Source organism: Euprymna scolopes, chromosome 8 (genome assembly GCF_053919585.1).
Source record: "Euprymna scolopes isolate OS-2025 chromosome 8, ASM5391958v1, whole genome shotgun sequence".
Taxonomy (NCBI): domain Eukaryota; kingdom Metazoa; phylum Mollusca; class Cephalopoda; order Sepiida; family Sepiolidae; genus Euprymna; species Euprymna scolopes.
In genome coordinates this window covers 105,871,353-105,938,852 of record NC_136489.1, presented here as the reverse complement: position 1 = coordinate 105,938,852, position 67,500 = coordinate 105,871,353, and the positions used below count along the sequence as shown (strand labels likewise).

At 34.7% G+C, this 67,500-nt stretch overlaps 2 protein-coding genes across 2 annotated transcripts in view; one reads left to right on the top strand and one right to left on the bottom strand.

Moving 5' to 3' along the window:
- The window catches only part of LOC145283704 (lysozyme-like), a 17,061-nt gene extending 13,937 nt beyond the window's left edge, over nt 1-3,124 (top strand). The window contains exon 5 of the mRNA XM_080132729.1: nt 2,817-3,124. Coding sequence (XP_079988855.1) covers nt 2,817-3,016 — 200 coding nt within the window. The 3' untranslated portion in view covers nt 3,017-3,124. The remainder of the gene's footprint in view (nt 1-2,816) is intronic.
- Nucleotides 3,125-13,430: 10,306 nt separating this feature from the next.
- LOC145283703 (sperm flagellar protein 1-like) lies at nt 13,431-50,143 on the bottom strand. The gene is made up of 6 exons (XM_080132728.1): nt 49,741-50,143; nt 23,498-23,609; nt 20,723-21,072; nt 17,650-17,704; nt 15,133-15,250; nt 13,431-14,995 (listed from the first exon to the last, which is right to left on the bottom strand). The coding sequence occupies exons 1-6, from the start codon at nt 49,865-49,867 to the stop codon at nt 14,903-14,905; spliced, it is 855 nt and encodes a 284-aa protein (XP_079988854.1). The 5' UTR covers nt 49,868-50,143; the 3' UTR covers nt 13,431-14,902.
- Between the last annotated feature and the right edge of the window lie 17,357 nt (nt 50,144-67,500).

Genomic DNA, 67,500 nt, shown 5'->3' with positions numbered 1-67,500 from the left:
GAAGCACGCAGTGAACATTCCGGCATCTGTTTGCATGGGCGAAACAAAACACTGTTCCTTAAGAACTATTTTTAAACTTGAAGTAATTCAATTGAGTTATTTCCCTTTATTTACATAGTGAATTTATTTGTAAAATAAGGATTCGATACATGTGTAAATTAAAAATTGCACACACACACACATGAAGTCGTTTAGTAATTTTATTAATATAGATATATTGCAGAATGCATATTGCATATGCTTCCAGGTGAATCATCACTTATTTTTTCCCTGAGTTTTCCAATATCATATCTGTTCCATTAGTAAAAACCGGCATTGTTTTAATTGGTAAAAGCAACTATTTATTTTTGGAAAGAAATGAACACCTCATAATGGTTGCATTTGATTTAACAATTTGTATTATTCAGACTACTGGCAATTATTTAACAACGTTCTGGTTGATGTAATCTTCTACTTGTTTAGGGGTTTCTTTTCAAACTTGAGGTGCTTTGTGTTGAACTCAAAAAAACTTTACAGAATTTTGAACTTAACCCTTTATATAATCCAAAAGGATAAATTGTTCTGGTTTTGTCAGTTATGACCAAGTGAAAGTGTTACTTATCGCCTGCAATAAGGATTGAACCTTCAATCTCATGAAAACTCTTACTTATAACTCATTGATAATCAACACCTTTAACCATTATGCCATGGGTATAGGATTTCACTTTTAGTTTGATAACACCATAACTATGATGAGAATCTCTGTTATTTTCATCTGAATTTCAAATATTTTCAAATTTCCAGTTATAGAATTTGCGTCTTTTTCACCCCAGTCTTTTTAAGAAGATCTTCATTACTTTTGTCAAAATTGGAAATAAGTTTTTACCAGCTATCAACAAATAACTCCACTACCTTGTAGATGTCTTCGAATTGGCAAAGGCTAACGGAGTAAACCCTGACAAAAACCTAGTTTGGAGTCTTGATAGGTGGATGGTGAAGTACTGCAACACATTTCCTGCAGCTCCTGAAGCTGCACGGGTTCCAACCGTATTGGCTTGCCTTTCCATCGGACTTTGTCTGCAATGCCAAGAGGCAGACCTTGGTAACTGGGCAAACCTAGGTCTCCTTACCTGCCCAGGCCTGTATCTAGAGAGATAACTTCAACTTAGAGTGTATAGACAAAGCTGACCATGCAGTACTTAAGACTAGATGCAGAACACCATTGTCTCATGAGACAGACGATCATCATCATCATCATCATCATCATCATCACCACCACCACCACCACCACCACCATAAATCAACGTAGATTAAATAATGGGTTAATTTTGTAGAGATTCCTCAACTCACCATAAAGATGTACATGAAAAAGATGGAGGTTAAGTTAGCTGAAATGTGAAAATAGCAACCGAGATGAGTATAATAATCTGAATAATACAAATCAATCTTAATCTAAAAAAAAACAAACTGTCAAACCCTTAAAACTGTTTAAAATATAAACCTATACATGCAAAAATATGATAAAGTAATACACGACGAAAGAATATGATGAATTAATATATTTAACAAAAAGTAAATTAATATATAAGAAAAGAACATACTTTAGTTGGTAGGCTGCATAAATGTAAAGATGGGCCAAAGTCTTATCTGGGCCCTAGTTCTTCATCTTGCACAAAATATCCCCAAAGTTATACTATGGAAATGTTGATAACACAAAAAAAAAATATTTATCTGGGCAGACTGAAATCTTGCATGGTGGTTATTGTTATCAAAGAGCATCTAATTTGAAAAATCAGAAGTTGGGAATTCTGTCAAAATGGTCGTGGTCAAGTCAAAAGCCAAGATCAAAGTCATATGTGATTTGTGAGTTGTGAAATTTCATTGGCTACTATATAACTATGTACTAAATAACTATATAACTATGTACTAAATAACGAGTCTCTATAATAAACAGAATCCAACTTCTATTTCTGATGTTTTTAAATGAAGATTGATAATATGTATTGTTTGGATTATTTGGACTACTATTATCATCTTGTGTATCTTTTTCACAACATTTTGGCCGAAGTAACGTCAGTACAAACTATAACTGAGAATACAACTGTGAATTACTTAAGACCTCTACCCAGCTGAGAGAAGAGAGCATGCTATTCCCATGGATTAAATAAAATGTTCTATTTGAAGTTCTATACAGATTCCTGAGTTCGACATAAAGACTCCCAACTTAAAGATGCATCTGAAGAAGGTTGAAGGTTGTGTCGGCTGAAACGTTGTGACAATAACACTCAAGATGAGAGCAGTAGTCCTATTAATCTAAATAATACAAAGAATCCAAGTTATTGTCGAAAGTGTCAAACATCTAACTTTCACCCTTCCATGAATTTGACCTTTGACCTAGATATCCCCAGATCAAATCAGTTCTACGCTATACTATGATCGATATTTTGAGCAAGTTTGGTGACTATTAGTCATATAAAGTAGCACAAACAAACATTGTGCACAAACAAACATTGTGATAACCCAAGAAATTTGACCGAAAACATAACCTCCTAGCCAGAAGTAATAATAAGATAAAATAAATATACATTTTTTTACTACTTACTTACCTACGTCATTACTTACCTATTATATTTTAACTCCACAAAATTTACTGAAGTGCAGCTCTTTGTTATCTTAAACTCGAATTTATAGATTTTTCTAAAAAATAAAAAAAGATATCATACAAATGAAAACTGATCCGTTCTATGAAGGGGTCAATAATTGTAAACCTTTAGGATACTTTGACTTGAATCTACATTTGCATCCAATTCATGTTTAACTTTTCTATCTTTTCATAGGTTGGAAAGAATGTGCAGCCGACAAGTTCTGTTCATCCCTTTGTGTTCAAAATTACATAACAGCACAAATGCACAACTGTGCCGAGAAAAACTGCCTGTCTTTTGCCCGTCTGCACCACGGAGGCCCACGAGGATGCTACAACCCTCACACCATGACGCACGCACTGTGGGTCCAAAAGTGTGCTACACAAAATATATGATTCAACCAAAAACTTAATTATTTCTATTAACTAATATTGGTGATTTTTTTTTCTTATACAGGCCTTAAAAATGCATGATTTTAACACAAATAAAATTCTGTTTCAGTTTCTCTTTGGTTGAGGATTGATGATTTGTATAATTTGTATTATTTGAACTACTGTTCTCATCTTAGTTGCTATTCTTTTAACTCAAAGTAAGGAACTTATACTAAATTTTGAACTGGATCCTTTATTTAATTCATAGGAGTAGATTGTTCTCGTTCATTCAATCATGGCACAAGAGTTAAAGGCATTGATTAGCAATCAGTTTTAAGTAATAGTCTTCCATAGGTTGACAAGTCAATCCTTGCTACAGGTTATGATAACTAAAAATAGCATAAAAAAATTGCACTTCTAACCAATTATGACTGATGAAGCAAGAACAATCTACCCCCTATACTGTGATCGATATTTTGAACACGTTTGGTGACTATTGGTCAAGTAAAGTAGACATTAGGCTATGCACAAACAAACAGTGATGACCCACCAAATTTGACTGAAAACATAATAAAATAAAGCATTCAGCTCGAAATTACATGTAGGTTGACCTAAATATTCCCAGGTCGAGAAGGTGTACTCCTAGAAGGTTGTAGGTTACAGCGATCGAAACATTGTGAAAATAACGACGAAAATGAGAATTGTAATTCAAAAAGTGTGTAGAACTTGTTCAGCATTTATATTTATAGATTTGAGCATCCAACCTGCCTGCCACGTTCATAATCAACGAAATTTGATCTAATATATTGAACAAATCCAATGCATTTAAGAATAGCTGATCAGAATTTAAATTATTTGTGTTAAACTGTGCTGTGGAGTAAATCGATGAAAATACCGAACATGATTGATTGAGATCAAAGATAGATTTTAGTTGATGCTATATCAAATCTATAAGTTATCTTGTCAGATTTTAGAATTTAGACCAAAATAGAATCGTATCTGACACATCGGTACTTAATTATATCTAACCATTTTGTCTTGTTTCCATTCTAGCATGTTTTTGCAATGGAAAGTGAAAAGTGAACTTTGCATTTATTTTTTGTTGCCTCGTATCTATAGCTTACCTTATTTTGTCTTTTAGTCTTCACATTTCAGGAGCGATGTTTCTGACAAAGGGAGAAGAAATGCTGTCTTCTGGGTTGGAATCTATACATATAGAACATTTATTTTTGGCTAGTTTTTGATCTTAAAAGAAATTATTATTCCAGTTAAGAAGATGTTAACAACAGTGAAAATTTAAAATAATGAAACAATTTAATAGGACTTATCTACTTTGTTTTATTTGAGTTACTAGCAGTTCAGCCCGGCTTTGCTCGGGTCCTATGTACTGTTCATAACTTTATGTGCATAAGTATATATATATATTAAAATGTTTGACTCATATCCAGGTAACCTACATCTAAAATTTCAAGTGTTTAGACCCAAAATTGACGGAAGTGTCTGGTAGAGTCTGCAAAGGTCAACACTTTCAATTTTGACCTCTTGGCAGTCAAATTTTCGCCCAAAAACAGATTAAAAAGCTTTCTGCATGTCTGAATACCCTTTATGTAAAATTTCAAATGTTTAGACACAAAATTGGCTGAATAGTTTGTTAGAGAACGCAAAAGTCAAATCTTTTAAACTTTGACCCCTTGGCAACCTATTTTCGGCCAAAAACCGATTAAAAGGCTTGCCCTATGTTTGAATACATTATATGTAAAATTTCAAATGTTTAAACCAAAAATTGGCTGAGTAATTTGGTAGAGACCGTGAAAGTATTTTTTTTTTACTTTGACCCCAATTTTGACCCCTTAATATTTATTGTTTTGGGCTGCAAATCAAATTATAAAGTTTGATCCATGTCCAAATAAACTACATCTACAATTTCAAGTGTTTAGACCCAAAATTGGCGGAGGAGTTTGGTAGTGTTTTGAAAGGTCAAATCGTTGAACTTTGACCCCTTGACAGTCAAATTTCTGGCCGAAAACCAATTAAAAAGATTTTCCCAAATCTCAATCCCCCTTATGTCAAATCTCGAGTCTGTAGACTGAAAATTGACAGAGTAGTTTGCTAGGGAAATGCACACACACACACACAATTTCACTTTTATAGATATACAGATATAGATTACTGAACAATATTTTCCATCTCTTCTTCTCTTTTTGTTAATTTAAAATGTGCAAAAACTGAATCCCAGGCAATGCTGGATTAGCATAACTAAGTATAAATAAATTAAGATTGAGAAGAAAGTTAAATAATCACACTCTTATTAAATTGATTTCTGTGGAAAACAGAAATCCTGTGTAGTCCTCATCAGGTGGTTTTGTGTGATTTCTGTTGTTGGGCAGCATGTAATTTGAAATTGTCATTGCTATCTGGATAAAGATAGCTTTAAAAATTAAGAAGAAAAAAGAGACTAGTGAATAAGTATAGACAAATAAATATTAGAAGCATAGACAGAACCAGATTTCACATTTTTATACAAACTATTATTATAGAGAGATAGTGACAGAGAAGGTAGATATTTACACGCTGCCCACCTCAGCATGATGCGACACAAGGTCAGAAAGTGAGGATGTCAAGCCAGTGTCCCTAAAGGAGGGTAACTCCGACCTGGCAAAAGTTGCCTGGGCACCCCCCCCCCCGTTGGCATTCCCCAGTAGAGGCACTTCAAGCAACAAGCGATAAACTTGCCCCATCCAAAAGCTGGGTGGCAAGGCCAGGGAGAGTGGACCTCTTAGGTGGCTTACCTCAGTCCAACAGATACTAGTCTAGTTTTTGGCCCCATACCTGTTGTAGATTCTTGACTGATACTTTCTACCCAGTCTCCAAGCAACTGAAGCAGCAAAGAGACTCATCCTCCGACATTAAAAATAAAGAGAGGGCATAACGAAAGAAGAGTAGTTAAATATTCTGACAAATACTAGATTAAGCCAGATTGACGGTAATCATTAAAAAGAAAGAGAGAAACAACCCTCTCTACAGTCTTGTCTATAATGCCAGTGAGAGGGTAAGAAAGCAGAAATTCCCTAGGTAATTTGTCAATGTTGATAAAACTTGATATAACTGCATATACTTTTTTATATATTATAGAAGAATAAGTCATTTGGATTAATTTTGATATAATTTTTTTTAATTTTTAATACCTTTATGCAGATAACAGTGGAGAAATATTTATTCTTATTACAAACGATCATTAATTACCAAGACTTTACCCAGAAATTATTCTTATTAGTAGAGAATCACAAAGTCAAGATCGGAGTTGAAAAGAGGTATAATCTCTTGATTTCCATTTAACGACAACAGTCAAATAATCAGTAGATTTGCGATTGCTTAACTATAGCAGAGACGTGTTGTTACATATGGAACAGGTAGATCATCAAGCATATAATTTATTTAGTTGAGAATAACAGGAAGTGTGACAGTCAACTTGCTATCCAGGAGTGAAAACGACCCATGCTGTGGCAATGTATTAAAAACAGATACGACGTTATGTGGCTCAAAGAGAGAGAGACAGACAGAGAGACAGACAGACAGAGAAACAGACAGACAGACAGAGACAGACTGACAAAGACAGAGACAGAGAGAACAAGGAGTCAGTCTGTTTGGAAGAATGCAAGGGCGTCTGATGCATAACGACATGGGCTGACAAGAGATAACTAATTAGTGACTTCAATGTCTTTTTCTCTTTCTTCTCCTCTTCACTGGCTATTAGTTTGGAACAAAGATCACCTTAAGAAATTGTTGTTTTTTTCCTTGCGATTTTTGTCATGTTTAGTCTCTTTCAAAGTATAAGAAAATTGAATTTTAGGACAGATATTTCATTGGTTTGGGACGCCCATGGCTAAGATGCCTCCAAGAGGAACCACAAGCAAATAAGGTATGAATAACCACTAGGATCTTTAATGTTCTTGTAATCATGGTCGAAAATTGGTTGCTGTATGACACAATGTAACAGTGTGAGTATAATCAACTAAAATACCTAAAATTTTGCTGCCATATCAAGTGATAGTAACTGAGGATTGTTCCCATTATACTCGAATACAACAAATGAACACATATCTAAGAAAATGGCAGAAACACTAGAGGAAGACCTCCAGTCTGTAGTGGAATGGGAACATAAATGGATGGTCACATTCAATGTTACCAAGACTAAGCTTGTTTCCTTCAATAATTACAAGAAACCTTCTCTACCACCAATAGCAATGGCTAAAGATTACCTGAAAGTACTTCTTTTAAACTCCTCGGCCTAACTTTCACAGATAACATGAGTTGGAACAGATACATTGAAAGCATTGCCAGGGCCGCTGCGAGGAAGGTAGGCTCTCTACCATGCTAGAAAGTTACTTATGCCTGAAAGTATCCTGTACCCCTATAAGGCTACCATTCGCCCATGTATGGAGTATTGTTGTCAACTTGATTGGTTGTGAACTGCCATATAAACTTCAACCTCTGTCCTATCGATGAAATGTTGCATCCCTCTGCCTGCTCTACAAGTATTTTAATGGTGAATGCTAAGATGAACTACAAGCACTTGTATCCTCTCGACGTAAATATCCACCGAAAAACCTGACAAGCAGCAAGATCCCACTTCTACACAGTAGAGATCCCTAGGTGTAAGAAGGCCTTCTACTCCAGTAGTTTCTTCCCCAGACATGCTAGACTTTGGAACTCCCTTCCGGAATTCTGCTTTCCCAACTGTACTGACATGCAGAAGTTCAAGTGTAATGTGAACAGACATCTTGCTGCTCAACTCCCTACATTGTATCCCTGCAACATGTCCCCGATAAAAGCCCCCAACATCAAATGGCACTTTGCCTTGTTTGGAGTGAAAATGGAATTTTAAAAAAATGTCAATGTTGATGATTATATAAATAAATTTATTGAGTCAAATTAAATATTTCTTTACATTAAAAAAAAATAACTGATAAACAATAAAATTAATAATGCTGTTAATACTATAATAAATAAAATAAATTTATTGCATTAATTATTTATTTTTTAAATTATTCAGGTTTAAAATGAAAATAATGATTAGCTCAGAAATAACTGGAAGCTAAAGCAAAAAATAGCTAAAAAAAAGGACAGTTGTCTAGTATAAGACGAAGGCATAACAATATCTATTGATACTGAAGACAAACGCCTTATCTACAAGGCCACCAATCTAACGATAATCTTCTGTCTTTATAATCTACTTAAATGGGCTCGACATAGGATTTTTTTCCTCTCTGTATAGATCTAAAAGAGTTTGTCTAAATAAACATAAAAAATTAAAATAGAAAAAAAAACATAGAAAACATTTATCAAACATTTTTTTTTATCTATTTTTAATAAAAAAAATGTTTGATAAATGTTTTCTACATCAAAATATGACGATTTGACATGAAAAATATAAAGAATTATCATAAGTAGTACATTGTTTGGTTGGCTAAAAGGAACATTAAAAAATGTGAGAATATTTTTTTACTAATGTTATTTTTAGGTACATTTCATTTTGAAAATGAGCTTTAAAAAAGATTCAATAACTTTTAACATTGACAAGGGCATCGAATCAAAGATAGTGTTTCCAAGTCTTTGATTAGTTGAACTCAAAGATCAAGCATTTAATGGTAATACCGCAATACATTTAAGAATATTTGACAATTTCTAAGAAATAATAAACAATCATATTATTTAATTAACAATCGTACGTGAGAATGTATTTTACAAAAAAATTAAAATGTTAACGGTTTCATAACAAGACGGTTTACATTATTTCATTTGAAGTTTTCTAAAAAAATATTTAAGTTTCTTCTTGTAATTGTGTCTGTTTATGTTTTTACTTGTTTGCTAATAAACTCCTCTCAGGGTTATGGAAAAAATCTAGAACCACACACACACACACACACACACACACACACACACACACACACACGCACACTAAAATGGAGTACTGTTGTCACATCTTTTTTTTTTACATAGGAATCACCACTTATCAAGGCCCGGAGGCCACTCGAGGATAAGGGTTAATGGGTATACATTAGTCAATGTGATTGTAGCATAGTAAACATAAGTAGTGGAAATTTTTTAAATTGGATTACTTAGGTGGGCGGTTTATCAAGAACTTGTTTATGATGGATTTGAAGATAATCAGATTGTAGTCAGCTGGAAAGCAAGGAAGCGAAAATTAAAAATACAAAAATAAACAACGGTTAAAAAATCTGCTTATATATTGCCTAAATAAAAAATTAACAGCAAATCTTATATTTAAAGCGATAAATAATCGTGCATAAAATCTGACTAGGATCCATAGCTCATTGGTAAAACACTAGACTATTGATAGTGTTGTGAGTTCGATCCTTGTTGATAGCTGATCCATGCTGATGACGTGTTATATCCAGAAACACTTTGTGTGTGTGTATGTGTGTGTGAGTTCCCTATGGATTTGGAAAAGGATGGGCCGATATTTTTTAAATTTCACACGAAGATACCTGAGGTGTCTGGGAGTGTTTTTACATAGGATTTTTCATAAAATCAACAGTTGATAATTTGAAAAGACAGGGGCGCATTCAACATGAATGTTTCTATTTAAAGCACAATTGAACCATGATACTTGACTTTTGCATTTTAAACATTAAGTGAAACAATTATTTACAGATAACGTTACACTGATGAGCTGTGAAACAGCGAAACAGTACTGTATGTTGATGACTATAATGCCCCCTATCTTGGGTTGAGCATATTGGGAAGTGATATACACTTTACCATTAGCATATGAAGCGATGCTCTTTGTGTAAACAAATTGAGCTTAGGTATTTGGCAATGTCAAAACATTGTTAATTCACTGCCCGCATAGCAGCAGCCGAATAGCGCAACGGTTAGACGCTCTGACTGCCATATGAGCGGTCGGGTCTCGATCCTGACTTAAGGTAGTTGCTTGTCTAGCCGCACTGATGAGCTGTGAAACAGCGAAACAGTACTGTATGTTGATGACTATAATGCTCCCAATCTTGGGTTGAGCATATTGGGAAGTGATATACAAATTACCATTAGCATATGAAGCGATGCTCTTTGTGTAAACACATTGAGCTTAGGTATTTGGGAAATGTCAAAACATTGTTAATTCATTGCCCACATAGCAGTAACCGAATAACGCACCGTTTAGAAGCTCCAACTGTCATATGGGCAGTCGGGTCTCGATCCTGGCTTAAGGTAGTTGCTTGTCTAGCCACACTGATGAGCTGTGAAACAGCGAAACAATATTATATGTGGATGACTATATATATATATATATATATATATATATATATATATATATATATATAACTTTAGTTTCTTCAGTTATAATCGAAACTGTAACCAAAACTTATGAAGAACCCTTGATAAAATTATTTTTTAAAAATAGATGACTTAAGTGCCATCAGCTATAATCAAAACCGAAACCAAAACTTATGAAGAATTTTTGGTAAAATTATTTATTACAAGATATGGAAGTCCATAACAATTAAATGACAGTCACTCAGATGTAAGCGTGACACACAAAATAAATAACATACACGCTATCCTATTAATATATAGATTATTATTATTATTATTATTATTATTATTATTATTATTATTATTATTCCTACATAATATAGTTATTCATTATACCATTATTTAAGGTCCTATAATTACAGAAGATTAAACATGGAACCTTAAACATTACTGCATCCTGGTGGGTTTAAAAAATACTTCAGTCTTCTCTCCTGAAAGGCCCCAATATGTCTTTAATAAGTAAGCTTTTTATGAATCATATGACTCAATAATTGCCACTTATTTTCACCAGATTTTATCCTCTTTAATAAAAAAAATCAGGAACTGTTTGTTTTTTGTGAGGAACATAAACTGTGTCTGATGAGTTGTTTGGTGTTTGTCAACCATTCAACAAAACATGTGTAATACAAAATAAAATATTATGATTATAATGTAATATAATATAAATATATATTTAGCTTTGGCATATTCACTGCTGATATATATGCTCTGAAAATGTAAAAGCGTTTTCATCGAACTTAATTAATTGTGCCAATTGGAAAACATTTTTATATCTAATATATTCTATAATTGAAAGTATATATATGTGTGTGTGAAAGTTTTCTCAATGTTAACGGTAATTAATAAAAGTGATTTAACAAAACCAAGATACTCATAAATTTGGGAAAAAAATATTCTTAAATTGAACTAACATAACTCAACCGTCACAAGGTAGAAATGAGAAAAGAAAAGAGAAGTAGGGGTTGATTACTCGCTCACGGACTTGTCCCCCCCCCCATTCTCTCTCTCTTTCTCTCTCTCTTAAAACTACCAAAATGTTTATTTATTCATAATGAATACATGCAAAAATTTTAGTCTTATGGTTACAAGAAACTTGTGAATGAAATATTTATTATTAAATAGGTTGGTTTCAAGTATTCCAAGTAGGGAACTTTGCAAAGTGGTAATGAGCCGGCACAGACAGGTAATATTTAAATAAATTTTTGTTTGAGTCTTTTGTCACAAAAATGCAAAAGGCTTTATTATGGCACCGTGTAAATACTTGTCAGAGTAAATAAAAAGGCACTTGTTTATTGACAAAAGAAGGTCTATTTGATATGTCAACATAATCACCATAAGATATCATAAATTAACATGAAGCATAGTCATAACGACATAAGACAAGTGTGTGTTTTTCCCTGGTTATTTATTTTGATTGGCTATGAATATACAAATTCTAATAAACTAACAGATATATTTTAGAAAATGCATCATCATCATCATCATCATCATCATCATCATCATCATCATCATCATCATCATCATCATCATCATCATCATCCTCCTCCTCCTCCTCCTCCTCCTCCTCCTCCTCCTCACTACCACCAATATCATTGACTCTTAATTCTTGCAATCATATTAGCATCTACTCCTCCCTGTGCTCCATTGTTATCATTAAGGCAACAACTTTTAAACAACTTCAATAGTTTTGCCATTAAAGTACACTTTCTCGATATCTAAAAATTATGTCTGTTGATTGCTTGTGTGCATTGGTGTTTCTTACATACCTAAAGCTGATAAACTCATAGATTTATAAAGGTACCGCGTGGGATTTTAAAAGTTGGCTCTAAATAGCTGACATATAAATAAGCTGACATATTAAACTTGGATTCTGACTAACCAATTTTCATTTAATTTATTTTATTTAATTATTTGTGGACTATTATTCTCATCTTTTAGTTGTTATTTCATGACTTTTCGGCTAATTATTCCTCTGGCCTTTGTCAGGTGGTTAACCGCAGTAGGATAGGAATGTTGACCCCGCCCCCACAATTACATCCAGAGCAATTACTGCCTTCCATAGATGTTGTTTCATGACATTTTTAGGTGAGGTTGTCTGAAGGTAGTGATTTCAATCCCACCCAAAGCTGGCCAGAGAATTAGTTGGCCAAACCGTGGTGAGACAACAACAACTATGGAAGGCAGTAATTGCTATGGATGTAGTGTGGGGAGTCAACATTCCTATCCCGTCGGATTAACCACCTGACAAAGGCCAGAAGAATAATTGGCCGAAACGTCGTGAAACAACAATTAAAAGATTAGGATAAGTCTGCAAATAATTAAATAAAAAAAAAATCATGCAAATTATTCATCTCAAAAAGAATTCCTAATTAGTTCAATAATTTTCATTTGTCATTGTTGTACCATGCTATCGTCATTATAATAACATGTTTCACTACAATTTATTTAAACATTATGTAGCCGCACCTGGTAATATAGAAGTATTTTTTGAAAAATTATGACCTAAAATTTTAAATAAGCAAGGGGTATAACTTCCATTTTTAATAGCATAATATAAAAAGAGTTGTCTCCCTTATAGCTAAAACAAATAAAAATTAAAAACCAAAAATATTGCTGGTGAACTATAAACTTGAATAGAGCCGAAGTATTCATAGCCAGAAATATGATAAAGATATAAATATCGTCATTAATGAGATTAACAGTTTGACAAAATAAACAATGTAAATAACACAAAAATGGTCTCTACTTACTTGCCTCCCACAAGGAGAGTTTTTAATGTAGGAAAAATTCGAGTGCCCTAAAGAGGCATTGGACAGCTATAACAATTACCTCAGTCTAAAAGGGTTTCTCTTTCACTTAGTAAGGCCAGAAAGTGAAGTGTAGTATCAGAACAGATACTTCATTTTTCTCCTAGCCAAAAAGCCAACAGATAAAATGGTTGCTATTCTATAAAAGAAGCAAAATATACCTTCTATGTTCATCTAGATCAAATTAACATAGCTTATGACGACTGAGTCTAATCAATGTAACTTATGACCACTCAATGCATCATAGCTTGTCGAAATGTCAAGTTAGTTTGAATTTCACTCAGAAGTCTTTGAGCTTTAGTAGACAGGTATATGGACATATCATTTTATTCATTAGATTGGCATTTAAATATAAGTTCTTTTTTTTTATACAAACTAATGCAAACTGAGTAATAATAATAAAAAGAGAATTCATTTCTGAATATCTTCCACCATTTTCATTCAGACTTCTCTATTATTTGAATATTGCAGTAATTTTTATTCCAGACTAAGACCAGTAAATAACAAGATTGCTTACAAGAGAGTTGTGCATTTCACAAAGCTAGTTCATTATTGCTGTAGTTAATTAAATACTTAATGGGTGCTCAATACTTATTTATCTTGAGTCATACTATGATAGCAGCAAATAGCTATCCTCTTTACTTACTGGGTGGACTATGCTTGTTGTACTGTGCTATTGTCATTATGATAATCATACGTATCTATTGACATTGGACGGTTGAAAACAAGAATGTGTATGCTGCACAGAAGCAGTCTTGTAGCAATGTGTTCTACACATGGGAAAATTTTGGAAATAAACTCTGTTCAAATAGAATTTCCATGAATCAAATTTATTTCCAAGAATTATCATCTATGGAACACATTGCCCTGAGACTACTTCCCTGTAAATGATAACATGGTCATCTTCAAATCCAATATCAGCAAATACTTATCAATTAGTTCTCTGAGTTAATCAAATTTTTCTATTACATTCATTGTTTTCAATCCTCTGATAATATTGTTCATCATCCAACTATCAATCTCATCAACCTTTATCCTCAAGTGGCTTTTAGCCTTGATAAGTGGTAACCCATTATTGTTAGAAAGAAAGAAAGATAAGTTTAGTAAATAACAAGTCGCTTTTCTTACTTGGTGTTCTGTAGTTTTTTATCTTGATCCCAACTACAATAACTTATACAGGCAATTTGATTGAGCTACCTCCACCATTATTGTTGTATCCAGTTCAGTATTATGAACTACTTCTATAGTTGTCGATTGTGGGATAAAGTAAGATACTCTAAGTATCTCTAATTTAGTCTAAGTAAATAACCAGGTATTTTACTTGCTGAGTGCACTATACTTGTTGACCTTGAAGTATTTGGAGGCTAGTTTTACAGAATTATGTAATAAGTTGACTAGAATGAGTTTAGTAAATAACTTGGCTCTTTACTGTTGGGTCGGGTTTGGAAAAGATACAGTCCATTCTCATTATAGTCAATGTAGTTCTTACTGGTTGATCTGTAATTGTGACCTTTAGCCAAACTAACATAACCTTATTAAATATCTATAAAATCCTTTTATAATATTCATGTTGATATCTTATGGATAAAAATATGGCCTTTTGTATTAAAGCTGTACTTGTGCATAGTCCAAACAGAGACATCCAGAAAATCCAATGAAGTCACTTAAGAATTCAATTCCATTCTTTTTTGGTTTTATGTAAAATAAGAATAAATCTTGAAATTCGTTGGGTTTTGAACGGCAGAAATGGTCAACCATGAACACAATATCATCGGTTAGATATATGCTTTTGTAGATCCCCAATTCTAAGGTCTTTCAAATGGTTCAAGTATTCCAAACGTTGAATCTTAGACTGAAGAATCTGTTAAAAACAAGAGGAAAAACGAGAAAAAAGTGAAAAATAGAAAACATATTCAAGAAAAAAAATGTCTTTCAGTAAAAGTGTAATAACAAAAAGAAATGAAAAGGAATAAAACGGTTGTAAACAAATTTACTCACAGCAATTGTTTCGTCTTTGGCAAGCATCTCTTGTTGCTTTTCCTCGAGTAATGAACGAGGAACATGAGATTCTCTTGGATCTATTCCAGCCATCTTCTTGTTCTTCTGGGAATTGTAACTTGATAAACAGAATATAGAGAATTTTATATTTGCTTAAAAGTGATAGCATAGAACAGAAATTAAATAAATACATAAGGAAAACAAAATATTATCAAAGTAATTGCTGAAGTTGTAAGACCAAACATTGTCACAATAAATAATAACACAATGCAATTTAATTACAAATATATATAATAAACCGAAGGAAACAATGTCAGTGTACAGAAAAAAATTAAGAATTGTTAGAATAGAAAAATATCCGGATTTCAGCAACAATAACTAAATTCATACAAGTAGTTTTTATGTTTTGCTGCCTCTGTTTAGATCAGATTGGCACTGACATGAGCATTCTCATGACAGTTTTCTAAGCTTTACTACTTCTATGCTGACATGACAAATTGAAAGTGGCTGTTTTGGTTGTGACAACATTACCAAAACATTGCTTTACAGACCTAACAAACGCTTTCTATCCGGTTTTTGATATTTTTGTCAGAGTTTCCTTCTCATAGATGGATTGCCTTCACCATGGTTAAGAAGCTCTATCTACTTCCTCTATGGTAACCCTCATGAATATCAGAGAGAGGTTAATATCTAGTATTCCCCAAAAATGCTGAGAGAAAGCATACAGAAGACACACAAGACAGAGATAAGGGATAATAAATGTATTAAATTAAAAAATAATAAAAAAAATATTTGCAAAACTAATTTTATTTGCAATTTGAGGAAGTCCAAATTACAGGGTTACCCACTTAAAAGTAATCCGATCTCTCTAATCTTTTTCTAACCAACTTTTTTTTTTTTTCAAATTAAGCGCCCCACTTAAAAGTTGTCCGATCTCTCTAATCTTTCTCTTATCGACCAACTGACACCACAAGGCAAAATGCAATTCTTTTTCCAACAAGATGGCGCTACATGCCACACGTCTCACAGATCACTGACACGAGTTCATGACATGTTCACGGAAGAGAGAACAATATGCAAAGGGTTATGGCCACCACATTCCCCGAACTTGTCATCATGTGATTTTTTTTCTTTAGGGAACTTTAAAACAAAAAGTTTATGTAAATAATCCTCAGAATCTAGACCAACAAAACGCGAACTCTGCATTCTTCACTCTTCGCTCACTTCTCTATCCACATCAACGACTCCGTTGCTATGTATTTTTCCACCAGCATGACAAAACACAATTATCCACACGCACGCGCGCACACACACACACACACACACACACACACACACACACACACACACACACACACACACACACACACACACACACACACACACACAGAAGTGCTTATCCATACGCACGCACGCACATACATGGCAAATAATGCAGATATTCAGCTGCATGCAAGGACATTTACCTTCTTTTTTATTTCTCCTAGCACACACAAAAATTAAGCCTGTTTTCTCATTGAGAAAACAAAGGACACTCTCTACTTTTTCTTGTCCAAACAACGAGCAGTCCTAATAACTTTCACATTTGCAAGAACTGTCTATCCAGACACACCTTCTGGACACTAAAAAATTATTTGTTTGTTACTTGTTATTTTTGTGTAAATAAACACCCTTTATTACACTTGTTTTATTTTATTTTGTTTTATTTTATTTGTGGTGGAAAAAGGATCTTAATGAGATCTGAGTACCACTTCAGATCTTTAAAAATTTTAATTCAATACATAATTTTTTTCTTCATGTAATATTATAATGTATAAATAAATAAATAAATCTAAAAATTAGGCAATATTTTACTTTATTTTTCATAAAATATCGTCCATAAAACAGTAAAAACATGTTGTTGGATTCACTTAAAAATGTAGCTTATTATTTGAAAATATGTAAATCCCAGCTGTTTAAATGTGTAAATACCACAGACTAAAGTCAATCATAAAATTTCTGAGAAGGATGAGTCAGAATGAGGAAGAAAAAGTCATAAATATAATAAAATATTTTGTTTTTATGAATTTTCTAATCAGAATGTTTTTCGTTTAAATCATTTCATTTTTGCATGAGTATTGGGAGCGTTATTAGAATTTAAAAAATTGAAATGATTTTTTTTTTTTAATTCAAATAAGTATTTTGTTTATTTTATATAACCATGTTGATGTATAAAAGTTCCTAATTACTTACCCTCCTTACAAGGGTAGAAGTAGACACGAGATTGATTTTTTATATGGGAAAATCTAATTCTCTAAAAAGGTGCACACTGAATTGCCTCAGTGTAGAAAGATTTCTCTTTCACTGGCCGAGGAGAGAAAAAAGTGAATTGCATTATCAGAACTCCTAAGTGGACAACAACTCATAATGTTAAATTCAAACAACTCTTAACACGAAATCAGGAAAAATATAGAAAATATAAGGGAAATAATTCTTGTCAAACGTAAATTTTCATAAACCGAAATAAGAAATACTTACTCTTGCGGGTTCGATGCTGCAGTAAGGTCTTTTCTTTGGTTACTATAATTGTCATCTAAAAATAAAGAAATTGATAATTAATATTTATGGTGATTGTAAATATCTTCCAAGCTTGGTCTGACACATAGGACATGAAATAATTTTATTAGATTTTAATCTGTACACAGATGCAGGAATCAAATATCACTCAGACATAGAGATCAAAGACCATAGAAACACAGCATGTATTCCTAATTACATGAGAGTTCTTGCAGAGTGTAATTCCATTTTTAAAGTCTTTCAAAAAATATAAAAATGTAAAGATCTTGAAATGAAAATGTAAAGAGTTTGATGTATGAAAACACCATTAATACCAGTCATATTGAAGGCATATGATTTACTTGGCAAAGGTTCAAATAAATTTATTCAAAATATCTTTGATAGTCACATCTTAAAAAAATATAAAGAATTGTTTTTGCAGGCACAGTTCTATAGGAACGAATCTTGAAATTTATTTACAAGACCCATCCTGATAGAAAAGAAATAAAACTTAACAGAACAAAACCATTTAAATGAATATATGCCTTAGTGTTGGGACGATTAATCAGAATCGAAAAAAATCAAAACTTTTAAAGTATTAGAATCTATATTGGAATCATAAAAATAGTGCTTGTTTTCCAATGCCAAAATGATCTTTTTAACTTTATTTTTTAAAACTTTATTTTCCATTGCTGGTACTAATTATAGAATGATAAATATTTAATGATTCTTAAACTACCAGTAAAACTAGATCAATCCCAACCATTGTATTTCTATATTTACGAAAATATATGCACATATTACATGGGTTTTTAAAGTAATCTGAAAATAAAAAATATAACAAAACAACCCTATAGCTACATATTTAAACATTTTAAAAGAATCGCAATTGGAATCAGTAATTGTATCGGAATTTGGAATTTCAAAAAGAATCCTTAATTGTATCAAAATCGGAAAAAATATTGGAATTAATACAATTACGGATTCTGTTCTAAATTCCTGATTCTAATACAATTATTGATTTCAGCGGTGATTGTTTTAAAAACAACTAGTATTACAAACATTTGTAAATTCTGTTACATTTAGAGCATAGGTGATTCTTTCATGAAGGAGGTAAAAGGAGGAAAATGACATGGTATGATAGCAGTTTCTCTGTGCACCCTCTTCGTGACGCTATATGATGCCCATATTGCAGGCTGATAATAACAAACTTCACCTGATAACAAAAAGTGAAAGAAGAAAGATATTGTCTCATAACTAGTAATTGGGCATCTGTTGGAAAAAAAAGTTGTAAAACGTTTGTGAGAGGATTAGTATGATGTCACCTGATACGATTCATACATGACCTCAAATCAACTGATTATAACAACTCTTTAAACAAAGAAATAGTTACAAAATAGTTTATTGCTGCTATTCACACTATATCAACGGGTCTGTTTATATAATATTTGCACAATATGTGTGGAAATTAACTCCTCATTATTAAGTGCTCATAACTTATTACTGAAAGCTGAAATATAATTTTTACAAAAAAATACAATACTGTGAGGCTGCTTTCTAAGTGACTACAATATGGTTGTTTTCAAATCCAATGTAAACAAATTTTTGTTGAGCCATCTTCTTAAATAATCAAATTCTACTTATCACTACCATCATTACCAATCATCACTGTATTGTCTCATCATGCACTTGGTACTCATTTAACCCTCATCTTTGAGTGTCTTTTGGCCTTAATAAATGGTGATACCTTATTAAAAGGAATGTATATGAGCAAAAAGTTTATATAATAGGATCTATTTAGAATTCAATATGGACGTCAGCATTGCTTGTATAATTCTCTCCCTATTCCCTGTTTCCCCAACTATACCAACATGTAGAAATTTAGATCTAATGTGAACAAACATCTTGCTGTTCAACTCCCCAATGTTACCTCTTAATAAATATGGCCCCTATAAAATAGTAGTCTCTTGTACTTCAGTGGCAATATGCATTGTCGTAGGTGAAGAAAAGAAAAAAGAAGAAGGTCATTATAGCTGGATAGAACAATATTATACAGCAATATTATTGTTCCATTGAAGATAATAGTTCTTATACGATTTGAACTTGATCCACAATGATGTTGCAGAGATGTAGGTGTAAATCCCATTGAATGTTACCAGTGCTAACTATGGGTTCACCAGAAGTGTAGTGGTCATGTTGTGAGGCTGATAGTTGACCCAGATTATGTTTGTTGCAGACGTTTGGATGTTGCTCACTTAATAGATGGTCAAACAATGGAACTTATGGATATGGATGGCACCCCACTTGATGTGGGAATTGCTGGTAGTGATTATGAACATGTTATCACGGCTTGCTGTTGTGTTGTTTAGAGATGTTTAGGGAAGCTGCTGCAAATCTTTACATCTAGATATTTATTTCAGAACTTGGGGCAAAATCTTTTCAATCTATGCTTGCTTCACCATCTCACATGGCAGTTAGGTATGGGCTATAAATGCTTCTGATTTACATTGGCTTCAGCATAGTGCCAATGTCATGATCATGTGAATGTGTGACAGCAAACTAGAGAAGAGAATTCCTTCAGCTATGCTCTATTAGAAGCTTGGTATTGGCAAGATTTGAGATGTCTAACACATTTAATGTCTCAGGTTGTTTTGTCATGTATACGGTGCCACCCTGTGCATCAACTTAATAACACGTATGGATATACCAGGGTGCGTGGGGATGCATGCAAGAACAAGAAAAATTTGGTTTGAATGCGTATGAACTGAAGTGACTGCTTGCAACATTATTAATATGAACCCTATGGATTGGACCACATGGATTGGACCACATGGATTGGACCACATGGAGAGCAGGCATAAGATGTTGCCTGCTGTTACCCACTTTGAAGCCAAGACACTTGCATCACCTTAAATACCAAAACTAGATGATGATAATGATGATAATGATGATATCCATTTTGCATTTCACACATTCCTTTCTCTGAAATAATATTTTCAAACAAAATGTAAATACTAAAATAGAAGATTTGAAAGCTGGTAATTCTTAAACTTACAAATTCCTTGATCTGCTTCTGGGCGATCACTTCTCAAAGGAATGTGTTGCGGTGGTTTTTCTTTCTGAAATTGCTGTGGCGGTGGAGGGGGTCGTGGCGATGGTTTTTGCCGCTGTTGTAAGCGTTGCACCGGTAAAGCCTTTGTTTGATGGACAGGATCAGACAAATTTGCACCTTGGATTTCTTTCTCTTTCTGCAAGCTGTTGTTGCTACATTCATCCTTTTGAAATGCTTCGTCCAAATGATTTCGTAGAAGAATCAAAACTCGTTCGATGGCAAAGGGTTTGCATTGCACAATTGAACGAATTATCTCATCGGAAAGTTCAAAGTTCATTTTGGCAAACACTCGCCTGCAATAAAACAGAGTCAGAAGGATTCTCATTAGTTTTGGGAGGAAAGAATTTCAATCGGAATAATTGATTCAAAGATATGAGAAAATATTTGATTTTTTTTACAAAAAACAAAAACATAAATGAGCTGTAAGACTGTGGACCTCTGCCTGACAATGTAAGGATGAGTTTAAGCTTTATCTGAGCCTTACTTCTCCATATTGTATGAAGTACTTCTACATATTGCATGAAGCATTCCCAAAGTTATGCTATCGAAAGTTTTATAACTCAAAAACTATGCATTTGATCAGGCTGAAATTTTGCATAGTGGTCACTATCATAAAAGACATCAAATCTACACAGCAAATTTAGAAAAATCGGAAGTTCAAATTCTATCAAAGGATGCATGTCCTCTATGCCCTAAAATCTTGAGCCAAACTAAAGTTTATCTCCATTTCATGGCAGAAAAATGTGACACAAGGTCAGGAAAGTGGGATTTAAATAGCCAATGCCCTACAGGAATTCTAGCCTGCAAAAAATGCCCGACAATCCCTATTGGCATTTCCTGGCAAGCATGCCTCAAGTGATTAACAATAAACTAATCCCTTTCTCAAAGGGTGAGAAGACAAAGCCTGGGAGGGTGAACATCCTAGAATTGCACAGGACCATATGGACTATAACTCAGCCACTAGAAAAATGCTTAGCCTCTGGTAGCTTGGGGGCAGCTGTTTGGGCTAATGTGTTTGCTTGGTTTATGTTGATGTTCATTCATTTACAAACGTTGTCTATCTATCTTTCCTTTTATCTACCTTTTTATCATCTAGTTTGTATTATACTCTACACTGGAACACTTAATGTGATCAAACAATCTGAAGACTTTACATTTGATGACAGAGAATATTGATGGTATGCCAGTTGTAACAGAGCGTGGACACGTGTATGGTGGCTATATGTAAATACGAGCCATGTGTGAAATAACGGTAAGGAAAAAGAATATGAGCACATACAAGAGTACGTTTGAAACAACATTTGAGAGGACAGAGGTTGGAAAGAAGAAGTACAATAATGTTTCATCTGGGAAAGTACCTGGAAATAAATATTGTTGTTACAACGGGAAAGTGAGTGGAGTTATTACTTGTCTTCTGTTCCTTGTGACATACTCTACTACAACATGCTGGGTCTTGAAATGTCTACAAGTTAACACATGTGTAAAGGTGTACAACGTTACACAGTAAGTTTTTGCAACTCTGTTATACCAATGTGGTTAGATAAATAGTTTCTGATCAGCAACAAAGCGCATAATCTGGATTTAGAAAGTTTCTACTTTCTGATGTAATTTTATCATCTAGTTGGCCCATTCATGTCCATATACGACTACAGGAAGGACATAAATTTTTGCTTTGTTTTGCTTTTGTATAACGTTTAGAAGTTAAGAGTGTTTTGTTTCAAATCTCAACTTTTTAACCTTAAGAAGAATTTTTCAAAGATTAAAGGTAACAGCAAACCATTTCTCCCTTAAAATAAGGTCACTTCATTAACTGTTCTCATCATCATCATTATCATCATCATCATCATCATATGAATCCAAAGATTCTATTGTTAGCATTGGTTTCCCTAATATTTTTCTAGTCAGAATTCTTTCTAGAAAGACACTGGGGATGTGAAGGTTGCCAGCATCCTCAATGAAAGTGATTTTTGTGGAATGAACTGGATTCAAACTTGGGACACCCAGGTTGTCAGTCCATGTCTACCGTCACCTCCCATTAAATGTTCTAATAAAACAGTGCTTGAAGTTTTAGCATTTAAAATGTTGACAATGCATTTTTATTATTTATGTATTTACTGCTTATACTTTGAGTCACCACTTAACAAGGCCAAAAGTTAATCGAGGATAAAGCCTAATAAGATGGATAGATTGTTACTTGAATGATGAGGAGTAGTATGAGAAGATTAAATATGATGGGTGGAATGAACAAAATTTGATTACTCAGGGGAACAGTTTTTGACAAGTATTTATTGTAGTGTTGGGATGATAAATTGAAATCGGGGACCAGAAAAATCAGAATTTTGGAGAGTATCAGAATCGGAAAAATGTGTGCCTATTTTCCATTCCCATATATATATACATATATATATATATATATATATATATATATATATATATATATATATATATATATATATATATACCTCCCCAACAACAGCCTATATATATATATATATATATATATATATATATATATATACAGAGAGAGAGAGAGAGTTAGAGAGAGATGTAGTTAGCCACCATCAATTATGCAAATGATTAGACTGAACACCAACCAATCTTACTCCAAATTCTACTACAAATTCAATGCAGATATAATGCAAAAGTTCAACTAGTGTAAATTTTACACACATATATGCACATACATTTACATACAAACAAAAAAAAAAAATTTATTACCTGTTAAGAAGATACCAGTTTTCCAGTTTGGGTTTGGTTGCATTAGCCGGAGTATAATTGTGAATTTCAACCAATTTTGGGTGACAATTTTTGACGATTTCAGCAATTAAAACTGTAAAAAGAATTATGTTTAAGCCTGATTTGTACATACGATGAATGTTATTGATATAAATAGACAGTAAACTGTCAACATACAACATATTCACAGTCGCTTCGTAGGATATGTTGAGAGCAGTTTGATCTAAAAAAAATCATAAGAAATGGCAAACAAATAACAGATAGGAATGCGTATTCTTGCTAGTATATAATATGATAATATATGCTTAGGTATCAGTTTATATATATATATATATATATATATATATATATATATATATATATATATATATATGTGTGTGTGTGTGTGTGTGTGTGTTTTGTGTGTCAAACAGCGAAACAGTAGTGTATGTGGATTAGTATATATATATATATATATATATATATATATATATATATATATATATATATATATATATATATACATCTCTTTCTGCAGTGAGGCGAATTGGTCAAAGGTTCGAAGTCGAATGCTTTGTAAAAGGGAAAGCTGGATCTGGTCGCCCTAGAGCATTCACTTTGAAGGACGACCAAAGGCTTAAATTAACTGCTTTGAAGGATTGAAAGAAAACTTATGCTGACCATAGCAAATAATTCAAAACAAGGTCTGGAAAATCTCTTTTTAGACGAATGAAAGAAATGGAATTTTTTTTCTAACATGTTTGCAAATACACCTGAAGAAGGTAGAAGGTTACATCAACAAAAACAATGTAAAAATAACATTCAAGATGAGAACAGTCAGAAGAATCCAAATAATATGAATAACCAATCCTAATCTAAAGATTCAGAAACTTTATATATATATATATATATATATATATATATATATATATATATATATACAGTTAAAGCTACAATTATTGGCACCCTTTCAATTTTTACGTTTTTTGAAGAAAAAACATTTTTTCACTAATTATTTTTATTAAAGTGTTGATGAACATTCATACCGACTCTCTACAGATCTCCTGAAACACTTTTAGTTTATTATAAAATATTCAAAATAAATATTATTAATGATAACAAAAAACAGACAAATTCAAATTTATTGGCACCCTTTATTAATAGCCACTTGCAAAACCTTTGTATTTAATAACAGCTTCCAGACGTTTTCTATACGACATTACTAAATTCCTACACACATCAACCATATTTAACCATTCTTCCTTGGCGATATCTTCTAATTCCCTCAGGTTCCTTGGTCTCCTTCTTTTCACGTTCGCCTTCACCACAGCCCACAAGTTTTCCATTAGATTCAAATCCGAACTTTGACTTGGCCACTTCATGATGTTTATTTCATTATCCAAAAGCCATTTCTTCACCGAGTTTGCCGTATTATTTGAATCATTGTCCTGTTGGAAGACCCAGTTTGTTCCAAGACTAAGGGCTTCAGCAGAAGGTTTCAGATTTTCAGTCAATATTTTTAATGTATTGATCTTACCTCATGATGCCATCCACAGTGACAAGTTTTCCAGTGCCATTGGCCGAAAAGCAACCCCAAAACATACAGTTTCCTCCACCATACTTCACCGTAGGGACTATATTCTTTGGGTTGAAGGCTTCTCCTTTCTTCCGCCACACAAATGACACATCTCTGCTGCCAAAAAGTTCAATTTTAGTCTCATCTGACCATACTATTGAGCCCCAGAAAGTTGAATCCTTGTCAATAAACTCCCATGCCATCTCTAAGTGGACTATTTGATATGTTTCTTGGAGAGGAGAGGAGTCTTCCTTGGTCGGTACCCCTGAATCCTGTGTGACTTCAGTGCCCTCCTCAATGTCAAAACAGAAATTTCTATACCTTGATTGCTCAATTGTTGGACTACTTTCTTACCAGTAGTTTTCGGGTTCTTTTACACTTCTTGAATGACTTGTTGTACAGTTCTGGGATAAAGTTTCTTTTTACGGCCTCAACCCATCAAGTTTTGAATCATATTGAAAACACCATACTTTTTGATAATATTTCTCACTGTTGAGACAGGAACTTCAAAACGCTTAGAAATGGATTTGTATCCACTACCTTTCATATGTGCATCCACTATTTTCTGTCTAACATCGAAACTGTATTCCTTAATTTTAGCCATTTTTGCAGTCTGGTGTTATTGATAAAGTGAAGGATTGACTAATGTATGTTATTTATAGAAGGCTTTGGAACGTGCGAGAAGATGATGCAATACACAAATCATAATAAGTATTATTTTACATAAAATATCGTGAATTCTATCATAAAAATCATTGGTGCCAATAAATTTGAATTCGTCTTTTTTTTGTTATCATTAATAATATTTATTTTGAATATATATTTATAATAAACTAAAATACACTTTTAGTGCAACTAAAAGTGTTTCAGGAGATCTGTAGATGGTCGATATAAATGTTCATCAACACTTTAATCAAAATAATTAGAGAAAAAATGTCTTTTCTCTAAAAAACGCAAAACTTGAAAGGGTGCCAATAATTTCGACTTTAACTGTATATATATAGTCATCCACATACAATACTGCTTCGCTGTTTCACAGCTCATCAATGCGGCTAGACAAGCAACTACCTCAAGCCAGCATCGAAACCCGATCGCCTAAACAATATTCGGAGCTTCTAACCATTGCGCTATATGGCTGCTGCTATGTGGGCAGTGAATTAACAATGTTTTGACATTGTCCAAATACCTAAGCTCAATTTGTTTACACAAAGAGCATCGCTTCATACGCTAATGGTAATTTGTATATCACACCCAAGATTGGGAGCATTATAGTCATCCACATATATGTATATAGTCATCCATATATATATATATATATATATATATATATATATATATATATATTATAGTCATGTATATATATATATGATCTAATAGTCCTCAATGTTAAAATAATTATTAGTAGAGCTGTTTTGAAAGTACGGTTATTGTTGTTGTTGCTTAACAACCAACCTCCTCATGTTAAGAACTGTTCATAAGGGCATAATACAAGCTTTATATGTGGAAAACTACTTGTATCCAGCAAATATAAATCGGATGTTCTTAATCAGCCTAGTGGAAAACATATAAAAGTCGTCATTTTAAAAGAAAGTGTGTAGGTGGATCTAAAGTAAAAATTTCACAACCAAAAAAATGATCTATAATCAAGCCTCCCCCCTTGTAAAAACAGTAAAGTACTGTTGCTGTCGCCCAATGCCCAAGCTCATTGTGGTAATAATGGATTTCTGAACGCACCTCCTCACCCTCCTCTGGTAAGCTGCAACATCCCCTATATTAAGAATGGCTCTCGGAATAGACACCCCATCTTCTGATTGGGAGAGATTCGTTCAAATTTTCATGTCATAGTATAGGATGCTGAAACCAAACATTAAAAAAAAGTTTGTCTTGTTTACTAAGATTCATTCATTTAGTCATCATAATTTTGGACGCTAAAAACAAACATTCCAAAAGTGAAGTTCGTCTTTTTTAGTAAGATTCGTTCAATTAGTCATGTATTAATTTTGGACGCTAAAAATCAGCATTAAAAATATGAAGTTTGTCTCTACTAAGATTCGTTCATTTATTAATGTCGAAATTTTGGACGTTAAAAACAACATTAAAAAAGTGAAGCTCGTCTCATTTACTAAGATTCATTCAGTTAGTCATGTGAACATTTTGGACGCTAAAAATCAACATTAAAAAAGTGAAATTCCTCTCATTCAAGATTAATTCATTTATGTGATAATTTTGGACGCTAAAAATCAACATTAACAACATAAAGTTCATCTTGTTTACTATTATTCCTCTATTTAGTCATGCAATAATTTTGGACACTAAGAACTGTTAAAAAACCTTCTCCCCCTCATAAAAAAAGAAACGAATAATACAATAAATGTAGATTATATATTTCGTCTTCTTAAGTATTATTGAAAGTTTTCTATTTGGTTGCAATGTAATTTAGATAAATATAAGATGGTAACACCTGATATGATGTAAAGAAGTCTGCGACGTAATTGTTTAAATGTAACAATCTATAAATCCACCTCCCCTAAAAAAGTAAACACACCAAAAAAAAGAAATGAAGGCTTTCGTTTGTATTTGATACAAAAAAATAAATAAATAAATAAAACGCCCACAAAAAACGACAAAAAAATAAATGTAATAGTTTTAATCAAAAATTGAAAGTTTTATAAATGAAAAAAAAAAAAGAAGAAAAACATGTGAGCAAACATTTATAAATAATGAACCCCACCATAACACCTCCCTTCCAGCTGAAAGAAAAAGTATATAAGGAAACAGAAAATATAAGAAACATGGAGTATATTAAATATATTGCTAATTATTTTTTAATGTTTTCTAGTTGGTCAAAATGTAATTGAGGTAAATATAGGACACTAAAACTGGATACGCTGCATAGAAAGATTCAACGTAATTGTTTTAGTTCTAACAATATGTAAATAATGGTAATCACCATCGTCATCGGCGGTCACTCGTGTCCGAGTAAGACTTTCCTCCGTTGTGGCTTCTGTGGGTCCTCAGGTGAGCATAGAGCCCAATCCTAGACCCAATTTTTCTTGTGCAATTTGGGCAGATAAAGGTAGTGGTGGTGGGGTGGGGTTGGGTGTGTCTGGTTGATAATCTGTCCTTTCTGTGCTTGCGTTTATCCTCAGCAGCTTGATTTAGGTCACTGCTATAAAGCGCAGCACCTTCGTGGACAGCGCTCCTCCATGCCAACCTGCTCCCAGCCACATCCTCCCATGTCTCAAGGTCCATGTGAAACCGCTTTAGATTTACTTTGATGTTGTCCTTATACCTCATCTTTTGGCCACCCTGGGCACGCTTTCCCTCAACAAGCTGAGAGTAGAAAATCTGTTTTAGGAGGCGGAGATCCGGCATTCGGACAACATGACCAGTCCATCTGAGCTGGCGTTGACCAACAGTAGTGATGATAGTAGGAATGTCAGCCTCACTCAGGACGCTGGTGTTGGTGTGTCGGTCCTTCCAACTGATTCTGAGGATTTTTCGGAGGCATCTTTGGTGGTACGTCTCCAGGGTTTTTACGTGCCTCCTGTATGTGGTCCAGGTCTCCGATCCATAGAGAAGAGTGGGCAGCAAGACAGCTTTGTATACCATGATTTTGGTCTTTGCCAGAAGGTCACAGTTCTCAAATACTCTCTTCCTTAGCCTTGAGAAAGCCCCACTGGCACAGCTGAGACAGTGTTGTATTTCATCATCTATGTTGGCTTTTGATGATAGGATGCTGCCTAGGTATGGGAAGTGGTCCATATTTTCCAGTCTAGTGTTGTCGATGGAGATGTTTGGGGGTGAGACTGGAGTACTGTTTGGTGGTGATTGATGGAGGATTTGAGTTTTTTTTTATATTGATTGTTAGTCCTAGCTGTTTGTATGCCCTCGTGAAGGCAACCAGTGTACACTGTAGGTCCTCTTCTGAGAGGGCTACAAGGGCGTTATCGTCTGCATACTGTAGCTCCATAATAGATATGGTGTTCGTTCGACCTTTGGCCCTAAATCTGTTGATGTTAAAAAGTCGCCCGTCAGTTCTGTACATAATCCGAACTCCACGGGGAAGATGTTTGTCCGTGAGATGGAGGATAGCAGTAATGAAGATGGAGAACAGAGTTGGGGCAATGACACATCCCTGTTTCACTCCCGTGTCAACCCTGAAGGGCTCTGTTTCATCTCCACTACTACTGAGGACTGTAGCTGACATATTGTTATGTAGCAGTCTCAGTACCCGAATGTACCTCTCTGGGCATCCAAACCTTGCAAGAACCAGCCAAAGGGCTTGACAGTTCACTGAGTCAAAGGCTTTAGTAAGGTCTATAAAAGCCATGTATAATGGTAAATTTTGCTCCCTGCACTTTTCTTGGAGTTGACAAGCAGTGAAGATCATGTCCATCGTGCCTCTATTTGGTCGAAAGCCACTTTGGGACTCGGGAAGGATGGTTTCTGCAAGGGGTGTTAAGCCTGTTGGCCAAAACCCAAGCTAGGGCTTTCCCTGTGGTAGAGAGGAGAGAAATGCCCCGGTAGTTCCCACAGTTTGCCTTGTCTCCTTTCTTAAAGATGGAGACAACTAGGGCATCTCCAAGTTGTGCAGGGATTTTCTCTTGCTCCCATATTTTGAGCAGCAGGGCATGGATGTGTCTGAGAAGATCAGGTCCGCCTTTCTTCAGGATTTCTGCTGGGATGCCGTCAGAACCAGCCGCCTTGTTGTTTTTCATCTTCCTAATTGCATCCCGCACCTCTTCCAGACTGGGTGGTTCTCCCATGCTCTCAATTATGGGCTGTTGAGGGAGTTTTTCAAGGGCCTCCATCTCTGGAGTGGTGTCCCTGTTCAGAAGATCCTCGTAATGCATCTATTTGTTATTTCTCCCTTTCCTTTCAGCAGCGTGAGCCCATCCTTAGACCGAAGGGGGGGGGTCAAAGAACGGTAGCTGGGGCTGTATACCCCTTTTGTGGCTTCAAAGAATCCTCTGGTGTCCCCAGAGTCAGCAAACTGCTGGATCTCCTGAGCCTTCTTCATCCACCAGAGGTTCTTCAGCTTCCTGACTGTCGATTGGACAGCCGCTTTAGCCTTGGTATGGGCAGCTCTTTTAACCTTGCTATTGATGTTATTCTGCTAGGTGATAAAAGTTTGCCTCTTGATGTCTATAAGCCGTTGGATTTCGGTATCGTTTTCATCGTACCAATCCTGATGTTTCCGCTTTTTCTGTCCTAGGATACTTATACTGGAGTCCATGATGGCAGAGGACAACTTGTCCCAGTGCTCTTCAGCGTCATGCGGATACTGCTTGGGCAGGTCCGCGCTAAGAGCCGCCTGGAGGTGTTGTTGGTAGGTGATATCGCCTAGCTGCTCGATGTTCAGCTTTGGTCGGCTCTGTCTTTTTTGCATCCTTTGCTTCTGCATTAAATGGATAGACATGATGGAGCGAATAAGACGGTGGTCGGTCCAACAATTGTCTGTACTGGTCATTGCCCTGGTGTTCAGCACATCACAGCGGTCTTTGGCACGGACAATGACATAGTCAATGAGGTGCCTGATTTTACTTTGAGGGTGCATCCATGGTTTTGAATGCGTTTTTTTGTCGGAAAAGTGTGTTCGTGATGATGAGGTTATGTTCTGAGCACTTTGTCAGTAGGAGTGTACCATTTGAGTTAATGTTCCCAACCCCCTCTCTTCCAAGCGTTCCTCTCCAGTGCTGATGGTCTCGTCCCACTCTGGCATTGAAGTCTCCAAGTAGGATTATCTTGTCCCCCTTGGGGGCCCCAGATAAAATGGTGTCAAGGTCAGCATAAAAGGTCTCCTTTATTTCATCATGTGTATCAAGCGTTGGAGCATACGCACTAATCACAGTGGCCATTTGGCTGCCCGCAAGCATCAGGCGCATGGTCATTAGGCGTTCATTGATGCCCACAGGGGGCTCATTGAGGTAGCGGATGAGGCTGTTCTTTATAGCAAAGCCCACGCCATGGATACGTGGCTCTTCTGCAGGCCTTCCTTTCCAAAAGAAGGTGTACCCGCCTTTCTCCTCCCTCAGCTGCCCGTCGTCAGCCAGTCGGGTTTCAGAGAGCGCAGCTATGTTAATTTGGAACCTCCTTAGCTCTCTTGAGATAATGGCAGTTCTTCTTTCGGGTCGATCACTTGTTTTGTTGTGCATGAGGGTCCTCACATTCCAGGTTCCAAAATATAAGTGTAGGTTTTCTTTCTTTTTCCAACTGCGTGGTGGTGATCCCTCTGGATGCGGTAGTCCAGACAGGGGTTTTTTTGAGGCAGGCTATTTTTAGGGGTACCTTTTCTAACCCCGCTCCACTACTGGGGTGAGCAGAGTGGATCCTAAACAGGGCTGCTCAGTCATGGATGCAGCTGCCGAAAAACTCTTTCTGCCTCGGTCCAGAGTAATGGAAAAAGGCATGTGTAACTTTACAGTGATTTAATGATTCATAGCAATGCGTGATGACATGCGTGAGTTTAAATGGAATAAATGATGTATAACAATGTGTGGCGATTGAACTGCCGTAGTGTGTATGTTTGTATATAATCCAGAATAATAGAATGTCATCATTGCAGCCAATGACAATAGGTGGACTGTTATGGGGGGAGAAATCAATATTTTTGAATAGCGAAGTGTACTGGTAGTTGTAAGTGTATGAGTGTGCAATCCAGTTAATAACGGTGTCAGGTCAATATACGCATAATGTTTGTAGAAGTACCCGGTCCTGTTTAGGAGAATAGGAGGACTTTTCAGTTAGAGGAGGAAATATGAGCCACTTCGTCTTTTGGTCTTGGCAATTGTGATAATGTCGCTCCTAGGAAATAAGATAAGATTTTATTAAATCTAATAAATGTGTCTGTAACGGTGTTCATAAGTTACATAAGATGGTGAGTAAAAGATTAGATGCAATAAATTTGAATGTGGCATCTGTCATTGCAAACCTATCATAATTTGGTCCAAGGGGGAATTTCTGCAATCAAATTATTATATAGAAGAAAAAAATGAAGAAGAAGATAGAAGAGAAGAAGATAGAAGAAGAAGAGAAGAAGAAGAAGAAGATAGAAAAAAGAAAAGAATATAGAAGATAGAAGAAGAAGAAGAAGAAGAAGAAGACGAAGAAGAAGAAGAAAGATAGAGAAGAAGAAAGAAGAAGATAAGATTATTATTTCCAATGCACTAAAATCACACAATATGTAGTTGATTTTTCACTTTAACTATTAGTTTTTTATTAATGTATATTCTACATAATGTAAGGAAATTATGATCCTGGACAAAGCTAGGTATCCTGCTAGTATATTATAAAATAATATATTTTTTGTTTTTGGTTTAGTATTTACTTCAACAGACTCATTAGATGATTTTGTAGAAATAAAAAAATATACTCATAGCAAGTAAATTATGCAGAACTTGATAATTTCCCTCAGTAATAAAACGCAAATGCTTACTTGCTATTAGTGTCGGGACAATTAATCAGTATTGGAAATTTGAAAAATCGGAAATTTGTATGGTATCAGAATCAGAAAAATTTGTGCTTATTTTCTGATGTCAAAAGCGATTCTTTTAGTTGTTTCATTTTTTTTATTTGATTTTGTTTAAAACAAAATCTTTCACTTTCACTTCTGGCAGTAATGATAAAATAGTAAATATTTATTGATTAAAAACTATAAATAAAACTAAAATATATCGATCATCCCCCACAAGTGCATTTTCACGACTGAGAAAATACATAACATGTACTTTTATACTAGTTGGGAAAAATACCAAATCTACAGTTAAATATTTAAATATTTATAAAGAATCAGAATCAAAATCGATAACTGTATCAGAATCAGGAATTTAGTATGGAATCGGTAATTGTATTGGAATTGGAAAAATATTGGAATCGTCCCATCACTACTTATTATAAGTAAAATTTTACTGCAAAACACACGCACGCACACACACACACACACACACACACACATACCTGCACATGTCTATCAAAAGAGAAAAATATTTTATAACGATCTTCATAATTGATTCAATCTACGACATAATACTTCTCATAAGAAATTTTTTTTTCTGAAACTTATCTGGAACTAAGATTAAATCATTCATTTCATATCTAATTTTATGGTCTGTACATGTCTTTATTTAATCTTTCCCCTTATTATGTACTCCAATCAAATATAACTTCTAATAACTTACAGCAAATATACAAAAAAAGCACTTACTTCTAAATTCCATTAATATTACAGCTAATACAAGGTGCCTTCAATAAGATTACAGACTTTTTTCATACATGCATTTAAAAATGTCAGAGACTCTTGAAAATTCAGTAAGTTATTGCTATACATCCTATGAGATGACTGGCCAATGTTTATAATTTTAGGCTCAAATGAACAGCGACAACAGGAATTGGAATAAACCCTACTGAAGCCTGATTGTCAAAGCCGATGAATTTAAAAAATGCAATTTGGACGTGAGGATACTTTAGCAGACAGATATGCAATAAAATTATTTTTTAAACTTAGAAAAAATGCCACAGAAACGTATGGAATGCTTCAGACTGCTTTTGGACCATCTTGCATGAATTGAGCATTAGTTTTTGAATGGCATAGGAGATTCAAGGAAGGCAGGGAGTCTGTGGGAGATGATAAGAGGTGTGGGATAGTAAGGAAGTCAGAAACCTAGAGTTGATTGGCTAAATAAATAATTTCATGGATAAGAACCATAGTGTGTCTATAGATACAATAAGTACACAGTTTGATGTCAGTGTGGGAACTGTAAACACAATTATACACGAGGAACTGAAGATGCAAAAGATTTGTGTGAATGCATCAGTCCACAACTCCATCCTTGTCGCAGACTATTTGACCAAAATGGCTATCAAGACTCTTCCTCACTCTCCCTATAATCCAGACCTTGCTCCTTGTGACTTTTGGTTATTCTATAACCTCAAGGAAAACCTTAGAGGTTGTCGTTATGAGACAGCTGAGGAGATGAAAGAGGCTGCGACGAGGGTCAATGACACTCTCATACAAAAGGACTTCAATGGGGCCTTCGAGAAGTTGTTGGAATGATACAAGTGCATTGCAGCCAGAGAAGATTACTTAAAAGGGTACTAGAGTCTTATGTGTGTACTATCAATAAAGGTTGGTCATCAGTCCATTTCCATGATCTAATCCACTTCCGAGTGTTCCTTACTCTGCGGAGAAATCAGGCTCAGTAATGGTGATAGCAGCAAAATTGGTTTTGCTGAAATGTGGAAAAGTTACCTCACCGGCACTAGACACAGCTATTCCTCCCAGCTGCTTGATTGCATCCAGCCAAAGCAACAAATCAAATCCAAGTAAATATCCATCCATAACTAAGACTTCTATGCTAATGCTCAGCTTTGCACCAAAGTTAACTTGCAGCACTCCTATTCCACAGCAGCTAAGTGTGCTTCCATCTACTGTGAGCACAGCGGTCACTTTCCTCATCCATTTCTTACAACACAACTTACGAACTAGTGACTGTGTGATCCAGAATCAACTAGAGCTGTATGTGGTAGTCCATTGATGTGAACAGTTACAACCAGCAATGCGCCATTTACAGCAGTTTGGGGGATGAGATTGGCGCTGAATTCTTACCCCCCCCCCCTGCTTGTTGCCCACACAAAATCGAGCAATGTACTCACGTCGCTGACATCATAGCATGTGATATTTCTTTGGGGCTTGACACTTGCTGCTGCAGCTTGCTCTGGAACTCCCATGTAGTTCTTTAAAATGGCATGCCAGCACATGTGACAGATCTAGATTATTCATCTAGGAGGATGCTCGTAGTAGTTCTTTCGCATGTTCAGGCAATTCAGCAATGAATACACATTGCAGGCACTGATCTGATATGCTGACAAACAGGACCACAAGCCTGCATAGTTTTGCCAAAAATACATCGACTGTTTCACTTGGTTGAAGACGGAGTGCTGCAAACTGCTTCCATGCAGTGAAGGAACCTAAGGCAAAATCTGTGTATGATGTTTTATTTATACAATCAAAATCTGCTCACTTTTTCTCACAATTGCTGGTACACAGCATATGCGCCATCTGACAAGTGGATTCACCCCACTCAGCTGACATATCAGTTCAGCTTTCTCCAGTCACTCCACTATTGACTGTCCGGATTCACCGAATCAAATACTGGTATGAGCTTTGGGTCGAAGACCATAATGACCGAAGCAGCTTGTTGTTTCATGAGGGAAAAGAGGATAAAAAATTAAAAATATCACACATGGTGCCGAACAATTCCATGCACGCAACTGGACACAATCCTTAACAACTCAATCAATTTGAATCCGAACACGTCTGTTGATTCAACATGACATGATCCTGAACAACACTGTGGATTTGAATCCGAACACCTCCAATAATTCGATACAACATGATCCTTAACAACTCCACCTATTTGACAGGACACAATCCCAAACAACTCCATTGATTCGAACCTGAACACCTCTGACGATTCGACATGACACAACACGATCCTGAACAACTCTGTTGATTCGAATCTGAAAACTTCTGATGATTCGACACGATCCCAAATGCAATGACTCAACATGACACGTTACCAGAGCAACCTTGCGAGTTACTCTCCGAATGATTGTTATCAACTTTTTTTATAGCCTTTTGACGAACTCATTTTTGCTGTAGGTAAGCCCGACTTAGACAGTGGCCTACAATTCTTGAGTGCTTCCATGCATACTCATCACAATGAGAAGCAAGTTACCCCTGTGGATTAAATAAAGGGTCCCGTTTGAAATTCTGTACAGATATTACAAATAATATGAATGATCATTGTAAGCTTTTTTTTTTACAAGGGAGTCACCACTTGTCAAGGCCCAAAGGCCACTTGAGAATAAGGATTAATGAATGTAAGGTGGTATTGTTGTCATTGTTAATGGTGTAGATTGGGTAGAATTTGGATTATTTAAATGGACAGCTCAACAAGAACTTGTTTACATTGACCTTGAAGACAACCATATTGTAATCAGTCGGGAAGCAGGCCAGAGGAACAGTGTTGCATATGCAGGCAGTTCTAGGAAAGAAGCTTTGTTCATGGAATCTGCATTTAGATTTATACACAAATAGAGTGGTGGAAATTGTTGATAGTGGTTGTAGCAAGTTGAGTGATTTTTTCTGAAAGTTTAGCAAGGAGTACCATAGATTGGATATCAGACGAGCACTTACCTTGAAAATAACGATAGAAAATTGTTAAGTTTGCAACATCTCTTCTGTGGAAAAGAGGCTGTAGAGAGGGAAAAGACATCACCTACTACGTTTCAAAGCACTTGTCATGACAATAATGATAGAGCAGAGACAGGCCTTCAACATCTTTTCTGTGGGAAAGAGGTAGAAGGGAAGAGAAAAGGGCATCGCATACTAAGTTTCTAAGCCAGTTCTGATCTCTATCAAGGTAAGATAGGATGCACTGACTAACTTCTACCTAGATGTGACAACAGTACTCTATTTTAGTATGTGCTTAGCAGATAGAGGAATGCATTGGCAGTGAGATACTTACTGCAGCGGTAGAATGATCCAAACATTTTTCTAGTGATCCCAGCAACAGATTTGACGCATGTGTTTCATTTCAGATCAGGAGTGAAGGCTAGTTCCAGAAGCTTATCAAGACATGGTGCTCCCCAAGACAAGAGCCTTCATTTCAATAGGGGCCAGAGGGTGAGGGGGAGGGGGTCAGTGCGCTTATGATGAAAAGAGAGAAGTTTGGTTTCAAATGCATTAAAATTAACTAGTCACCTTTTTCCCCATTTCACCTCATGCTCAAGATCAGAAGAGAGACAATCAGAAAGATCTTGGTCATTGCCAGCCTTTGAAGTGTTGCCATAGATTGTGGTGTCATCTGCATAAATGTCTACGAATGATCAAAGAATATTATTAGGGAGATCATTGATGAAGGTTAAGAAGAGAGTTGGGCCCAGGATTGAACCCTGAATTGATATTATGAACTTCTGATTTCTGCCCATTGCAATAACTATGTTCGTTGGAGATGGTTCCTTGGTCTCTCCGTCCATTGAAGTTTAAGTCAGTTAAAAACTGGTCGACTTCTGTAGATCTCATTCACTGTTTAGTGAGAGTCAGGATACAAGCAGTATCTTGTTAGTTTTATTTACTACAGAGAAGCAACAATAACATTCCCTTAATCATCTCATGAACACAAGCGATTGTAATCTAGTAGATTGATGTAGTTTTATTAATTTAATAATTAATTTTTATTTAATGTAGTAACATTTAACCATAGTTAGAAGAACATAGACTTGGTATTAGATTAGATTTTTTTCTTCTCATAGGTTAGTGTCCTTACTAAAATTTAAGATTCTAGTTTCCCCTACTATTTCACTCATATGGGGGTGGGGGGTAGATGGATGCACATTTTCTCAAAGATTATTAGTGTAAATAAACACAACAATCTTAACAGAACTTGAATATGGCATAGCAAGTGTACAGCTAGCACTAATAATCGTGTTGCTACTTTGATATCCTTTGTGTATTTGCATTATTCATACTAATTTTCTCATCATAGTTGTTTTTCTTACATTTCAGCCAATGTAACCTTTGACGTTCTTAAGGTACATCTTGTCGAACTCAGGAATCCTTATGTTGAATTCTGGAATCTGCACGAAATTTCAAATGGAACTCTTTATTTAATCCAACGGGGTAGATCGTTCTTATTCCTTCGGCTATGATGAAATAGAAGGCTCAAGTAATTAGTAGTTGTATTGTTAGTAATACCTTTACTGAAGATTAAACCATCAATCTTCAGAAAGCTCATTAATACTTACGGGTTCAAGTAGACTTTGTGAGAATAAAATTCAAGATGAGAATCGTAGTCCAAATAATCCAAATTATCATTCCTCCTCCCCAAAATTCTCAAACATGAGGCATCCTAGTTTCACACACTGGTGCTATAGGAGAGAATAACTCAACTTGAGAATGTTGTTGGCCCAGGGCTGTATCTTGCAACTCAGAAATACAATCCAAGTCAACCCCTTCTTTCTGCAACACCAGAACAACCAAAAAGATAAATTGCTATGTAGCAGTCATAAATAAAAACATGTTCTCATGGAGAGGAATGCCCTGCTAGGTGATTTGGTTACACACTAACCAGTCAGCTTGCAGGATGCATTGATTTCATCTTTCCCCTGAAAAACTACTTCAGCCTCTTTGGGAATTATGGTTGGTCAAAACTGAAGCATGTGATGCAGTGAGGTAAAAAGTGGTTAGTTAACTTTATACATTCAAAAACCAAACTTCCGTCCTTTCACCACTAAAACTCATATCCCCACTTGGCCCCAGTTGAAATGAAGGGCTCTTGCCTTGAAGAAAACCCCTACTTCAACAAACTTCTGGGACAGACCTTTATCCTTGACCTGAAGTGGAAGACCTACATCAGATCCATTACCAAAATCACTGGAAAAAAATGTGGGATCGTTCTACCGCTCCAGAAAATATCTCATTTCTGCCACTTGTACAAGAGTCAAATACATCCTAAGCTGGGATGGATCTCCTTTCTCACTGTTTCCTGCCTTGACAAGGTACAAAGCCATCTTCAAAATTTAGAGAGTGATGACCTTTTTGCTTCCCTACTTCTACTTTCTCACAGAAGAGACGTTGCGAGTCTGTCTCATCTCTATTATTACTTTTATGCTAGGTGCTCGACTAAGCTCCAACCTATGGTTTCTCCCCATAAAACGTTTGCAACAAAAATTCGTCTGGCCGCAACAACCGCCAACAACTTCCCTCACTCTCTATCAGTACTTAAAAACTAAACAAAAATTCCATGAGCAGTTTCTTTTTTAGAACTGTCTGTGTACAACAATATCGTGGGTCTACTTCCCAGCTGACTATAACATGGTTGTCTTCAGATCTAATGTGAATAAATTCCTATTTAACCATCCTCTTAGATAATCTAGCTCTACATAAGATCCGTCATGACTAATCTTGTTGTTCCACCATCTACCTAACACCTTGTCCTAGAGTGGCCTTCAGGCCTTGATAAGTGGTGAGCTCGCAAGTAAAAGAAAAAAAAAAGCAACGTTGAAAGATTCCTCCTTTCATTTTCCTGTCCTTGTCCAATGGATGCTCAAACATTGATTATCTTTGCCCGAAAATTACTGCTGACAGAATTTTCTATTTTGCATTTTCTTCACTTGGACAGTGTTCAACATTCTTCCATCTGTATCAAACGGTATACATAATTAAATAAATCCTTTTGCTGTTGCTTATAAAAAAAAGGTTTTGTTTTTCCTTTCATATGATGCTTTTCACTATGTACTACTAATATGTAGAAGTTCGTCTCATTTCTATAATTATTCTTACCAAAATTCAGCCTCTTCTTTGGTTAATACTGTCCGTTTTATAGTATGTCAACATTCTTTTTTTAGTTATTCAATACTGAAATACAATATCATTTGTAAGAGATTCATGGTTTGTAATACAATACATTGAACACAAGTTGCTCTGTTATACAGAGGTATTGATTTTAATTAATTTTAATATTAAATACATTTGAGGCACCCATCAGTAGTGACTCAAAAAAACATATTTTATCTTAAAGTTTTTTTTTTTATACTGATTTCCGGGTTTATTGCTTGAACTAAAGATTGTTATAGTGAAAATTCCTGATATAAAAAATAAAATACTTTAAAATATAATCCACTATTTGTGTTTTTAGAATATCTGACAAACCAGAAGAACGCCCGACTCAAGATCCATACTAAATAGTGCCCAGTAAGATGCAGTTCCTGATATTAAACTTTATTAGTAATATAACTTCTGGCAACAGTTTCAGTTTCCCAAATTTATTTAGATATTAAATTGTTAGATGAAAGTACAGAATAGTTAATCCCTCCTCCACTTCTCTCCATGTTAAGAATGGCTTTCTAAATAATAATGTTATTATTTTATCTTTTAGTATGGTCGGTAAACTGCAGAAGATTATTTAGAAAACCATTCTTATAGGGAAGGGGGGAGGGGGTGTTAACTATTCAGTACTTTTACCTAACAATTTAATATTTAACCAGACACGTTTATTGAATCAGACGTTCTTCTGGTTTGCCGAAGATATTTTTCAAATTGTGTGACACTATCTCTGGACATTTTTTTATTTAAATGTTTTTTTTTATTAATTTTATATTATACCAGTAGGGGTCCCCAGCGTTGCCCGGTCCATATAAAAAAATGAAAATGAAGTTATGTTTGACCACACTTGTTAAATGATTTTTGTTTTAATTTAATCATTTCTACTGTGTTATACTGTGTCTACTGTTATATCAGTTTGAAAAAAAAAAAATTGTAAATAAAACTATGTATCTTTTATGTTGTACATATCTGTAAAGTTAAAAACCTTTTGTGAATAAAACTGTTTTGTTTTTGTAATTAAAAATGTGTGTAAATCAAACGTGCTTGTAAATAAAACTATGTATTTATTTTTAGGCTATTTATTAAACTTTTTCTAAATAAAAGCTTTTTTCTACACCTCATGGTTTGTTCCTAATTCAGCAAAAAATTAAAACAATAATTAAAGAAAAAAAAAATAAGGTCGGGTTAATGTAAAATGCATATACGACACAATCGTGTTGACACACTCATTCTCGTGAGATCACTACTAAAGTTAAGCAACTTGGAGACTTGCCAGTACTAAATGGGTGATCATTTGGGAATGCCAGGTACTGTATGCTATCTTCACGTGACCGGGATATACATGCAGCTAGGGACCGCTTTTGAATTTGATATTCGCTAAAAAATTCCTCCTTTGAAGGAAGCCAGAGCTAAATATCAGGTATTACAGATTTATAAGACAAAATAAAATGTGTCCTTATCACTGCCCACTCTAGAGTGCTTCAATTTTGTTGCACTTTAAAAAAAAATCATTGAAAATTTTATATCTATATCATTAATTTCTAGATGAAAGATAATGTTTTTAAATTGCAACAAAATGTACATTACATAAAATAAACCCAAAGTAATTTTTTCATTTAATTTAAATTAAATTTTTATACCTTACTTTGTAAAATGTATAAAAGTGCACTTTGAAGATAAATAAATTTCAAATTGAATCTTGTACCTTTATTTTTAAAACATTTTGTTTAACAATTTTCATGCCTTGGATGAAATGCTTTTCTAACTTTTATCTTATCTTTTTAAGATTATATTTTAAAACTCTCCTTCTCTCTATTTCAGTTTGTATTTCTCCTCACACCACAACTCATTTTTGCAATCCCCTTTTTGTATTATTACAGGTCTGAATATCCTCTCTGTTTCAGTTTGTATTTTTCCTCACACAACTCATTTTTTGCAAATCCCTCTTTGTAATACAGGTCTGAATAATGAGAAAATCTGAATTTTTTTAACAAAAACTTTAAAATAACTTTATTAGATTAAATTCTTTTAAACTTCTTTCAGAATAGAAAATCTTTAAAATTTAATAAGGAACATATTTCATATAGGTTTCATTAACAAATATTCAGTACATAAAGAGAAAAATAGAGATGAAGATTTCAAAAGGATTGAATAACTGGTTACGGTCAATAGTAGTCCTCGCCAGCAAAAGTCTTTGTTATTGTTATTCTATTATTATTTAAAACATTTTGTGTCCTGCTCTTTTGCACGAGGACTAATTGAGTAAATGAGTATTACCACTACTACTAGTACTTCTACTACTACTAATACATTTGATCCTAATGTTCTTGCTAGATACGAACTAAGGATCAGTTATAAACTCATATACATGCAATACTTATCAGTTGCTCTCCTGGACCCTAAAAATCAACAGAGTTTATATCATCCTTGTAAGGGCCTTTTCCTTGTTGATTGTGGTGTAATGTTGGTCCTGTGCATGTCTAGGAGGTTCACCGTTTCAGGCCTTGCCGTCTCTCTTTGAGAAGAGTTTAGTTTATTGTTAATCGCCTGATGCTTATCATCTGGGAAATGTTGACAGCGCAGCCCAGCCATCTTTTGCAGGGTCAGAGTGGTTCTCTTCAGGGGCGCTGAATTTAAATCCAACTTTATGACCCTAGTGTCACATTTTGTCACAGTTGGAGAGAAATAAATATCTTTCATAGCTGAGAAAGGGTGACCATATCCTTTGCAATGATATTACAGTGTGAGTGAAAACACCGGGACTCAAACTCAGATTAGTTGATTCCATAGTTTTTATGTGTATCGTTACTCCATGATTTAACCCCACAATCACCATCACACTCCAAAGTTTTCTTTTTAGTCTGGTTTTATTATGATAAGCTCAAATGTCTAAACTATTTAACGCATGCCAAGGACACAGTACACTCTGTCAACTATTATAGCAACCAGACATCCAAGTGTAACTGCACTATAATTAAACTTAGTAGAAATATGTATAGAATGGCAATAACTGATATAGTAGTAATGATAGTTGATGCCTGTATCGAAGCTGTAACTGTTGTGGTCTGAGTATTAATGGACTTGAATTGCGTTTCATAGCAATATTCGAATATGGTGAGAGTGAGTGTTTTATGTGAAGTGCATTGGGGCCTGAGTGTCTTAATGGACTTTTCATGAAAGAGCGAAAGTATTATTAAAAAAGGACAAATTATTAGAATGTTTTTATATATAATAATTTAATGCTGTATATATGTACAATATATATACAAGCAAGATACATATTTAATTAAGAGATTTAATTAAATAATAATGATGACATAGAAGAAAAGATATAGAAAGAACATCACATGCGACTAAGGGTACTGAAATGGCTACAAATTCCATAAATTGACATATTTTCTTTCAAAATGCACGTACACACACACACACACATGTGGTTGCACCGTCTAAGCTGGCACCACACAAAATGATTATGAGGAGGAGAGAAACACTGAAGAGGGAGAGTACGAACTAGATTTCACTGGAATGAGAATACTGGAAGCATGGGGAGACTTATTGCTATTTGAAATCCAGAGAAGGCCAACGGTCGTTGCAGCAAGAAATTAAGAGTAAAGTCCCACAACTCCATCTATCGACTACAAAATCTCGTCCCAATAGTGTAGAAGCGCCAAGTCTTGTTTTTTTCCCCACAATTTCTTATAGTTGGGATTCTTTCAAACGAGACGACATGGTTGAAATAGATATATAAGTTTACCCCCCCCCTCCATTTAGCCTCAAAAATCCCCAAGACCTTAACATATTTAAATTTGAGTTCAGCACCATGCAAAACTGCTAAATAGTCATACACAGAAAATTTTGGACAAATATAGTAAAATATTCCCAAAAATGGAGTGTTTTTATTAACCCTAAAATAGCCCCTGGAGTACACTCAAGAGTTATCGCGACATATAGACAAACAAAATTTTATAAAAATCAGTTAGTTACAACTTTTCAGAAAGTTTTATAAAAATCCAAGACATCAATGCTTTTAATAAGCACAAAAGTGTCAATTTTAACCATTTTAACACGAAAGACACCCCTACGGGGACAACCAGAGTTTTCCTGGAAAATCCATTCTGTTATGTTTAATGTTTGTGCAAAATTTCAAAAAATTCCAAGGTTAGTAATTGAGAAAAGTGCAGACAGACGAACGGACGAACAAACAAGGGTGAATTAACAAGTCCACCCTCCTTTTGTCGAGGGACCCCCCAAAAAAAAGAAAAAACTTCTTGACGCTTCTACATTATTGGGACGAAATTTCGGAAATCATAATACTAAAGTTCACATGAAAACAATGGTATCTTTATTCCTCGTATTTTTAAGATAATTATATCCCAAAATTACGAAAATCGATAAGGTAGAAAATTATTTATTAAAGAATATAAAAATTGATGAAAACGATCGTAAGACACAGGAGGGTTCAAAAGGGAGGTAATTTTCCGTTTCGATTTAAACAAGATGGTGGCAATTTTTCACTTGCTACCACGTAATTCCCACCGCATAATTTGGAAGTTACCATTGTAACTTATTAGAATTGACAAAAAACAAAATCAGTTGAAACCATTGTTTTTATCTGACAACTCCATCTATCGACTACAAAATCTCGTCCCAATAGTGTAGAAGCGCCAAGTCTTGTTTTTTTTCCCACAATTTCTTATAGTTGGGATTCTTTCAAACGAGACGACATGGTTGAAATAGATATATAAGTTAGATGAGAGAGAGACAGAGGAGGGTTAAGAAAATTAGTTCCCTTTGTAATCTCCTTTTTTAGTCAGAAATAGTCACCGGTCACGTGAGAGAATCACAATATATATATATATATATCCAAAAAAAAAAAATTTCACTTAATTTAATTGAGTAGCTTTTTTGTGTTTGTTTTTTACAGCGGAAAAACACGTTTTTATGACAGCGCGTTGAAGATAGACATCTTGGAATTTTTTTAACATGCCAGGGGGAGATAACTCAATCTAAAGCGCCGACACTCCCTCCCCATCTTTAATATTAGCTTATTTTCCTAAAAATCAAACCTTTTGCTCGGTATCATAACAAATTGTTTTTTCGCTGTAAAAAAACAAAAAAAAAACTACTTAATGAAATTAAGTGACATCTTTTGGTGCTTGTCTATAATTGGGTCAAAAACAAATTTTTTACAAGAAAAATCTGAAAAAAATCTTTATTATGTACGTACTTGTCACTGCATGAAGATGTCATATTCCAAAAATCACGTAAATCGATCAAGTAGTTTTTTTTTTTATTTAAAAAAATCAAATATTATCACACATTTTAGCGAAGAATTGCTTCACGCCATCTTGTTTTCGAATGATACACTACTAACGACACCTGCCGGAAATATAGGATCAACAAGGGTATGCACCCATCTGAATTAGAGAAAATCATCATTAAAATGTGTATAGTAATTGTCTGTATTTTTGAGATGAGGTGTTTTCATTGATTGAGATTGTCGGACTGACTTCCTCATCTTGGTTGTTATTGTCACAACGTTTCGGCCGTTTTGCCCTCCGGCCTTCGTCAGGTGTTTTGTATCGAACTGGGGAACCGTTTGTTAGGAGTCTCGAACCCAACCCTTTATTATTATTACGGGGGTACCGTGTTCAGACTCAAGCTAGGCTTTGGGACATAGTTGCTGATTCTCTGTTTTGAATGTTACTTTTTCACTGCCTTCGTTCAGGATTGAACTCAGCACCTTTTGGGTGACTGTAAACTTTGATACAACGTCTAGGACCACTCGGCCATATGTCCTAGTGACATAGATTCTATGTTGTATCAAAAAATATCCTATATAAATATAACCTAAAATCAAAAAATATCCTATATAAATATAACGATAGATATCTAATATGGCCGACCAGACGGGTAATCAAAAAGTTAGATCGAGCATACCGGAAAACGAAATGAGACTATTGGCTTTTTTTGTTTTGGGGATTTTTTTTTTTTTTTGCTTGAAGTTTGCGCTTTTCAGATTATTTTGTTATGTTTTATTTTCTTGGTGGATTTTTTTGGGGGGCCTTTTTTTTTTTGCTTGGGGTGGAGGGGGGGGGGTTGCCAGAGATTATAGTCATAGGTAATTATTAACAACAAAATTGGTGCAAGTCCAGATTAGTAGCACTTGTAAACAAAAATGAGTACCTTTCATTTTCTTGAATATAAAAAAAAAACTTACTCGACGAGAACACGACTGTTTTTGTTTTACTGATTATTTTTTATTCAAACGTAACAAATAAAAATTTCAATTTGGCTTGAACTTTGCGATTTTCGGATTATTTTTATTTTTATTGTTTTTTTTTAGTCGGATTTAACTAACAAACAAAACAAAACAAAAACAATTTTGGTGCCTGTTATGCACTTATGTTATCGTTATTTTTTATGGTTTAAGTGCCTTCCCCAATGTTTGAAGTGTTTCTAATGTTTTTACTATAATCTCTGACAACCCCCCCCAAACAAAAATATCCGCCAAGAAAATAAAACATAACAAAATAATTCGAAAAGCGCAAACTTCAAGCAAAAAACAAACAAAACAAAAAAGGCTAGTTGTCAATTTGGTCTCATTTCGGTTTCCGGTACGGGTACGCTCGATCTGACTTTTTGATCACCCGTCTGGTCGGCCATATTACATATTCATCGTTAGTTATTAACACGAGACATGCACATTTAAATCATGATTTTCTCTAGTTCAGATGGGTGCAGTAAATAAACTTTTAACTTGAAATGACCCCTAATGTACTAATGTATAACATAAGACACAGAAAAGAAACATTTATAATGCTTACACAGCTTTATTTTCTCATACCACCATACGCTCTCAATGGATATTACCCATTTTTCTGAGTTACGTAGTTTTTTATGCTTTTTTTAATTGATCTAAAAAATTAAGTTTTCACGCGCGGTCTACAAAAGCATTTTTATTTTTCGTTTTTTTTTTTTTTTTTTTGAGGGGAGGGGGGTTCAATTATAAAATCGTACAATATTTAACAGGTGCTTCTGCGGTTTAATTTACCGTTTTTCCGTAAGTAACGCGTCGACATACACCGAGCAGAAGAACTGTTTAATTTTTCACAAAAATTCTGTTTACATTGGGGGGGGGGGGGGCGATGGAGTTCTTCTGCTCGGTGTATGTCGGCGCGTTACTTACGGAAAAACGGTAAATTAAACTGCATAAGCACCTGTTAAATATTGTACGAGTTTTATAATTGAACCCCCCAGCCCCTCCAAAAAAAATTAAAAAACGAAAAATAAAAATGCTTTTGTAGACAGACCGTTTGTGAAAACTTAATTTTTTTAGATCAATTAAAAAAGCATCAAAAACTACATAACACAGAAAAATGAACCACATTTTGTTTTTGAAAACTTTCCTGTTATTTTAAATGTCTGCTAAAAATATTTTCCGCGATGTGACAAGTCACCTTACTATGCGCGTCCATGCGCGAACGCATATATGTAAGAATAGCATAAACGATGGCGATGAGTTGGGTTCAGGGGGTTAATACCATGCAAACGGTAAACTTGCGACGGGTTTGAATATCAGATTCGTTGTCAGCGACCCCGAAAACAAATTTTATTGGTCGGTGTTTGTTCTGTTGTAATTAGTAAAAATTTACCCATTAAATTTTTCTGCTGGTCGCCATGGAACTCAACGCCGAAGGAGAACCGTCAATTTTTATATCGTACAGTCGTACGGCTCCCGATACATTGCTTCGTCAACATGGGGCCATTTTATATCTCTCGAAGATACTTCCGTATTTAGGGGGAAAAAAAAAAATGGGTGACCGATTTACCAGAACGTTGTAACTAAAAAGTGAGCACCCCTTTCAAATGTCGAAATGATTTTTTTTTTTTCAATTTCTTTTCATAATCTGGTTAATTAAATCCAGTGAAAAAATTTCAAAAAAAACTATCAGTATAGAAATTAAGCATGGGGTGACAACTCTGCCATTTTTTTTTTTTTTTTTTTTTTTTGCGTTCTTTTTTCCGCCAAGCTCCCCAGGATCTTCAGACGTATTCGCCTTTAAAAAAAGTAGAATCTCATTTGGTGTGTGTGTGTGGGGGGGGGGTAACGGAGGGTAAATCGACAATTCACTGAAGCATAGGTAAGTGTGTCAGAAATTTCGTGAAAAATAGTGAATAATTCCTAGTGAAATTTCGTGAAAAATAGTGAATAATTCTTTCTAAGCTTATAACTCATCGAAAAATTTAATTCAAGCCCTATTTTTTTTTTTCAATTAAAGGAGCAAGGACCAAGTTTCCATTAAAAAAAAACAAAAAAAAACAAATAACGTGGTTAAAAAAAAAGGTTTTAAACTTCAAACTTTACAGGTAAAATTCTAAAAAACACTACTTTTTTTGTTTTAAATTTGAATATATTATTTATTGACCTTTTCTCTTCAATTTGTGATATATAATACTTTGGTAAGTAAATTAATTATTTACTTTTTAATAGACATTTCAAAATGGGAGGCGTGAATTATTCGACTCCCTGTCTTTCCAAGCTTATAACTACTCGAAACATGTAATTCAAGCCCTATTTTTTTTTTTTTCAATTAAAGGAGCAAGGACCAAGGTTTCATTAAAAAAAAAAAAAAAAAAGAAAAAACAAACAACGTGATTTAAAAAAAAAAAGGGTTTTAAACTTCGAACTTTACAGGTAAAATTCTAAAAAACACTACTTTTTTTGTTTTAAATTTGAATATATTATTTATTGATCTTTTCTCTTCAATTTGTGATATATAACTTTGGTGTGTAAATTAATTATTTACTTTTTAATAGAAACTTGAAAATGGGGGGGGGGCGTGAATTAAAAAAAACGTTTGTCTAAAATATTATATTCGGTTTATTGGAAAGAGCATAAAATTTCACATTGACCCTGAAAATATCGTAAAAATAGAATCAATAGAAAAATATTGATAGATTTTTAAAGTTTAAAAATTGAAAAATATTGAGTTCGTAAAATTCATTACTGTTTTAAAAAAAAATATTTCTATTACTTTTAAAACAACTTTAATAGTTTATTTTGGAAGTATAATCAATAAAGAAAATAAACAACCCACTTTTAAAAGAGAAATTACGAGTTTTTTATATTTTATTCGCAGTTTCATGTTAGGGGTGTCAAAAATTCTGATACACCTAAAGCATAGGCGACTCTAAATGCGACCGTACCGGTGTCAGGTGAAAATCTAGCCTCGATGTGAAAATGTTCCGATTACCAAACCGGACTTCTTGTTTTAGTTCAAAATAAATCTGTAACATACATTAAACAAAAACAAAAAAAATAAAAACGTGGTAAATGTGTAGTTCAGCGACATAAATTATTTGACAGCCAAAAAAATTATAAAATCTATTTATTTTATTTAAAAAAACATTATTAGACTAAAAGGCTGAAATAAAACCACAAAAAAATTCATTTTTATAATTTTTTCATCATTTTTATTAGACTATGTAAGACATTCGAGGCCGCCATATTGCTTTTAAAATTTGGCCTTTCTAAGGTTTGACAGATTAGCCTTTTTAAGACCAAATTTGGCTTCTTTACGCTCTTTCAAGAACTATATTTTTGGCCGCCATATTGTTTTTAAATGAAAGAACGTAAAAAAGACCAAATTTGGCCTTAAAAAGGCCAATGTCAAACCTTAGAAATGCCAAATTTTAAAAGCAATACGGCGGCCTCGAAGTTGAACATTTAGTCTAATAAAAAATGATTTAAAAAAAAAACATAAAAATGGCATTTTTCCCGTTTTTTTTTTGTTTTTTTTTTTCAGTCTTTGGGTCTAATAATGTGTTTCATATAAAAAATAATTTTTATAATTTTCTGTCTCAAATAATTTTTGCCGCTAAACTACACATTTACCAAAAACGTATTCAAAAGTTTAATATATTTTCTTTTATATCAATTTGTACATTCATTTAAAACTAAAACAGGAAGTTTGGTTTTCTAATCGAAACATTTTCACATCAAGGCTAGGCGAGATCACACTTAGGGTCGTCTATGCTTCTGTATTGCCTGATCATCATAAATAGCTATTGTGTATTTAAATTATGTTAACTGTATATATTAACACCCTCCTAGATAAAACTCGTTATTCAAACTAGCCCCTAATAATCTATGACAACAACACCATCATCATCATCATCATCATCTAATTAATTAATAATTAATAATAATAATAATAATAATAATAATAATAATAATAATAATAATAATAATAATAATAATAATCTATGACAACAAACCTCCGTCGCTAAAATCTCTTGCAATATTCCGTTTTGGTCGAGAAAGTTGCTGTTCGTCAACCCAACGGTAAATATCCTCCAAAGTCTCATCATCTAATTCCATGGTTGTTGTTGCAAATTCATTCATTTATATTTTTAAATCATGACCAATGACATCAGAATCGGATCGGTTTTGGTCTCATGATTTCACATTAAAATAATTTTCCGAGTATTTCGATATGTAAAAAATAAATAAATAAATAAATAACTTAATTAAATTTGTAGTACTACTACTCCGTATTTTCTGAGAATTAGAAAAAATAATCACGTTAAATGGATTAGAAAAGAAAAATCCAAGCCGCGAAGCTTATTTGATGACTGTTTTTGAAATATGGATTAACGTCAAGAATTTTGAAATAATAATAATAATAATAATAATAATAATAATAATAATAATAATAATAATAATAATAATAATAATAATAACAGCTTTAAAACAACGACAACAACAAAAACACAGCCACTACAAAGATTGATCAACAAGCCTAACAACAACAACAACAACAACAACGACACGATGGTGACGGTTGTTTAAATAGCAACGCCTTTCCTTCATTGCTCTTTTAATAAATCTTCTGTCTTTTATGCTATGACGAAATATGGCTGCTTAAAACATAAAATAACATAAGCATGAGCAAAAGGAGACTATAAGAATGGGGGAAAATACATCAGATGTTAATAAACATAAAAAATAAAAGGGAAGTTTTTCTCTATAAGTTTCTGGCCGCCATGTAACGTGAGGTTGTCATAGCAACCATGGCAGTGAATAATGACTTGTCGCTACCATTAAAAAATAAATAAATTATCCGTTTTTGCTTTCGTTCTACTAACGATAGAAAAACAATTTTAGAAATCTTTATATTAAATAAAATTGTGTGCTCACTTCTTGTGTGTGTGTGTGTGTGTGTGTGTGTGTGTGTGTGTGTGTGTGTGTGTGTGTGTGTGTGTGTGTGTGTGTGCGCGCGCGCGTGTGTGCGTGTGTGTGCGTGTGTGTGTGCGTGTGTGTGAGACGTAACTTTGATAAATACATTTTGAATCATTGCTTTTGCTATTACTTGAATATTTATTAAAATAAAATAAAAAGCATGCCAGGCCAGCACGCATAGTAACAAGACCGTCTTTATAACGAAGGCCACGATAGTAACCTACTTGAGCGTGACCTACGTAAATAGAGGGCCATTCGACTAAACTCGCGTGACCTGTTGTGTTGACGTTGCAGAATAAAGTGCAATAGCCACGGTTAGATGATAGGCGACTATTACGAGGAATTTGTGTTTCAATTCTCAAATAAATTGTCGAGATATTTATAAAACTGATCCAAAAGTGAATGCATTTTCTTTTCCGAAAGGCAAAGAACTATTTTGGACAGGTGCAATTAAAAGGGAGTTTGCTTTTGCCAAAAATATTGTAGAGAATTTTTATATTTTAAAAGTGCATTAATTATTAATTTTAAATGCACTTATTTTACAATAACCTTCATAATAGTCGTCGCGTAAATTATTGTTTAAGACATTGGTAGTGTCAGAAATTTAATTTCTTCCTTCTTTTCGTCGTTGTCTTTTATCTTTCCTCCCTTCTTTCCTTCTTTAACTTTACGTCCTTTTAACGAGCTGCTGCTGCTGAAAGAATCACGCCACAATTGGTTCTACTAAGAGATATTTTTCCCGCGAAAATTCAACAAGTGCACTAGAGAGCGGAGCGAAAGTCAGTTTTGGACAGAGATTCCACGAGGGTAACACGCAAGTTACGAGCTCTGGTCCTACTCAGACATTCAAGTCTTAAAAATAGTAAAAGTTATTTCATTGTTCATAGGAATGAATAATGAGTTTCAGTAAGAGTCGAATCAAGTTGGTTGACTCGAAAAGAAAAAAAAGAATCAATTCTAAGAAGAATTGATCTATAAACTGGACGCACGAGATGCGATTAAATGTCGGCGTGTGGAAACCGAAATGTCTTTCCATGTTGTAACCAGTGAGAATTTCATCTGACAAGAAGGACGAACGAAGGTTTTACCAAACAACATTGAGTTTTCAAATTCAAGGATTATTTTCAAAAGAACTTTTAAGGATTCTGTCACTGAAGTGAGGACAGATCGATTTGGAAGTGGCGTGAAGAAAATATATATGTAAAAAAAAGGACTCACACACATATATATAAAGATAAAAAAAGAAAGGTTAAAAAAAACGAAATCATTGTTTTACGCAGTAAGTTCTCTTATTCTAATTTTCTCTTATTTCTGTACTCTCTCTCTAGTGTTAATTAAGCCTTTAGTGCTTGCCATAAGGACATTTTTTGGCAGTCGAATTGGTGAACATATAAACTGTATTTTCTCTTGCAAATTGAACATATAAACTGTATTTTCTCTTGTAAATTGAACATATAAACTTTTTCCTCAATAATTGAACTTTGCAGCTTTGCTGCCTTCTTTCCCCAACCCTTATGCTTTCTTTTCCCTCAATAAAATGTCAATATTTTTTTTATTCTTAAAGGTATTTCCTTGTCTTTATTTTTTCATGTCCTGATTTTTCTAGGCTTATTAACATGAACCACGTGGGATAACCTTCACGGGACTCAGTGAATAAATTTCCCACATTTGGTAGACAAAAATCATGGTCCCTAGAAACTGCTTGAAATAAATAATTAACTAACTAAATAATTAAATAATTAACTAACTAACTAAATAATTAAATAATTAACTAACTAACTAAATAAATAAATAAATTAATGATGATGATGATGATGATGATGATGATGATGAATCGACACGCAAGAAATATATAACGTCGGTATAAGAAATGTTTCAGTTGCGCAAAACTAAAAAACTTTTCTTGTTTCGCTAACGTAGCTGAAAGAACCTCACGTGACAAAGATGTTGTTTTTTCATCTAATCGGATTTCGAGAAAGCGAATTTAAAAAAAATATTTTTTTTTCTTACAGCTATCGTTAGAGCCAATTTGAAACCTATAAAAAAAGGCACTTCGCGCCAAAACCAGTCAGTCGAAGTCGAGCCAGCATGCTGTAATAATCATTGACTTCGTCGAAGTCGACGTTAAACAACCAACATAGTTTCGCGATTACTCATCTAAATTCTCCACATGGAAGTACCAGATCAGCGAGAATTAATATTTTCCCTGCTTGCTTCATTTTGCGTCTCAAATTAACGTCCACATCACAATGGATTAACAATACTGAACTAATATAACGGATTTTAACACCGTTGTAAAAAGACAAAGAAGAAATATTTTATGTCTAAAAAAAAAAAAAAAAATTGCCTCAGTCAGAGAAAGATTTCTTTTTCCTGCTTTTCATTAAAGATATATATAGAGTCCTAGCGACCATACAAACAGTTACAAACATTAACTTTATGCCAAAATATTCCTTTCCAGAAAATTTTTACATTGTCAAACTTTGAACGATTTATTCATTATCACTTTCTTGACTCGTGTGATGAATCTGCACACATACATCTAAAAATACGCTAGCAAATAACGATTCATTATTTCTTTCTGTTGTGAAATAAAAGTCATATATTGAATTTTTAAAATCGTCTTTGCCTTAATGCCGATTTTGGCATAGTTTTTATTTTTATATTTTGTTAGGGGTTGGGAAACATTTACCTATGCTCACATGACGGCTGTGGTACCAGGCATCGGTGGATGCCGATCAAATCCCCTATAATAATAATAATAATAAGAAGAAGAAGAAGAATAGGTATAAATACATGGGCAGTATCACTAGTAAGATACTCTGGACCGTTCATAGGGTGGACTAAAGAAGAACTAAGACAACTCGATCAGAAAACCAGGAAACTCATGACCATGCACTACACTCAAAGGACGATTTTGATCGACTCTACATGAAAAAGAAAAGACGGCGGGAGAGGACTGATCTGTATAGAAGACTGTGTGAATGACACAAAAAAGAACTAGAAAAATACATAATTCAGAACACTGAAAGGATAATTATGGCAGCAAGAGACACTGAAAACATCACCAAAACAGAGATTAAGGATAAGATGAGAAATGACAAATGTGAAGTAAAACAACTACATGGAAGATTCATAAGAATGACAAAAGATGAGAATAACGAAAACACTTGGGCATGGATGCAAAAAGGACACGTAAACCAAGAAACTGAATGCCAAATAACTGCAGCACAAAATAACTCGATAAGAACCAATCACAACAAAGCAAAGATCGACTAAACACAAGAAAACAACAAATGCAGACTCTGTGGACAATGAGACGAAATGCTAACCCATATAGTAAGCGAATGCAGTAAACTGGCACAAAAGGAATAAAAAAACAGACACGACAAAGTGGGGAAGGTAGTACACTGGGAATTATGAAAACAACTGCATCTTAAACGCACAGATAAATGGTACAAGCATAAGTCGACAACAGTACTTGAAAACAAAAATCACAAAATCCTATGGAACATAGACATACAAAGAGATAAACCCATCCAAGCAAGAAGACTGGATGTCGTAATAAGTAACAAGAAAGAAAAGTCCTGTCAAATCGTAAACTTTGCTGTTTCAGCTGACCAGAGGGTGAATATCAAAGAAAAGAAAAAACGGAGCAAATACACAGAGCTGGCCAGAGAACTGAAGGGTATATGAATGATGAAAAAAATCAGGATAATACCTATAATGGTAGGAGCACTAAGAACAATCCCAAAAAACTTTGAAAAAAGAATGGGAGAAATTGGAATCCAACGAATGGCTTGAAAGATACAATGAATAACAATAATGAAAACAGCTGAAATATTAAGGAAAACCCTTGAATGCGGAGACTTACACACACGAACCACATGAGCGTTCTAGACAAACTGCTGCAGAGGCAAAGCATTAAGAAGCATGACATGGAACAAAGAACATATCTGTAAGTTCTCTATCCCCTACCCCATCCCCTCCCTTTGTCCATCACTGCCCCCCCCACTCGAAAGAGTGATACCAAATAGCTGAGAAGGGTCAAGGAAGATGGAAAGACAGAGGAGAGAGAGCACTGCCCAGACCTCCGCTGGACAAGTGCAAAGAGAACTGGGACCTTGGGGAGGTTTATTGCCACTCAAATTCCAGTGGAGACCAATGGCCGCTGTCTGCAATAAATTAATGGTAAGCGGCTTTTGCGATAACGCAAATTCATTTGCAAATGTTATCGAAGGGGTGGAGAGTACTGTAAATCTGGGGAGACTTGTTGTCACTCAGCTTTCATGGAACACCACAGGCTGTTTTCAAGGAGTGATCTTTGATGACCTGTGTGAAAGCTCCCTTGTGAGCCAATAATAATAATTATAATTTGGAAACAAAATGGTAATATATAAAAAAAATGGCCACCAATGTCTTAACAATAATTTATGCACCTGAAGTGCTCATTTCTGAAAAACAAAAAAAAAACCAATACCAACAAAATCATGGTTACATGAAACAGCTTAAAAAAAAGCCAAATTTGGCCTTAAAAAGGCCAACCTGTCAAACCTTTAAAAGGTCACATTTTTAAAACAATATGGCAGCTACACTCTGTAGCTTCGAATGTCGTACATTTAATCTAATAAAAAATGATAAAATTAATAAAAATGAAACTTTTTCTGGTTTTATTTCAGCCTTTGACTCTAATAATGTGTTTTATATATATTTTTAAAAAGTTTTTCATCGTTTTATGTCTGTCAACCTGCTAAACTACAAATTAATTGTGACTTTCAAAGTGTAGTATCTGTTCTTCAGATGCTGCACTTCAATTTCTTATTCTCTCTTAGTGGAGGAGAAGTCCTTCACGACTGAGACAATTTTTAATTTTTGTATCTTTTCTCCACGTTAAAAAACAACCCTGGTGTCTAACTCTGTCCTGTGGGGAGGCATTATAAATAGGAACTGTGACTTTAGTGAAACTGTAGCAAATTGGAGTCCTGCTATTAGCTAGTGAGTAGGTTGGCTTCAAAGGTTTGTTGCACCAAAGTTTACTTTCTGTGCCCAAGACCAAAATGCATAAACTCGTTTATGTGCAGGCCTTAATGTATGAAAACAATAATTTTATTTGCAACCAATCAGAGAACTTTCTGAATTTATTCGACATAGCCTTTCCAGTAGAAACCTAAATCCTTTAAAAAGTTAGATTTTCTTTTCAATAAACAGCTGAGACCGAAAAATTTCAGACTGCTAACATACGTCTCTATTTAATCGTCATAATCCTCAATTCCTGTTATCATGCGCTGTCACTCGCATACTCACACTTACAAAGCACGACATACACACCCACTGACTGCTTGAAGGAAAAGTGTGTGACATTGCTGGGAGACTACATTGAAATATAATAAAAAAGTAAGCTTCTATCTGTATACTGAAAAACTCCCCTGTATAGTGAATGACCCTCGTGTGTATATATATATATATATATATATATATATATATATATATATATATATATATATATATATATATATATATATATATATATAGGTATTTAATAATTTTTATAGTAAATAATTATGTCTGACAGACATTAAAAACATTTAAAAATAAACATTTAAATTTCAACGATATTTCTCGCGGTTGACGGTGGCTGAGTGGATTTGGTCCTTGCTAATGAAGTCAGAGATGGCTTCGTTGCTGGGTTCGAATCTCCTGACCAGCAGTAATCGTGACACCCTACACTGATGATTCCCAAAAGGATGAAACACTAGTGTCTGTAGGTATTTAATAATTATTATAATAAATAATTATATATATATATATATATATATATATATATATATATATATATATATATATATATATGAGGGAAAAAAGAGAGAGAGAAAGATTAGTAAATCAAATCATTTCTCTATAATTGTGTTTGTCATCTTTTATTTTGACCTTATTACTGAAAAAGTCTCATGCAGACAATATGACAATTCTCATGTTGGAGAAGAGACGCATGTTGCTGTAAATGTACAAACAAGAATATAAAATATTCTTAATCTTCACCTCTATCCCCCACCCCCAAATATTTTCTTCATAATAAGAATAAGCATCTACTACAATTAACTTACCAAGGTTAACAAACAATTTTTACTTTCATGACATTTGGGCTAAAATCAAAGTGTAATATCTGTTCTCTCTGCCGTCAGTAGATGAATCTTTTTAGACAGATGGAATTTTAACTTTTTGTCTCAACCCAGAGTGTTCCTTATTTGGAGAGCTGGATTTTTTCTCACATTAGAAACCAACTTTGTGCCTATTTCTGTCCGGATGAAGAGGCGAATAGAAACTACAGCAAACAAACTTTCACAATTGACAAGTTGAAACCAGCCTTTATCGATCAGGGTCTTAGCATGGAAGCAATCCAATTAGCAAAGGCCAATCAACAAACACATCAAACAATTTTGACACAACACATCGTAAACGAAATGCAATCAAGTTCTCAAATTTTATGGTCATGAAAACTGCACACTTATCACATAATAAATATCGGTAGAAGACAATAAAATTATCTCTAGTAGTGTGATGCTGTAATAATCAATGAACAATAAGGAGAATAGAAATCAGATTGAAATTGAGTTTTAAAAGATATATGAGTTGTCTGTCTATGGCGAGATCGTCTTGATCAATAGGCATTGCAAATATTTTTCATTTCTAATTCCTATCGATTTATTAAAAACAAAAACTGTAGATTGATCAATATCCTATGCCTCATGAGTTGCTCAAACCTGGAATGAACCATGTTATCAATCACCTCAACAAAAGTAATCTTTATAGTAACAAGCAATATGGATTTTGTCCTACAAGGTCACCTTCTGATGTGCTGGCTGCAATATCACATAAGATCAGTGGATCTCTTGACAAGGAATTTGTTTTTAGGACAATCGCTCTCAACATATTAAAAGCCTTTGCTAGGATCTGACACAAAAGACTGCTCCACAAAATTATTAGCTATAGAATATGTGGTGTCTGCTTTAGTTGTTTATAAGTAAAAAGCTAGATCATATAGTATCAATGCCTCAAGGATCTATTTTGAATAAAACCCTCTTCCTGATCTTTAAAATTATATCCTGGATCATTTGAAAAGCATTGATTTTCTCTTTGTAGTCTGTATCATGTGATTCAATGACGGAAAATAGTTTATTACATTTAATACTTTGAAAACCAAGCTTCTCACCTTTGAACACTAATGCTAAGATTCTTTCATATTATTTGGATTTTTTGGACTTCTATTCTAATCTTGAGTGCCATTTTCACAACTTTTCGATCGATGTAGCCTCCGACCTTCTTCAGGTGTATCTTGTCAAACTCAGGAATCCTGCTGTCGAACTCGGGAATCTGCACTGAGTTTTAAACAACCCCCTTTATTCACTTCACGGGGGTAGCATGCTCTCATTCATCAGCCTAAATAATTCCAGTTGTATTTTTTGGTCGCCTATGCTGAGAATTAAACATTCAACCTTCAAGAGGAGATCACTTTACAATTGAATTTTTCCAAATACTCTAGCCACTATGCAATGGGCCCTTGCAGAAAATTCTAGTATGAATTTTAGGAGCATTAAACATATTTCATTTCTAGATGTAAATATTACTATTTATCACTACACATATATTATCTATTATTTATATAATTAACGGCTCCCATATTGTGTTAAATTGTATACTAGGTCTACTTAATACTTGATTATCACCCATCATATGTGCTGCTTCTCCAAATCGTCTTACTCTCAGTCTATAATTTTTACTTTGTCCCATGAAGGTAGCTGGTTTCCCTTTTCCATGGTCAGCCATATCCAACCTTTCAATCTCTCTACACATTACGGATTTTCGATATTCTTCTTACCTTACTATTAGTCATTCTGTTCTTCAGATGCTGCGAGCGGGGACCGTATGTGGGGGTAGCCCCACATGTCAGACCTTGGTCAGTGTGGGGGCGGCCCTTCATACCAATTGTCACTATCCAGCTCCCATTTCCCACCCATCGGGAGCTGGTCCCCTTTTCCCTCCCCCTCCCTCTCTCTCTCCACATTAAAAAACGGCCTTTTGCCTAATTTGCTTAGTGGGGAAGCAAATAAATACAATCTGTTCTTCAGATGCTGCACTTCTACTTCTTGTTCTCTTTCGGTGGAGGAGAAATCCTTCACGACTGAGACAATTTTCATTTTTGTACCTTTTCTCCACGTTAAAAAACAACCCTGGTGTCTAACTCTGTCCCGTGGGGAGGCATAGTAAATAGGTACCTTACTATTAGCGGACGACATGTCTCAACTTTGTATAGTTTTCCACATTTACATGGGATCTCATACACATAGTTGTTAGTCATGGATTTTTTTGTAGGGGACTGAATACTCTCCTGATGTCATATTACATATTCTTTAAACTTTTCTGACAGTTTTCAGATGGTGTTCTTTGGTGTCTGATCCAGATTTCTTGGAGCTGATGTCAAGCTCTCTAGATAGTTGTTTCGGTGGAAGGTTTCTCTTTAGCTATCCATCTCCTCCTGATATGCATTGCTGTTACTACATTTTTGTTTGGTGTTATAAGCAACAAACTATTCCTTATCTTTACATTATATGAATGGTGGAAGTTGGAGTTTGACTGTCCGGAAACAGCTTGTATGAATCAAGCCCCCTACATAAAAGAATCATGACTAAGAACTGCATGTATGAGATCCCATCCCTAAGATGAAGTACTGTTGCATATGTGATAAGATGCAACCCAGACCACCCTGTCTTGCTTTGACAGAGTAGAAAATCGATGTAGATGTAAAAAAAATCGGCAGGGTTAGTAGACATAGAACAGTAAAGGCTGCAAGTCGATTCACAGGCGAAGGCCACGGAAAACATGACAGAAAATCATAAATAGTGAATTTGAGAATTAATAAAAACCTAACCTGAAGTGGTTTCGTTCGCAAATCCATTTCTAAAAGCCGTTCAAAACATACCAGTATGTAAAACAAACATTGAACCAGTTGCTGCTGCTGCTGATGTCTGTAACACGAAAACAAACACAACAATGTTCCATACAAATTGAGTACTTAATTATTTTTATTAATGATATATCGTCTGTTTAATAAAATCTATATAACACTAACAGATGGATTAATATTAAATTGATCACGTTTTTAAACGATGTTGCCCTTCCCTCGTTGCCGACGTTTATTTTGAAAAGTGTCGGACGAAAAACGTCTTAATAGAGTTTTTTTTTTCCTTTATCCCACTCCTTATTTACCATTGTTTTGTTTAATTTGTGTTTTCTTTTTCTTTTTATTATTTTTATTTTTTTTAAACATTGAATTGAATTTAAGGAAAAAAATAATTTTGAATCGCAAGATAGTTTCTGTACATTATCACACATTTTCTCCTTTAAAAATACATGTTAAAACTATAAAAAAACAAACTCAACAATTAATGATAATGGCACTGCGCCCAGTATTATTCAAATGTTTAATATTAAAATGGGGCATAAAACTGTAATGTTCCTCAAAATCAAAACAATCGTTGACAATATAATGTACTATCTTTAAAAATGTTATGTATGTAACATAGTGCATATGAGAAAATATCAGCAGCAGCGAAGGATAGCTGGCTCGTGGAGATATTAGCCACAGCAGCAGCAGTGGCCGAAAAACACACAAAATAGGAAGTATGCACGATAAGAAAAAGGAAAAAAAAAAGGAGAAAAAATGCACCACCTTGTTGGGAAAAAGAAAGTCAACATCGAAGAAAATGGATGTGTAAAGTCGAGGACGAGTATGGGCCGACTGTAACTGGCATGCGGTTCGAGGAAGAAGAAAAGTGTACACTGGACGACATGGACAATGACGAGAGACTTTTAAGTTGTGTCAAGACGGAAAGTAAGGGTAATCAAAATTTTTGTTAAAAAAAAAGAAAAAAATGCCGACCCGGATTTTTATTTATTTATTTCCTTTGTTTGTTTGTAACGATAATAAAAACTTTATTTGTTTTGTTTCGTTTTTTCGTTGATGCAACGTTACATGTACTGTCAGTAACAGACCGACACTAAATATTCATTCCAATAAAGATTATATTTTAACTCTTTATTTCACCTTAAGTAAATCTAGCAAGAGAATCTTGTTTTTATAGATAAACAGTTTTTAGTATATTATCTGCAAATCAATTTTTTTCCGGCATCTGAAGAGAACTAGCAAATTGCAGAACGTTCATAAGTTCATATTACACGAGCAGTTAAGAGCAAGCACATACATGCATTTATCTATCATTTGGAACGCAAACAACGAGGTGAATTGGTGATTGGGGCTATTGTGAAAAAAATCTCCACAGCTTATTTGTTTTTGTTTTTCTTCTTCAGAGAGGGCAGATTCTTTCATCTTCTCAGTTAGAATTTGGTTGGACGTTGTGTTTCATTTGGCAAACTTTAAGTACCTTCTTCTGTGCAACAAATTCAGACTGAGTTTTTAGACCTTTTATGTTTCTCATTTTTTTGTTTTTTGGTTGCTGCATAAGGTGAAGATGAGGAACCAGGACCTTTTTGTATCAAGGCCTGATAGTTGTACCTGGTTAGTCTCTATCATAGCTGGAGTGCCACTTCCAGAGGCAGGAAGGTTTACAGCATTGTTTACCTCTTCCCGCCTGGGTATAAACAGGTTGATATAATCTTTTTTTCCTGCCAGTATGTAGTCTTGTTATCCATCTTTTTTATTCAGTTCCTCATTGTCAATTACTTTTATTTGTTATTTAAAGCTGCCCTCTATTAATAGAGTGGACGTCCTCTCTGCAATGTGGCAACGTGTTGGATGGCGTGAGGAGATGGTGCACCATTTTTTTTTTTTTTTTTGCACAATTGGTTTGAGTTTACTTCATAATGGAAGTATCCTTATTGCAGAGTGGCCTCATAAGCCCTTGTACAGAGAGATCAAAGAACCTAATGATGGTGTTTAGTAGAAATTTATGTATTTTATGTGTTTGCGGGTGTATACATATATGTGTCTGATTATTGTCAACTGAACTGGTTTCCATAACATGGTTCCGATAAGGAAAGGTAGCTAATCACTCTGCTAAATTAGAATAAGACTTTAAAACAATAATTAAAAAAAAAGCAGAAGAACCTACTTTTAGAGTCAACTGTTATATTCTTCATCTTTTTCTTTGTTTAAATGCGTTGCTTCCAAATCAGATGTGGGCTGCACGGTGGCCATAGGAGCACAAAATGAATTTCTCCATTGAATTCTTTTACATTGGTTTTGATATGCCATTGAATCATTTAAATTCTTTTCATTGCTTACCCTCAATTGAGATGTGTGTACATCTATTTATCAAACCAAAGCTTCATTCAAAATATCCATACCAACATGGGTGGATACTAAGTAAACTCCAGTCTAGGCACCTCCAGCCTCAATAGTAAGTATTTAGAACTAACTCTGTCAAAAATCTACTGAACCACAGTTACATCATTTGTCCACATCTTCCAAAAGACTGAGCTAGTGTGAGCCCAGAATTCACTTGCATGTAATATGGCACAACAGACATAGCTGTTGAAAATTCGACCCTAAATAACAAGTGAATGACAGGTTAAGCTTGGAAGAAGGTCACAAAACTTGCCCCATGTTGTCCGTAGATCAAACTTAATTTATTATTTAGAACATTAAACATCAATGTGTGATAGGCATTGTATTCTTCGGACTACTGTTCTCATCTTGAGTGTCATTTTCTTAATGTAAGCTCTGGCTTTCTTCAAGTGTATCTTGTTGAACTCTGTAATGTTTCTGTTGAACTCAAGAATCTGGACAGAATTTCGAATGGAACCCTTTATTTAGCATGCTCTTCATTCCATCAGCCATTAGGGGAAGTCGGGGTAAGTTGAGCATAGGGGTAAGTTGAGCCACCCCCTTTTAACCACAATTGACTAAGCCAATCCAAGTTTGTATGCAATCTATAAACAACTGATCACGTAACTTTAACCTCCACCATTTTGTTTTGTTGAACCAATATCGGAGGTTGATGCAGTAAAAGAAAATCAGATTTCGTGCCAAAAAAGTAAAATAAAGCGTTACAGATGTGAGTGCATGTTTCTTGTGTGTAGTAATAGTTTGATTAGATATAATATGTGGTAGTTGTTTGTTCAATTACTTGCCTTCATACCTGTAAAAGATTTTTACATTCACCACACATGAGATGCATGCATTTGAACAGACAATTCAATGAGGTCAGACTGGGGTAAGTTGAGCCAATGCTAATGGGGTAAGTTGTGCCACTGGCTCAACTTGCCCCATATGTCTTTTTACACGTTTTCAAGAAACAGATGAATGTGCAACCACATCAGTAGGCCTGTTATAGAGTGAATTCAAAATGTATGTTGTGTAAGTTACATGCTCTACTTGTATAAGAATTAGATCTATGGCTTACCTGGTAAATGTTTAAGATGTGTAAGCCGTGCTTGGATAGGAATTTGCATGCTGTACATGCGCTTTGTTATTCTAATAATAATAATTATTTTTATTATTACTATTATCATTATTATTTTTAACATTATTATTATTATTATCATTGTAGAATCAAGAATGTACTTACCTCCCCTCTCCACCATTATGGACTAGCCTACAATTAGTCAGGCATGGTGGGTTATTCCATTTGGAGGCGCCTGATTGGCTAAACATGCCAGGAGAGGCAGGTGCCTCTCTACAAATGCCAGCTGTTCTGGCATTCATTGTTCAATGTTCCAGACTTATGCCAGGAACTCCACTGAATCAACTAGTTCACTCTAGTAATATTCTACATCATTATCGGATTTATTGTATTAATTTCATTTTTCTTTTTTGTGTGTTTCACAGAAAAAAGCCCACCAGACATGCGCCACTACGCGCGAAAGATGAATCGTGGACAAACTCCTACATACGTTATGGAACGGGCTGCTGCCACTGTTACTGGAGGTCAGAGTGTGAGGAGTGCTGCAAAGGACTTTAACATTGATCGAATGACACTGAAGTGGTACATGGACAAACAGGACAGTCAACCAGCAGGAACTGCTTACACACCTGTTTCCTTATGGCAATTGGTTTTTAGTCCTGAAATGGAAAGGGATTTGGCTGACCACGTGAAACAATTGTAAGACATGTTTCATGGTTTGTCATTGAGAAGATATCGCACACTGGCATATGAGTTTGCTAAAAAAACTCAATCTGCCACCAAGTTGTGATCGTGAGAAAAAAGCAGGACATGATTGGTGGTTAGGCTTCAAGAAGCGCCGGAACCTGGCAATTAGAGTGACAGAAGTAACATCTTTTAGGCGTGCCACAGCCTTCAACCGCCCAGTTGTTGATAAATTTTTCAACAACTTGAATCAGATAATGGACAAGTACAAGTTCTCACCAAGTGACATTTACAACACTGATGAGACTGGGTGCACCACCGTTCCAAACCCTCGAGCCGTTGTCACAGAAAAAGGAAAGAAGCAAGTTGGTTCAATCACCTCCGCTGAACGCGGGGAATTGGTAATGGTGGTGTACACTGTGAGTGCAATTGGATCAGTCGTGCCTCCTCTGTTCATCTTTCCCAGAATCCACTACAGAGATCACTTCATCAGAGGTTGACGAACACAGTGCATAGAGAGAGCAACACGAAGTGGCTGGATGAATGAAGAGGTGTTTGTGGAATATTTAAATCACATCATCAAGCACACCAGATGCTCACCAGGAAAGAAAATCCTCTTAATCCTCGACAACCATGACCCACACATTTCTTTGAATGTTGTGAAAACAGCAAGATCTCATGGCGTTGTCTTACTGACCATTCCACCACACACTTCCCATCGTCTCCAGCCGCTCGACTGGTCAGTGTATGGACCCTTCAAAACAGCGTACAACAGAGCCATGGATGGGTGGCTACGATCCAATCCAGGGAAAACAGTAACAATATATGAAATCCCAGCTCTAGTGAACCAAGCCCAGATGATTGCCATGACACCATTGAACATTGCTGCTGGATTCCAAGCCTCGGGCATTCGTCCATTTAACCGGAACATCTTTAATGAAATTGACTTTTCCCCTTCTCTTCCAACTGACCGTGAGCAAAATAGGGCTGCAGAAAGCCTTGGGGCAAATTCTACTGTGGAAGATGCAGGACCATAAGGTGAGGTTCCTGGAGCAGTCTTACCCGTGCACAGTGATGATGTCCGATCACAAAAACAGCAAGAAGATGATCTTATGCAACCATCCGCATCTGGGTCTTGTGTTTCATCTAGCTCACATGATGTCATGCATCGTCCATACATTTCACCATCTGTAATTCAGCCATTTCCGAAAGCAGCACCAAGAAAGGCAAGAAAAGGTGGTCACAAAAAGGGCAGCTCAAAGATTTTGACTGACAGCCCTGAACGACAGAAGCTGATAGCCCTTTCTGAAAATAGAAAGAGGAGCCTATTAACAAAAACAAAGCAGTGTTTGTTCAATGCTGGTGGGAAAAAGTCATGTCCCACGAGATCTAAAACCCCATGTTCAAGTGACACTGATGATTCAGATTTTGAATTTGATGATGTCTCATCAGATAGTGATGGTGATATTGATCTGGATAGCCCAATAATCGAAGGTGACTTTGTGGTTGTCAAATGTGCTGGCAAATCACGAACTGTGAACTATATTGCCCGGGTTGACACTATTAACGGGGAGGACTTTGAGTTTGAAGGTGTTTTCCTTCAAAAAGTTGCTGGGAAGGTAGGAATGGACAAGCCTGTGTTTGTTCCAAACCCAAAGGACGAAGCGGGTTTCAATGCAGAAGATGTTGTTTACAAGCTGCCACAGCCAAATAGTGTTGGCAGTTCTGTCCGTTGTTCTAGCCAGCTCGTTTTCAGCTGTGACTTGTCACAGTGGTAACTTCATTAACTTACTTTCAGATATATGTTTCAAATTTTGTGCTGGTTCATTCGCTGTAATTAACATTTTTACTTCATTATTATAATTTGTTTTATAACCACAGCAACAATTTGAGGCTTGTTCTTTCTTTGCAACACATTTTTGCGTGGCACAACTTACCCCTGTGTGGCACAACTTACCCCAGAGGTTGGATCAACTTGCCCCATGGTCGGGGCAAGTTGAGCCATTTGATATGTATTTTTGTAAAGCACATGGTCGGTTTAGGTGTACTAGCAGAAAACTGCAACTTGTTTCAAAATGATCCCAAATAAAAGAATTTTATAATAATACACTCATCTTTGCAAAATAATTAGTCGTTTGGGTTCTGAAGAGCCAAAATGGAAAATTGGCTCAACTTACCCCGACTTCCCCTACTGGATAGAGGCTGTAAATAATTTACGATTGTATTTTTTGATCGCCCACACTGAGAATTGAGCCTTCAACCTTCAGAAAAATATCACTTTTCAAATTATTTTTTTCAAGTACTCGAAACACTTCACCACGGGATCTTGCAAATTACTTAAAACCTCTATCCAGTCATGGCTGATGGAATGAGAGCATGCAACCCCATGAAGTAAATAAAGGGTTCCATTCAAAATTCTGTCCAGATTCTCATGTTCGACAGAAACATTCCTGAGTCTGACAAGATACATCTGAAGAAGGTCGGAAGTTACAGTGACTGGAACATTATGAAAATGACACAAAATGAGAACGGACATCTGAAAAATCCAAATACAAATAATTAATCCTCATCTCAAAATTCAGAAGAAGGTAGTTCTTCAATAAACTGGTGTTCCATCTTCTTCAGCAGTAGAAGAATGCTGGCTATCTTGGGTTTATCCTTGCAACTGGACTTCCCATCCTCTTTCAGTGTTACTGGACTCATAACAGGTTGAATTATTTCTTTGCACAGATTTTCACTTGCATCATAACAAGATTTGAAAATAGTATTAAAATCAAAAGACGGTAACCTTGCAATATAATTAACAGCTAACAAATCGAAAATAAATAAAATTTAAAAAAAAAAATAGCAAATGCATTAAAATCTATTTCTCTACATATGTATACTTTCATCATTCTGAAACAGTTTTTAGGTTTTTTTTTCCAAAAAGTTTCATTATTTCGAAGCAGAATGAAAAATATAGTTTACAATTTTGTTCAAAGTTCTGTTTCAAAGCTAGTAAAAATTAAATATGGCAACCTACATTTTTCTTTCAGCTTTCTTTAAACAGTTTCAAAATTTTTAAAGTATACATGTCAATAGAAAATTTAATTTTAATGCGTTTAATCAAAGTTATTTTGTAACATATTTTGTTTACAGTTTTTCGGCTACAATGTTGCGTAAAAATCTAGTGGTGATAGAGGTTTTAAAACAGAAGCAGGTATGAATGCATATCCTATATAGCTGTAATGCATGGATTCTGTGCAATTGCCTTATTATGTGACATTAATAAACTAATAGAAACACTGAAAATTGGAGGAATTTTTTCGATCATACCAGATGGACTTGTAAATTACTGGCTGACAGAAAACAGCAGTTGTTGCGTTAACTTGTCATAAGTAGGCAACTCAATGGATAGATGTGTTTCGGTAGTTATAGCAGTCGGGCTATCATGAAGATGTTAATATTTTCCTTTATTCTCTCTGTGGCTGTAATGTGGTAAATAAAAATCTGCTAACAATATACTCGCTTAATGACGTCATAATCTTTGATGTTTTTTCTTTCATAGCACTGAAGAGTTATACATTACATAAGCCTTCAATTGTTTGGTTCTTTACCCGGTGTGGGAATAGAACTTTTCCAAAAGCATCTGACCCCAGTCAGCTCATCCACAAAATAGGAAGACTTTTCTCGTCATTGCCACATGTCACTTCA

Bases quoted from the DNA above. Each gene is read 5' to 3' on its own strand.
- LOC145283703 (XM_080132728.1), bottom strand. From the start codon at position 49,867: ATGAATGAATTTGCAACAACAACCATGGAATTAGATGATGAGACTTTG. The intron at 23,610-49,740 runs GTTTGTTGTCAT...TTCTTTTTACAG, and splicing joins AAGAGATTTTAGCGACGGAG to TTTTAATTGCTGAAATCGTC. The intron at 21,073-23,497 runs GTAATAAATTTT...GTTTTATTGCAG, and splicing joins AACTGGTATCTTCTTAACAG to GCGAGTGTTTGCCAAAATGA.